General features: G+C 46.9%; 5 protein-coding genes across 5 annotated transcripts; 4 read left to right on the forward strand and 1 right to left on the reverse strand.

The window, feature by feature from the left end:
- Window positions 1-6,275: 6,275 nt before the first annotated feature.
- Window positions 6,276-7,235, forward strand: LOC124093453 (olfactory receptor 11L1-like). Its single transcript, XM_046445857.1, has one exon. The coding sequence runs from the start codon at window positions 6,276-6,278 to the stop codon at window positions 7,233-7,235; it is 960 nt and encodes a 319-aa protein (XP_046301813.1).
- Window positions 7,236-19,976: 12,741 nt separating this feature from the next.
- On the forward strand, window positions 19,977-20,945 carry LOC124093465 (olfactory receptor 14A2-like). The gene has a single exon (XM_046445863.1). It carries the CDS (start codon window positions 19,977-19,979, stop codon window positions 20,943-20,945), a length of 969 nt encoding a protein of 322 aa, XP_046301819.1.
- An 8,445-nt stretch (window positions 20,946-29,390) lies between these two features.
- On the reverse strand, window positions 29,391-32,515 carry LOC124093470 (olfactory receptor 14K1). The gene is made up of 2 exons (XM_046445879.1): window positions 31,590-32,515; window positions 29,391-29,463 (listed from the first exon to the last, which is right to left on the reverse strand). Exons 1-2 carry the CDS (start codon window positions 32,513-32,515, stop codon window positions 29,391-29,393), a joined length of 999 nt encoding a protein of 332 aa, XP_046301835.1.
- An 11,219-nt stretch (window positions 32,516-43,734) lies between these two features.
- On the forward strand, window positions 43,735-44,661 carry LOC124081404 (olfactory receptor 6F1). Its single transcript, XM_046427619.1, has one exon. The coding sequence runs from the start codon at window positions 43,735-43,737 to the stop codon at window positions 44,659-44,661; it is 927 nt and encodes a 308-aa protein (XP_046283575.1).
- A 13,135-nt stretch (window positions 44,662-57,796) lies between these two features.
- Window positions 57,797-58,714, forward strand: LOC124081228 (olfactory receptor 13G1). The gene has a single exon (XM_046427466.1). It carries the CDS (start codon window positions 57,797-57,799, stop codon window positions 58,712-58,714), a length of 918 nt encoding a protein of 305 aa, XP_046283422.1.
- The last annotated feature ends 12,904 nt before the right edge of the window (window positions 58,715-71,618 follow it).

A 71,618-nucleotide genomic window follows, 5' to 3' on the forward strand; every position in this document is an offset into this window, starting at 1 on the left:
TGGGTGGCGTTCTCGCGAGTTCTGAAATAAAGTTTGTTCCTGCTTGAGTGGCTCGTGATTTGTGCCCAGCCAGACTGCGGCACATTCCAGTTCACCTTTGGGAGTGTCACCTGTCCTTCTCCAGAATCAAAATGTCTGCTTTTGTGCCTCTGTAAATGCTCAAGTGAACACACACATCCCACTTTTAAAACTTAGTAGAAATTCACACCTTCCCAAGGAAAAACAAATACAGATGCAAGAGTTTAAATCCCTTCGAAAAAAAATGTTTTTTTTTTTAAACCAACCAAGTTGGCAAATAAACTTCAGCTCTTCTAACATAGTTATCTAGCTTATAATATGGATAAAGAATGTAGATTCATGAAGGCAAATCAGTAAGTAAATAAATAATGTACGGGGAGGTGGCTTATAGCTTCAGCTCTACCTAATGAACATGGGACTGGCTTCCTATCTGTATACCTAAAAGGTCACCTGTCCAGAAGTTCACTTAATGCTTTGCTAGGGTTTTAGGTGTGGAAAATCATTTGAGATGATGGGTTTAGAAAGGGGACCCTTCTGAAAATGGAGATTATGTGTGTCAGGTTTTCAGATGTCACTCAAGCCAGCCCTGCCCTGAGTGACATCGTCAAGAAGGTGGATCTGTCAGCAGGTACAAGCACCATCCTCACCCTCGTCCCCGACACTGTGCTGTCTTTAGATGGCATGCTCTTCTCTCCATCACCTTGAGCCCTTGAATGGCCCATTGCAGAGTCAAAGGAAAGTGCAGACTGTTTAGTAGCTTCCCTGAACCAAAATAGGGACCTCAGAGTAATTTTTTGAGGGTTTTCTTTTCTAGACATCCAAGAGTCAGCTAAAATGGTAAAGGTACTCCACAGGGGAAATGCACATCTTCCTTTCAAAAGTACTTTGCAACTTCCACCTGGCTGCGGGTGGACTTCAGCAAATCCAGGAAGGAGGCTCGGAGGACCTGGGGTTCCACCACTCACAGGGAGCGCTCTCTAAATGTGCTTCTGCTCATCTCACACATTCTTGAAGAAAAAGGAAAAAATATGAAATGCATGGGTATGTAGAAAGTGGTTCCTGCGGTGGAGGGAGCAGTCTGGCCAGACACCAGGGACTCCTTAGAGCACAGCAGAGACTGGGAGATAAACAGGCACCAAGATGCCACTCGGTAAACAAAGAAAAGAAGAAGCAAAGGGGAGATGCCGCCCAGTGTCATTAGCCTGGTTTTCATGATATAGTGCCTTTGCATCCTTCAAAACTTCTGGGGAATGCAAATTCCTCCTTTCCCATTGAGGTGGTAAATTGGGCTCCTGAGAACTGGAGATTTAACCAGTGTCATTTTACTAGTAGTTCAAAGCCTGCAGAGGACTGCAAGACACTGGCAAAGCATGAAGCTTGAGGCTATCTGTGCAGCTCCCAAAGCTGTATTTACCACATCCACAGGCATCCTGAGCCAGATGCAACTGTGAGGCCTCCCGATCCCACACAGGTCATTGCATTGCACAGGATGATTTATGTGTGAATGAGGAGAACTCTCCACGGTTTGGCTATTACAGCACTCAGTTGTTCTTGAACTCTTTCAGCAGGCCATGTTGTGTATCTGCTGATTCTAAATTTGTTACATAAGCAACCTGGAGAACTAGGCATAGTAGCCTACGCACATTCCATAAATAAGACCTTCAGATTTCTACTAGAAATCACCATGAGGAATCTTATTAAAGTTAATTGCAAAAGCATTTGGCTCCACTATTTTTTCTTGCCTGTGTCCCCAGGACAGGCCACAGGCTCAGCTGCTAGCCATCCCTCCTGGACTCTCCTGGGGTGGGCAGATGAGAGGCAGCGGTGCCTAGCTGGCTGTGGGGCTGGCGTGGGTCAGGTCTGCTGCCCCAGGGCGTTTCCTCGTCCCAGCCCCCTGGCTGTCCTCCTCTGTTTCATTAGTACTGAGCGAAGTTACAGTTCTTCCAACAAAGGGAAGACTATGGATAACCACAGCCAAATCACACAAAGCAAATGCTTTTCATTCACAGTCCTGGAAGACACATCACTCAACTGCGGGCACAGTCTATCTTGATGTGTACAAGAGCTAAATTATATTGCTGATGGCATTTTTTTTTTTTTTTGCCTGGTTTCGGTTGCTCAGTATTGTGTTTGTGAGATTCATCCATAAAAGAACACCAGGCCGATTCCCCTCATGAGCATACATGCAATATCCTTAGCAAAATCCTAGCAACCCAAGCTCAACCCCACATCAAAAGGGTCATTCACTGCGGTCAAGTAGCCTGTAATCCCCAGGATGCTGGTGGGTCATTATGAGCAGATCAGTAAACGACGTTCAGGTAAAAAATGTGTAATTGTCTCAGTGAATAAGATGAGGCTTGGACAAAATTCAACTTTCCTGAAGAAATTGAACCAGAGGTCCAGAAGAGGTGCAGAAGAAACATGCCTCAGTAAGCATGAGATCCTGCAGCCAGCACGGAACCAAGTGTGAGTAGAGAAAGCCCCCAGGTCAACAGCCCCAAACCGCCCACCGGCAGGGCACTGGAGCAGAGCAATGGCACAGAAAGGGACCTCAGAGGGCCCAAACAAGACAGGAGGAGGTGAAAGGGTCTCATTGAGCACATGACTGCATTCAGAGAAAACCCTAGCTGCTCCCCAAGAGTGGCGGGCAATGAACTAGGAAGGAACTATTAAGCCACAGGGAACAGAATCAACGCAGACAAATCAGGGTGGGTTCACTGGGAAGGACAAACATGGTGAAGCAAGTTTCCGCCTCCTGCTTTACGGTTGGCTTGGTGATTTACTGCACTCTGGCCATGACATGGAGACACGCCCAACAGGGCTGATCACTGGGCACATGCAGATTAGACCACCATGAGGCATCACCCTGACCTGTTAAAACAGTTGTTATCAATGGGAGGCTGAGACGAGGATGGCGAGTTTGAAGCAAGCCTCGGCAACTCAGTGAGAGCTTGTCTGTAAATAAATATAAAAAGGGCTGGAGACATGGCTCAATGGTTAAGTGTCCCCGGGTTCAATCCCCACTACCAAAAAAAAAAAAAAAAAAGAAAAGAAAAAGAAAAAGTTCGTTATCAAAAAGATGGAAAGTAAGTATTGGCAAGGAAGTGGAAAAAAAATGAGCCCCTGGTGAGAATGCAATTTGTTAACAACGATTATAGAAAATGGTAGACAAAATCCTCAAAAAAAAAAAAAAAGACTTACTCTATGACCAGCCATTTCAGCCATTTCATGCTGAAGTCAGCATGTCAGAGGGACAGCTGGCCTGCCACGTGGGATGTGGTGTTACTCACAGATGCCAGGGAGCCAACCTAAGTGCCCACGGATGGATGGGTCACAGGGAAGGTGCGGTTGTTCACACCAGGGCTTTCCTATCAATCAGCTTCAAAGAAAGAGAAACTCTGTAGTTTGCGATGACATTGATGGAGCCAGAGAATGTCATGCCAAGTAAGGTAAGCACAGACCCAAAGGCCTCCGGTTCTCACTCACAGGTGGACCCTAAAACGTCACCTCCCAGGAGCAGAGGGCAGCTTCCGTGTGCCAGGGTGGGGGCCTGGGAGGAGTGGACGGCAGTAATGGACGGCAGCCTCACCTGGGCAGGAGGAAGTCTGACTTTTCTGAGGTCTGTTACACACCATGGTGGTATAGCTGATAATAAGAACTGCGTGTTTCATATCGCTGAGAGTGGACTCCCAATGTTCTCATCACGAATGTGTTAAGTGTTTGAGATAATGCCTATTTTCATTAGTTTGGTCTGATTTTTGTATTCAGAAGAATCATGACTTTCTACCCCATAAATGGTCTTTTAAATATGTAATAAAAATTAAATTAAATTAAGAAGGTCAAAGACCACTTTTTTGGAGTGACTTGAACAAGGTCACACTTCTTTCCAGGTCCCCTTGTCGCTCTGCACGCACGTATCCATATCATCTGACACCCAGGGTGCTCCCCCCCAGACCCTGCCGACTGCTACACCCACCTCCTGGTGGCAGGCCTTGTCCCCCTAGGCTCACTCACTGTTATGGAAGGACGAGGGCCCCTTTGTGTTTTAGCTCTGTGTTTGTGAAGGAGACTTCCCTGTGGCCAGAGGGCTTGTATGTGTGTTCAGGGTGCCTTGTGCTGCAACCTCGCTGTGGGGCCAGAGAGCAGCCCCATCTCCTGCCATCCACTTTGCAATGCTGGGCGTGGAGCCAGGGCCCGCTGGGCAAAGGCTGCATCAGTCCTGTTTCTAAGGGGAGTGCCACAGGCAGGGCAGCTGCAGTGGCCTGGGGCCCGGGGACATCCCTAAGGCCTCCTCTGCTCTTCCTCAGTCCCTGGGAGAGCAACTGTGACCCTCACGAAAGTGAAGTCCTCAGGGAGCCCCTGTGATGTCCCAAAGTCAAGCCCAGCTCTCCCACACTGAGAAGTCCTAATGAAGCCCCCAGGGAGATTCCCTGGCCTTCCCTCCCCAGCCCCGACCACAGGGGAGAAAGACAAGCAAAGACTGGGGTGCTAACTGGTAACACAGATGCTGAGTGACGGCGAACAGCACAGCCACAGGTCCCCGCTACGTCGATGAGGCAATGGGTTCATTTGATTCAAGCCACAGCCTCTCTGAAAAGAAGAACTAAGATTATTTGACCAACAACATCACATTTCTGAAAATGAGCAAAATACAACAGCACGTGAGTGTACCCAGGGAAAAGCTGTGTGCCCGCTCCCCAGTAGCCCACGGGAAAGGGCCAGGCCCATAACTGCCCAGCAGTGATGCTCGTGGCCCAGCAGGACCTCCTCCACGCGGGAGCAAAGACTGCAGGCTAGGCATTAAAACCACCAAATTAATAAAGTGTGAGTTGCTTTTTGCACTTGAGTTTTTTTTAATGAAAGTATTGCTTGGTTTAGAAGATATTTTCTCTCTCTTCACTTTCTAAGTTCCTGCTGCTGAGGAACATGGAGCCTGCCTCTCAGTACAGAGGACTAGGTGACCGGGAAAAAGACTTAGGAAAAGGGAGGGACAGTGTGACATTTCAAATGCTGTTGGATCGTGGTGCAGCAAGAAGTACAATTTAAATTTTGTTACGGAAATATGAAAAAATGTCAGCATTTTTAGATGACTAACAGACATCATTACTTTATATATATGTGTGACTGCATGACCAATATGTTCCTATAACATGTACACTCAGAAAAATGAGAAATCATATCCCATCTATGTATAGCAAAGTGCATAAATGAATTCTACTGTCATGTATAACTGATTAAAGCAAATAAAAAATTTTTTAAAAATGATATCCCCAACCACAGTAACATTACTTGATCTTCTAACTCTGTGGCAAATAATTGCCAAGATCCGTCAATGAAAGCTCCCCTCCCTTCCTCCTCTGTGCACTGCAGGGAACGTAGATGCTGTGGGGGAACCTGTGGGGTCTGGTGACTGAGAATCTCCACATTCTAAAGCAGGAGGTGGACAGACAGGACCCAGCTGACCACACGTCACACTCAGCTGTTGTTTTCACGGTGATGCTGGAGACAGATGCCTGTGTTGTTTGCGCAGAGACTTTATGTACGCTTCCATCCCATTCTACGCATACAAGAACAATTTTAGGATGGCTACCCGGATATTTTTTTTCCTTTATATCATCGTCTGGACTTTTGGCACTGAGGCAGGTGTACCTTCTGGGAATCCTCGCTTCTCTAGAGCTTTCTGGTTCCTTTAAGAATCTATTTGCTTGACCGTTTCTGACAGATGCAAATAACAGGTGCAAGGATTCTAAAGTCAGCCAGAACTTGGGGGGTGAAGAGTGCCTGTAAACAGACGTCTTCCGCTCGTGTCCCCTCCACCCCTGCTTTGTGCTCTGAGGCTGGTTTCACGGAGGCCACCCTCTCCGCCCGCCCTTGACTGACGGAGCAGATGACGGGTCCCCAGGCTGAAGCTGGGGGCACTCCTCCTTCCGGCAGGGCAGGCCCCCATCTTGGTATCTCAGGCACCCTCTGTGCTTTGGGAGGTGAGTTTCCAGTGACAGGGCCATGCCAGGTTCAGTCCTTTGATGTACAAGTTTGGACTGGCCTGGGGCCACCTTCCTGGGTTCCAACCCACCCTGCCACTGAAGGGTGAGGAGACCCCTAGGAAAACGGCTAACCCCCCTCATTTCTTCATCTGTAAAACGTGGATTACCAGAACTGCCCCATGAGAGGCTGTTCCTGAGGATCGGCCAGACAGCCCAGGTGAAGTCTCCCAGGCCCTGAGTGTGGTCGACTCCTTCCCAACCAGAGGATGCGGCATGGACCTGGCCAACAGGACAGCGGTGAGGGAGTTCCTTCTGCTGGGGTTCTCGGGAGCGCCCTGGCTGCAGCACGCGCTTTTTGCGCTGTTCCTGGCCGTGTACCTGCTCTCCCTCGTGGGAAACACCCTCATCATCTTCATCGTCCTGGTGGAGGCCACGCTGCAGACACCCATGTACCTTTTCCTAGGAAACCTGTCCTTCCTGGAGATCTGGTACACCACAGCCACGGTGCCTAAGTTGCTGGCCACCTGCCTGTCCAAGGGCGCAGCCATCTCTGTCTCTGGCTGCATTGTCCAGTACTACTTCTTCTTCTCCATGGGGGCCACCGAGTGCATCTTGCTGGCGGTGATGGCCTACGACCGGTATGTGGCCATCTGCAGCCCTCTCCGCTACTCCCTTCTCATGAGCCTTCAGCTCTGCCTGCGCTTTGCAGCTGGGTCTTGGGTTGGGGGCTTCGCGGCCCCCCTCCTACCTACCATACTCATCTCTCGCCTGAACTTCTGTGGCCCCCAGAAGATCAACCACTTCTTCTGTGACTCAGACCCCATTTTTAAACTTTCCTGCTCAGACACGTTCTTGGCAGAGGCCTTGGGCTACACCTGCAGCTCTGTGGTGATTCTCAGCTCCTTCCTCCTCACCATGTCCTCCTACAGCAACATTGTGGCCACCGTCCTCAGGCTGTCCTCCCTAGAGGCTCGGAAGAAGACCTTCTCCACCTGTGCCTCCCACCTCATCGTGGTCACCATCTACTACGGCACCATCATCTTCGCCTACGTCCGCCCTCCAGCCAAGTACAACTTCACCATTGGCAAAGTGATCTCCGTGTTCTACTGCGTGGTCACCCCGCTGGTGAACCCACTCATATATACCCTGAGAAACAAAGACGTGAAGAAAGCGTTCAGGAAAATTCTGGCACAGAAGAGATTCCTCTTGACCAGAAACAGACAGGAGTTTTGAGATATCAACACAGAAAAGCAGTTTAGAATGGAAACTCAAACTCATGTGCAAATGGTAAGTACTAAAAACCATAGTCTGCTGTTGATACCACCTAATGTGGCCACCTGTTCATGGTACTTGTGTTTTGAACTCCACTGGACAGCCGTTCCAAGTCTGCTCTGCCTGTGGTGCCTTAGTACAGCGCTGTGATGGGGGAAGCTACCTGACCCAGGCTCCTGCCCCTAATGCGTCTCCCGGCAGTGTTCCAGGGACCCCGGGCCACAAAATCTCTGTTAAGTGGGGGCAGTCGTCCTCTATCTAATGATCTGATGGTCTGATCTACACTTGGTCCTTTGTACCTCAAAGATGTGTCCCCTTCAGGGACATTTCCTATACACACATGCCGAGTCAATGTTCTTCTCAGGCATTGATGTTGACTTGTCAATGATAATGCAGCTTAGTAATTCTGTTAGAAAAATTAGGTCATCAGGATTTTTCTGAGGAATGTAAAGCCATGAGTAAATGGGGCTGGGGTTGTGGCTCAGAGGCAGAACACTCGCCTAGCACGTGTGAGACACTGGGTTCCACCCTCAGCACCACATAAAAATAAAATAAAGGTATTGTGTCCACCTACAACTAAAAAATAAATATTAAAAGAAAAAACATGAGTAAATGAACTCTATTTCAAAATTTAGCAAGGATACCATGACTCAAAAGCAAAAAAAACCCAAAAAACTTAGATTTGGACACTGAGAATGGAATATCTTAGGTGGTGAGGTAGTGACTGTTTCAGATTCCTACAACGTATGCAAGGAGACACCTAATTAAGCAAAAACAAGTCTGATTCTGAAAGAGAAGAATGAAGGGCTCCAGGTGTCCCCCCGCCCCTGCCCAGCCCTCTCCTGTGAGGAGGAAGCCCTGTCATTCCCGTCAGTGCAGCACAGGAGCACAGGTGACAGCAGGGGACAGACCCTAACTCCCGAGCCAGCCCTCTAGGTCAGGCCTCCTCCACCTGCTCCCTGTAAGTGCCATGGTGGCCCAGTGGCCAGGGCAAGCCGAGGGACAGCAGGACCTCACCTGGACCTCTGGGCTGAGAACCTGCCCTGCTAGGAGGTCAGGACCACATCCAGTCTCCAGGGGCAAACTAGAACAAACTAACTCGACCAAGGTGTTTTTAATGACAAGAAAATGGAGTAAAATCCAGAGTTTGTAGCACAGGCCTATGTTTGAAAAATTTTTTAGTTTAAATTGCAAGATGAGATTCTCTGGATTCCACGAGAGCTATGATAAAATCTTTGGTGAATGCCTGGTTTTTAGTTTTCACTTTTGAAGCAGTGAACAATCTTGGCAACTGTCACCAAGGTGACCTTTACAGGTAACAAGAAACTTGGGCCACACGACATCTTCTCTAAACCTCGGCCTTCCACCAGAACCTCAAAGCCATGTGCAAACTGTCCCAACAGCGAGGAGCTGCTCGTCGTCGTTGTGTGCAAACTTGAAGAAGGCGAGGTCCTCATCCTGTCATGGTGGCAGTCTTCCCCATAGCCAACCTCTAGGGACACCCTCCTATTTCCTGTGTTATGGCCTCGGGCCGTATCTGAACTCCCTCCCTGGCAGCTCTCCCATTCCCAGGTGCTCCCTGGGGCTGCTCTGGGCTGGGTCAACCCAGAGCTGCGTGTGGCCCGGAGAAGGGGCTCACTCTGCGCTCCAGGCTGCACCTTCAGACACTTGGAAGAACCCCCCACCCCCCACCCCCCACAGCTCCTTCATTTTCACCCCAGTATTTTGTTTTGGGGTCTTTCAGGGCACACTCGGGTGTGGCAGGAAGTGTGGGTTCACTGGGAGGGACAAACATGGTGATAGTAACAACGGTGGCAACTTCTTAGGTGGGACGCACTGGAGAGAACCTTCCTGGAGTGTCAGTCTGTGCTGATGGAGACCCTCTGGAGACCCTCATAAGGCAGAATAGCAGAAAAAAGGGAAATGCAAACCCAGGTCAGGTACAGAAGTCCCCAGGGTCTAACGACAGTCAAAAATATTCCATCATATTTGGATCATAAAACTCTACGTCCATCTGAAGGAAGTTCACAAAACTTTTTGCAGGAGACACACGGAGAGGACAGTCCCTTCCAGGCTGCTGTCCTAGTCTAGACCCGACTCACACATTGATACCAACTGGCACGGCAATGCATCTGGGGCGTCTCTCCTAAGATTTAAAGCAACTTCTCAATTTAGGAAATCATTTTAAAGCTTTCTCTTTTTTGGTGGTATATTGCTGTGTGATGTGAATTTACTAAAGTAGCTGATACCACTTACAGTGTGGGCATGAAATTCGCGCTGCAGCGTCTCTGATGTTCTCAGGGACTGGATTTCCTTGTAGAGCCTCTGCCTCCCTGACGGCCACCTTGAGGTTGAATTGTGCCACAGGCTGCGGCAGAAGTGACCTCGACTTTGCCCCAAGAACTGTCTCGTGCAGCTGCTCAAGTTAGCAATCCTGACCCCCAGTGGTCCCCTGGCTGTGCCACTCTGTGGCTGCCCGTGAGCACCGATGTCATCCTGTTTTCACACTGTATCTTTCCTCATGAATGGACAAGGGTTTATCTCCACCAATAACAGCAGAATCAAGCTGTCTGTGTCCACGTTTCAAATGCTACAGCATCCTCCTCAGGGGCCTGCCTCCTTCCTCTCAGGATACCTTCCAAACTGTCCTCTGCGTCACACCCAGTGGGAGGGTTTTGCAGTGTCAGTCAGAGCTGCCTCTGTCCTGCTTAGCAGACACCAGTGTCCTTGTCTTGTCCTAGTGCTGGCCCTGACCTAGAAACCCTGCCCGGCCTGGCCACCTCTTTCCATGTTCTTTCTTTTGCTAGAGTTAAAGACCTGTGATAGCCCATTACCACACACCGGCCACAGCCCCCCCAGCCATTGCACTCATGGCTGGCCCCCTGCAGGACCCTGCTCCCAGCACTGGGGCTGCACTTCTCCCCAGGCCCCCTCCCCACCAGGCTGCCCCCCTGGGAAGGAGTCCTGGCCTCCTGGAAAATCTCAGAGTTCCAGGTCACCAGCCTTACAGTCAGGGGCCTTCCACTCAGACCTCGCTGGGTTACCGTTGCACATCTTTCCATCTGGCAATATGAGAGTGGAACTGAAACACAGTCTCTTATCCTACTTCTCATGATAAATTATATCAAAAGTTCACAAAGCGAAGCCAAGGGAATATTAAGCAATCTCAGTTCTTCACCTGTCCCGTCGCCCTGTCTAAAGTGCTCTCATGATCTCCTGGGTTTTCATTGTGAAGCCAAGGAAGGGAAGGCACAAGAGAGGAATTTATAACCTTCCCCCAAAACCCTGGAATTGCATGCACAGCATACCCTTGGGATCTCAGTTCATTATGAAGTGTCTTGAAGAAGGTTCCATATCAGGGCGAAGAGAGACTTTTTTTTTTTTTTGCCATCCTATGTTCCATCAAATGTCCTGTTTTTGCAGATTTCTCTAGTATCTGATGGTTTCTGATTTCTGCTATTTCAAAAAAGTCCTAGACAAATAATGTTATGTAGTAGTGTGTGCATGTAAATGTAGACGAGTGTGTCTATGTTTGGGTGTGCATGTGAATATAGATGTGTGTGTATTTGTGTCTATATGTGTGTGTGCATGTGAATGTAGGTGTGTGTGTGTGTGTGTGTGTGTGTGTGTGTGTGATTCTCAGGAGTGGAACTGAAGGTCCAAGTAAAATGCATTCACATATTTAATAGATAAATTCAATTTTGTCCCCAAGAGAATTTCAAAATTTTGTATTTCCAACAGCCATTCTACCAGTGCAGCTCCTTTAGAGAAGATCTTTCCAAAAGATGAATTTGGTCAATCTGTTATGTAAAAACCCAAAGCAAGCAAACAAAAAAACCAATTTTGATGAGCTACATTAGTACTTTGACTATAAGTTTGATATTTCACATGAATATCCCAAATCCTGGTATTCCACACCCACAGAATATGTCTTGTTTGTTTTTCCCATTTTTCTGTTGTGCTACCAACTCATTCCTGTCAGTATCAGGGATTTTGTTCTGGTTTTAAGAAATACTAACCTTGAACTATGAGCTGAGTTGCAAATATTTCCCTGTTTGCAGATTTTTAAATATATGCTTCTATCAACCTGAGGAAAATACTTTTCATTTAGTTGTATATTTCAATCCTCAACATCATGAACCTTATATTTTAAGGAAATACTTTTCTTTTACAATTATTTGAAAGGATTTCAACATGTTTTGTTCTAGAATTTCTTTCTTTTTTTCTCAAAAAGCATAATTTGCCCATAGGAAGTGGTCACCTTGTTTACAGTTTGTTGCAATAGATTAGATATTTTCAAGGTAAACATTCACGGCAACATTATGTATCAAGAGGAAATAAAATCAGCCTCCTAAAGAAGAAAGAAAACCGCCATGGACGTCCTGCCTGGTCTGTGTGTGGTGCACAGCTGGCCGTCCTGCTCACACCCTGTGCCCTTTGGGAAGGGGCCTCTGCTGGGGCTGAGGGGCCTTGGTAGCCCTCTTGGAGGCAGCTGGCCGCTGGAGCTGTCCAGCTCTTCTGTGCGTGCTGGTTCCCGCTCAGCCAGCTCTGGCTATGGCTGAGCTTGGGCAAGCGTGTTGCCATGGTTACGGGTCTGTCCATCTCTCCCTGGGCAGTCAGTTTGCTCCATGGGTCCTGAAGCTCTGCTGGGGGTGGCTCTTGCTGAGCTGATGGTTCTATCATTGCAGCACCTGTTCTTACTCTTGTAGTTTTCTTTAGGGTAAAAATCAACAGCCACCCCTGACTTCTTTGATTAGTGTTTGTGTAGTACATATTTTGATTATTTTACTTTTTTTTTGGTACTGGGGATTGAACTCAGGGGCACTCAACCACTGAGCCATATCCCCAGCCCTATTTTGTATTATATTTAGAGACAGGGTCTCACTGTTGCTGAGTCTGGCTTTGAACTCATAATCTACTGCCTCAGCCTCCCAAGCAGCTGGGATTACAAGCATCCGCCACCGTGCCCAGCTGATTCTTTTACTTTTATCTACTTATACCATTATATTTAAAGTGAATTTTTTTGTAGACAGTGTATACTTGGATCATTTTTTAAAGTCTATTTGACAACATTTGCTTTTTAATTGTTCTTTTGACAATTAATGGCATCCAATGTAATTATCAATATAATTGAAATTAAGATTATAAGTTTCTTATTTGTATTCCATAATTTTAAATTATTTTTATGAATAATGTTTTAATATACAGTTTATATTAATATTTTAAAATGAAAAAAGAAGCAATTAAGCCCTTTCTCCTGGTATGAATTATTTAAATCAGATCATACCAGTTCCTGAATTGGGGTCTTGAAACACTTCCAGTCAGAAGGGCTAGTGAGAGTCAGCCAGCTGAGGAGGGTCAGAGCAAGGCCACTGTTTCTGTTATGTGTTCTCACTCCTGGAAACTCTTGTTATCAACAGCTCAGTCTTTGTCCCGACACCTATCCAATAATGAAGACAGAGTTTTGAGAAAAAAAAAAAAGAAGTTTTATTGCTTTGTCAGCAGAGGAGAAGCACAGAGGACTCCTGTCCCAGAGGCTCTGATTCTGTCAACGGGGGAACAGGGGACTTTCAAAGAGGTGATTCAAAGCTACACTCCGGGTGTGCCCTATGGGGGTCATAATTCACTGGAAGACTTGGGAGATGGCTGTTCTTGGGTCTTCTTGCAGTGTCCCACGTCTGAATTACTGCATTCCTGTGGTGTGGGAGCTCAAGGACAGCTAGGACAGGAAGAATGCAACCTTGCTCCTTCACAGCTAAGGAGCAGGAGGGGGAAAATAGAAAGAGGGGAAAGAACATGTCAGATTTAAAGCAACCCACAGAGGCAGAGCAGTCACAATGTGGGCTCCGTCAGGTCTGACAGTGGCCTTGGACCACGCCCCAAGCCATGCAGGGCGTTGGATTCCATCAGTCTGACATCTCAGGGAAAACAGAGCCCTCTTCACTGTTGTTGGCCAGTTGAATGGATTAGCACTTGTGAAGCCCAGGAGGTGCACACGCCTTTAAATCTGAAGAGAACAAACAACCCAATCAACAAATGGGCCAAGGACCTGAACAGACACTTCTCAGAGGAGGACATACAGTCAATCAACAAGTACATGAAAAAATGCTCACCATCTCTAGCAGTCAGAGAAATGCAAATCAAAACCACCCTAAGATACCATCTCACTCCAGTTAGATTGGCAGCCATTATGAAGTCAAACAACAACAAGTGCTGGCGAGGATGTGGGGAAAAGGGTACACTTGTACATTGCTGGTGGGACTGCAAATTGGTGCAGCCAATTTGGAAAGCAGTATGGAGATTTCTTGGAAAGCTGGGAATGGAGCCACCATTTGACCCAGCTATTCCCCTTCTTGGTCTATTCCCTAAAGACCTAAAAAGAGCATGCTACAGGGACACTGCTACATCGATGTTCATAGCAGCACAATTCACAATAGCTAGACTGTGGAACCAACCTAGATGCCCTTCAATGGATGAATGGATAAAAAAAATGTGGCATTTATACACAATGGAGTATTACTCTGCATTAAAAAATGACAAAATCATAGAATTTACAGGGAAATGGATGGCATTAGAGCAGATTATGCTAAGTGAAGCTAGCCAATCCCTAAAAACAAATGCCAAATGTCTTCTTTGATATAAGGAGAGTAACTAAGAACAGAGTAGGGTCGAAGAGCATGAGAAGAAGATTAACATTAAACAGGGATGAGAGGTGGGAGGGAAAGGGAGAGAGAAGGGAAAATGCATGGAAATGGAAGGAGACCCTCAGGGTTATACAAAAGTACATACAAGAGGAAGTGAGGGGAGGGGGAAAAATAATATAAGGGGGACAAACGAAAGTCAGTAGAGGGAGCAGAGAGAGAAGAGGGGAGGGGAGGGGAGGGGAGGGGAGGGGGGATAGTAGAGGATAGGAAAGGCAGCAGAACACAACAGACACTAGTAAGGCAATAGGTAAATCAATGGATGTGTAACTGATGTGATTCTGCAATCTGTAAATGGGGTAAAAATGGGAGCTCATAACCCACTTGAATCAAATTGTGAAATATGATATATCAAGAACTATGTAATGTTTTGAACAGCCAACAATAAAAAATTTAAAAAAAAATAAAAAAAATAAATAAATAACACTGTGGTTAATAAAAAAAAAAAAAAAATCTGAAGCAAGGACCGGAAGAGGTAACTGAGTTTCTGTTAGCCAGCTTTTCTTTACTGTGACGAATACAGAGGAAATCAGCTTAGAGGAGGAATTATTTGTTCCAGTTATGGTTTCAGAGGTTTGGGTCCAGGATTGTCTGGCTCCATTGCTGGGCCTGAGGTGAGTGAGAACCTCATGATGGAGAGGGCGGCATGGGGGAGCGAGCAGCTCACCCCAAGGCAGCTGAAAAGCAGGGACGAGATATCACCCTCAAGGTCGCTCGCCCTTCAACCAGGCCCTGTCTCCTGCAGGTGCCTTGACCTCCCAGGGTCCACTCAGCCAACAGGGGACTAATCCACTGTGAGGTCAGAGCCCACACTATCCTATCACCTGCCCACCCCCGTCCCCAACATTCCTGCCCTGGGGACCAGCCTTCAACACAGGACACTGCAAATCCAAACCATAACAATGTGGTACTCAACTAGGCATTTAGAAGGTGCGCATGCACGTGTGCACACACACACACACAAAATGGTCTTGTTCATCCAGATCCCATTTTTGCACAGGGGGTGTCCTGTGAGTTTAAAAAGTGTCTTAAGCATTAGAACTTCTGTCTCCAGTTCCACGGTTCCTGAAGAATGCCCTCGTGGGCTCGTGGGGTAAGAAGCGTGCGGACTTCTCACCAGTTTCCCCCATGCTTACATTTCCTTGTGAAGGGAGAGCTTCCTGAGCCCTGGGTTTGGCAGTCACTTTGGCGCCATGAGGTCAGAGGACCAAAAGAAGAGGTGCTTTCCTACACACCACGGGCACTAGTCAATTCCATCTGCTTCTTGGGTACTCAACAGGAGGCAGACGAGATGGCTCTGTGACCTAACAGGACCACTGACAGTCAGTAGGGCTCACAGGGACGTCACTGACGGGCTTTGATGTGTAAGAACTGACCTGACTCTTCCACCGTGTGCACACATCATGCTCATGGTGTGTAGCCATGAAACGCATGAGTAGTTTCCAGTTCTATCCTGATTTATTCACCTAGTCATTACAAGGTCAATTTATGGTGAGAACTCAGACAACCAAGGGCCTCTATACTTTTTGAGGAAATAAAAAGTAGGATTAAATATGCAACCAAGAAATGTTTCCCAAATTCCCTAAAAAACATACATATATACACATTTGTGTGAGTACAAGCTCAAGAACATACATGCAATGTACAACTTATATATGTACACACAAATATGCATCTGTGCACACACACACAGACACAAAGACACATATACAGGTCCATGCAAGCTCACAGTGGCGTTAAAGATGGATTTCTCCTGACATACACATCTGTATTTCTATGTTTTTTCTTCCAGTTCTTCTTCAGCTGGCAAATTCAAGACTGCTCTTTCTATATCTTTGTCACTGTCCCCAGATCCATGATGAACACTGACAAATGCCCATTCTCTTTCTTTCCTGGGATATGCCCCACCTGCTTTTCTTTTTTCTTATAATTAATTAATTTTTGCTGACCCAGAGTATGCCTTTATTTTTGTGTGTGTGATAATGTGTTTTAATTTCAAATCTGAAGACAATTTTTTAAAAAGCCTAAAAACTTAATGTAAATTGTCTGGAAATTATTTTTTTAAAGTTTATATTAGGGGAAAAAGAAAAAAATAAAAAACATTATCTTTCATTATTGAAGAGCTACAATTATTTTCCTTAACAGCTATTATCTTAAAGACCAGGGCATGCATTATATGTGTACACACACACACACACACACACTCACACGTATCATATATGTAGTTACAGTAACCTGACATATAGTTTGGTAAAACTATATTATTATTTGCTCAAATGAGAAAATTAGATCAGCATATGGATTTGGGGAGGACGCCCCAGTCCACGATACTGTCCATATCCTATTATTCATAATTTTGTGTTTGAGAGATACATTCTCCAAGCCATCCGCAGCTCTGTGTTAAGTCTTTCGCTCAGTGTTGAAGTTAATTCCTGCATTGTGATTGATTCTGCTCTGGATGTGTACTGTTCTGCTGATGGGATTTATGCGGCCTCAGATTTTCCTGATAATCAGAACCTCAATGACTGTGACTATGATTCTCTCCCTTCTGTGAGTTGTTATCTGTGGGATAAAGGAAAGTGAGATCACTGTGTGTTAATGATGGCACATCTTCATTTTTGAGTGATATTTCAGATCAAAATGCAGCCTTTCCAACCTCAGAGGAAACATAATAATAAATCCTATAGAAATGAGGCAAATATCATAAGACCTTCTTTCTTGGCCCCTCCAGACATGCCCTGGAGCTCCCACTTCAGCTTGCCTGGAATTCAGAGAGGAAGTGCATCCCTCTGACTGCAGTGGAGCACAGCCCCAGTGCTCTGGGAGCTCCTCCCAGCTGGGAGGCTGGTGGCACTTCTCAGGGACATGCTACAGGAAGAGGCAGAGCACAGAGCCAGTCTTGAGGCTTGTGGGCTCAGAGCCAGGCTGCACGCTGCTGTCACTCCAGGCCACCAAGGGTCCACAGGGCCCAGCCAGGGCCCCTATAGAATTGCCCTTGTCTCCTCCCTCAGTCCACTGTTTCCCAAAGGATGATGCAGAACACAGTGAAAACTATTTCAGACTCACTGAAAAGAGGGGACATCAGACAAGGTGAAATCACTGAGCTTCTCCCTCACACCCAGGATGGTTGAAGACTCTCAAGATAAAGAAAATTTCAGCATTTCTGGTCCTTCTAGGTGGGTCTGAGAACTGGGGCTTCAGGGGGTGGTAGGGAGCTAAATGTCTGTGGAGGGGGATCGCGTGGGTTGCCGAGGACCCAGCATGTCCAGAACATTCTTTCCCTCTGTGTCAGTTCAGTCAAGCAAGGAGCTCAGTGAGGTAACCCTACATGTCCTTTTAATTATTTCAAGATTTAGAATCTTTTAAGTTGCCACATCATGGTTTATATTTACGGAGTCAGTGTGACAATTCCATGTACATACACAACTGGTGACGATCTCATCAGGGCAGTTAACATCTCTACCTTCTGAGTTTGCCATTCTTTCTACTGGGAGCCTTCAAGCTCTGTCTCCCCTGAATCTTACTGGAGCAAGCCTGGAAGCCACTTCAGCAGAGGTCAAGGCTCCTCTGTTCTGAGATGACACCTGATCCAGTCCCTAAGGCAATGATGGTCCAGATGATCATTGTCAGGAAGCTCAAGGACCAACTGTCTTCACACTGTTTTAATATGGAACTTAATGTAAACATATTTATTACAGCTAAGAAAAGGTCATTAAGCTTCTTTACTGGGAAAAATTAGGTTCACCTCAAATAGTCAGTCATCTTGCACAGAGAATATTCAGCATAACTGAAGACAAACACAGAGAACTGTGGGAGGTGAGCCCTTTTTCAAGCTTGCCAAACTTGATTTCCCTACACACTATGCTAAGGACACCAGTGCTCAGCTGAAAGGACCTCTGTGGGGGCGACAGGCACTGGAACTAGAGCATCCAGGGTGACTCGTGGGCATGCTGGGTTGGGTTGGTATTATTATGCACATAAAGTAATGAGTCTGTTTTAGAGAGAGAATTCTCTTGGGAATCACAAAATCCAAATTATTTATTTTACAATGAGAAAGACTGGAGCCAAAGAGACCCAGAAAATCTGTTAAGTTAGCATCCCCGCCCCCCGCCCTGTGGTCCTCACTGTGGGGCTGTTTTTCCTTCCTGGGAAGTGAACTCACTTCTCAGGTTTGATAGCCAGTGTACACACAGGTCACAGGAGGAAGCATCATCAAAGGAAGAGGATTATTTGGGGTTTAACAAAAATTACCACAAGGCTTAATTTCCTTCAGGACAAATAATTTTGAAAACACCAAGTGAGTGTGCGATTATAATGAAAATATCGGGCTGGGGCTGGGGCTGGGGCTCAGTGGGAGAACACTTGCCTCACACGTGTGAGGTACTAGGTTTGATCCTCAGCACCACGTAAAAATAAATAAATAAAATAAAGGTATTTTTATATTAAAAATATTTTAAAAAGAAAAGAAAATGTGCTGTGACTGCAGACTCTGCAGGAAGGTGGTGGCATCTTGCCTGACACAGTCTGGCTGGTCACCTGAGGGGAGGGAAGGAAGGGAGGGAGAGTGTGGGAGAAAGAAAGTCTCCTGCACAGTGTGTTTCTATGCAGCCTCTGGGGCAGGAACGGTGAACATTCTCCCATATTCCCTGTGCTCCTCCAATGTATCATCCATAACCACTATTGTTTCTTCATTGTAATGATACACCTATATGATTCCAAATTTCCTTTCCCTTTTTATCTCTCCTTTTTGCCAAAAGCTTTACTTTTCATTTTTCCTTTAATTAATTAAAATATTTGGCACCTGGAATTCAACCCAGGGGTGCTTAACCATTGAGCCACATCCCCAGCCCTTTTAAAAAACATTTTATTTATAGACAGAGTCTTGCTTAGGGCCTCGCTAAGTTGCTGAGGCTGGCTTTGAACTTTTGATCCTCCTGCCTCAGCCTCCAGAGTCACTGGGATTACACGTGTGTACTACTGTGCCTTGCAAGCTTTAATTTTTATACTTTAAATTTTATACTTTTGTGATGGAAATATCAGACCTGAATGAAATTATAACATCATTATGAGGAAAAGTCTATGCCTGGGGAAAGGGTTAATTCTCCTATACTGTGTAACTCTCTGAACGCTGTACAAACGTAGGTACATCACTTAATTGCTAGGCCAATTAACCTCTGTCAACTATGAGCTTATAGGCTTAGTTCTTTGGGAGGGAACTTGAGTTACTGCTGCCTGTGGTGAGGGCCACTTCATGAGAACACTCGCAGGTGTTGTACTGTCCTTGTTCTACAACCATGAACTATTTACCCTAAGTTCCCCGTGCATGATCTTCGGTCACGTAGGCAAGAATTCAAACCCACCAGTGTTGGGACGCTTATGAAATGATGTCAGATCTCCCATCAAAACCCCTTGTAACATCAGCTCAGGGCCCAGAACTTCAGAGCACCAGCTCATTTTGGTCCACAGGCTTAAATAAAGAAGTTCTTAATAAATAAGCAGGAAGTTCTTCAGCTCTTCTAGTGGTGCTTGGTCTCTTGCTGAGTGTGATTTCTATAACACTTTCATTTAATGCATTTAATAATAAAATAAAAACATTTTACTCTCTGTGAAAAATGTTACTAGGCAGTAAGAACAAGATTATTCCCTCTTAGAGCTGCTTTAGAAGTTCAATGGGTTATGCCAATAACTTCACTTATTAGTTCAGCTAATGAGTCAGGATATATTCTATAAAGTTGCCAACATTATTGTGAATATGTCAGGTCCACTAAAGGACATGTTTCTCAGTTTTCTCCCTCAGCCTTCTCAGCATTGCTGTGACGTGCATCAGAGTGGAGCTGGGCAGGTCGTTGAGCCTGCTGTGTCAGGAGAGCCGTGGGTGCATGCGTAATCGCAGAGCAGAGCTGGACCCTGCAGTGGTGAGCACATGCTATTGGTCCAGAGCAAGGCTCAGTGGGAACCTGTTACGCGTCCGCCCTCCCCTTCCCTCCATCAGGTCCACAGCATGGCGTCCACGGCCAACCACACGGTGGGGATGGAGTTCTACCTCACACCATTCTCCAAGGACCAGGAGCTCCAGCTTGCACACGGCTTCCTGTTCTTGCTGATTTACCTGGTGGCACTGGTGGGGAACCTTCTCATCATCGTCCTGGTCACCGTGGACCAGTGTCTCCACACCCCCATGTACTTCTTCCTGAAGAATTTGTCCCTCCTGGATGCTTGCCTTGTCTCAGTCACTGTCCCCAACTTCATTGTGAGCTCCTTGTGCCACAGGAGCACCATCTCTTTCCCAGGATGTGTCTCACAGGTCTTGTTGGTGATTCAGTTTGCTGGGACTGAGCTGTTCGTCCTCACGGCCATGTCCTATGACCGCTATGTGGCCATCTGCCACCCCCTGCACTATGACGTCATCATGAACAGGGGGCTCTGTGTGCGGATGGTGGCTGTCTCCTGGTTCCTTGGGGGCATCTTTGGGGTCTTATACTCTGCAGGAACTTTCTCTTTATCTTTATGTGGCTCCAGAAAACTCCCACAATTTTTCCGTGATGTCCCCTCTCTGCTGAAGATTTCTTGCTCAAAGTCACATGTCACCATTGATGTTACTGTGGTCATTGGAGTCACATTTGGACTTTCCTGTGTTCTGTCCATTGGATTTTCATACGTGTACATTTTCAAAACTGTCACAAGAATGCCATCCTCACAAGGACGGTCAAGAGCCTTCTCCACCTGCACACCCCATCTCATAGTGGTGACCACATTCATAGTGACAGGTGTCACTGCCTATTTGAAGCCAGTGCCGGAATCCCCACATCCTGTGGACTTTCTGGTGTCTGTTCTCTATTCCGTGATGCCTCCATCTTTGAACCCTGTGATATACAGCCTGAGGAACAAGGACGTCAAAGCCTCTCTGTGGAAGATTCTATGGAAACTGTGTCATAAGTATTATTGGGGAAACAAGAAAACTAGTTTGTAGGAAGGATCAGTGACATGTCGCTGGCACTGGAGATGCAAGGTCTGTAAGCTGCAGAGACAGTCACCTCCAGCCTTGGGAGGTAGAGGAAGCACACCCAATGGAGACCCCAGTCAGGAATGCAGCTCTGCTGGGGTTCAGCATGATGTGAGCGTTGCTGCCATTCTAAGTCTAGAAGCTATAAAATAATGAACTTCTTCTGTTTTAGGATAAGATGTTGGTGACACCGTATGACTGCAGCAGTATGAAATTAGCATGAGCCTAAAATCTTTGTCCCTGCAAATTCTCTTCAATCATACCTGGTGCGAACAGGTTTGCTGCCACTAAAGTCTCAGAAAAGCTGAGGAATGTTGGAAAGAACACACAATTCTTGCTCTCAATATCTTTACAATATGGCAGAAAATCTTTCATTTATGCCTATATTTTCCTTGTATTCACTCATATTACAAATAAAACATTAATCTGTTCTCATTTCTATTTTGTCATCAGCTTTATTATTATGAAATCAGATGTTATAAAAACTTCATCAACCTATCATTTCCTCAATTCTTGTCTTCGTTGTTGTTATGGATATTCTAGCAGTTAAAGTTGGTATTGATTGCCAGTTATTTTGCCTCTATTTTATCAATTTATCGATGCCTTCATCATTATCCATACTGCCCTTTTATATATTTTAAACTTATCAAGACACATTCTTATTGTGTGGGAGACTGAAAGTCTAGCTTAGCCTTTGTGGAGACACTACACAGTCAGATCAGCCCTGTTGAGAGTTTGCAGGCAGCCAAGCTGGGGCTTGTGGACTAGAGGGAGATGGCCCAGCAGTGTTCCCCTGCCTGAGGACCTGTGCTGTGTGGGGAGATGACTTCACACTGCATAGAAGGGGCGGGGGCTGTGAGGCCGGGACGCTCCTTACCAGTTCTGGGTGCCTATGGAGCATACCAGCCTGCGGAGCTTCCCCACGCAGGCTTCTTCTCAGCTCTGGGAGAGGAAATCTGATACCAGGGCAACGTGGTCTTTCCTGATGAGCACCCAGCATGGTTGGCTGATGGCTATGCCTCCTTGACTCCTCATGTGGAGGAACAGGGCTGGCTTGGACTTCTTGTAGGCACAACCCACCCCCATGATCTAATGATTTCCCACAATCCCTAGAACCAAGGACCATCTACTGGGGATCAGTTTTCAGCCTAAGTATTAGGAAATGTAAATATAAAGGTTGCTTTTCAGCAGGCACTGATGTTTAATAAGGAGGATCAAGGGCAGCCAAGTTCTTCCTAGGCTTAGGGAAAAAAAAAATTTTTAAATATTTTTTTAGCTACACGTGGACACAATATCTTTATTTTGCCTATTCATTTTTATGTGGTGCTGAGGATCGAGCCCAGTGCCTCACATGTGCGAGGCAAGTGCTCTGCCACCGAGCCACAACCCCAGCTCTGGGTGAAAAAAATGTAATCTACCAAGATTTGCATCACAGGGACAATTCCTCAATTCTGAAATAGTCATTTCATTCAAATTTGGGTCAGTGATGATTTCTTTAAACTTTGTTAATTATGTGACATCTATTTTGACACATTGATTCTTATTTGACAATTTTCACTTTTCCCCCCACAGCATTGCTCATCTTGGTGGGATTTATGGGCAGCCCACTCCTTCACACTTATTTTGAGGTATCCGATTAGTCAGATACTGGATTTTGATATGCACATGGAGCTCTCTGGACTTTCTGTGCAAAAGAATTCATATTTTATTTCTTTAGATATATCACAGAAGAGCTTGATCCCCAATTCTGAACTTTAAAAAAACATTACAATTTTTTTTAGAGCAAGGGAAATAGAATTCCCCAGGCCCTCTCCTCCACGGAGACAGTGACGTCACAATAACATGTGACAGCACCGGGTACAGCTGACAGGGTGCAGCACCCAGGCCTCAGTGTGCTGAGGAGCTCTCTGCTTGTCCTCTAGAGCCCCTCTGTGGCCAGCAGAGAGAGGGGCTATTGGGAGAAAAGTCCAACTTGCGGCTTCTCCCTTGGGGAAGGGAAGAGTGTCCTGTGCATTCAACATCCTGTGTTTGAGGGCATTTTGAGTGGCTGGTTCAGCCTTTCTTGAGTTGCAGCTGGGAGGGGAGCTGGCACTGTGGCTGCCTCAGCACACAGAGCCAAGGTGAGTACAGCAGCCGCTTCCAGAAACTGCATCACCACAAGAAGATGCTAGCCAGGGCTGAAAAATTATGAACTGTAGGGGGTGGGTGGTGGGAGGAGGGGAGAGACTGCAAAGAAAATGGGGGTGGGTGGAAAGACTTCAACTGAGATTAACACACAAATGCCCAGAGAAGACAGGTCCTCAGAAACATTAACAAGTCCTCCCTACTCTCTAGCTGGCATGATTGGTGCCTTCTCCTGTGTGAACCACTAGTAAAGACTTTAAGAGGGTTTGATTTTTCATTGCAAATGCCCAAATACCAACAGTGAGAGAAAGAAAAATCACAAAATTACAAAAAAACCCCATGAAACATGAATCAATAAATGCAACAGAATAAAACTCCAGAAACTAAACCTAGAGACACTGAGGTTTGTGAATTCCCTGAGGAGGAAATAAGAACGACCTTAATATCAACGTTCAATGTACTTAAAAATAACACATGCAGATAACTAAACAAAATCAGGAAAATGATGCTGTCAATAAAAAGAAGATATCAAATTTTGATTTGAAAAATATAATAAGTGAATTGACAAATTTACTAGAGGTATTTAATAGCAGACTTGAACAAACCCAAGAATCAGCAACCATGAATACAGGTAATTTAAGATTATCAAGGCAAAGGGGGAAACAAACTAACAAATAAACAAAAAAGAAAAGAAAAATAAAAATTAAATAGAGCAAAGTGAAGATAAAGCAGGGAACTGATGGGGCATTAGCTTGTGGATCAAGGGAATTCCCAGAGGAGAAGAGAGGGAAAGAGCCAGATGTCGTAAAAGAGAATCGAGGTGGAAAAATTTCAACGTTTTAAGAATGAAATGTATGTACAAACTTGTGAAAATCCAATAAAATAAATCCAAAAAAAAAAAAAAACCTATACCAAGGCACCTTATAAGAAAACTTCCAGAAGTCACACAGAGAACCCTAAAAGAGGGACAAAGTGACTGGGCAGATAGCAGGGAGCTTCCATTGTATTATCAGCAGACTTCTCAGCAGAGACTCCACCAGCCAGAAGGGAGAGGAGCAGCATATGCAAGACTCTAGAAGAAAAGGAGCTTCCTGCCAAGTAGGATTCCCGCAGCCAAACTGCCTTCAGAAATAATGGGAAACCAACTTTCCTGAGCATGTTAAACATGACTAGAGTGTCCCCAAATGCCGCAGTCCGGCTGCAGCAAAATAACTGGGGGGTGAAGAGCAACTAGTGTAGATTGATACAGCAGGAGTGGGAGCCATTTATTGTAGTACAGGAGGGGTATATATACATTACACACAGCTTATCTTAATTAACATAAACTAGATACAGCAGTCAAACAATAAGGAATCTCCACACTTAATGGCTCGCTGGCCTTACTTCATAAACCACTCCCTCTGGCAAAATGCCAGGTGCCATCTTGTTTACAGACCCTAACACCCAAAGAAATGCCAACAGGAGCCATTCTAGTGGGAATGAAGCAACTCTAGATGCAGCATCAGAATATACAGCGCCAAAGCTCTCAGGTGAACGTACAGAAAACACGGGTTTTCTTTACTACTGTAATGTTGGTGTGCAAATCACTTCTAACTATGGTGTATAACAACATAGGAATGCCTAAAATGATCACAAAACCATGATACATATATATTATGAAGAGATGGGATTGTGACATCAATTACATGAAGCTGAAGAAATGCAAAAAAAAGAAAAAAAATAGATGGTGTATGTTATTTCAGTACAGCTATCAGTCAAACACAGATCAGTGTAACTTCAAGACATTTTATCTGATCCCCAGGGTCATCACAAAGAAAACCATTTGTGGGAAATGTGTAAGAGGGAACAAGACTCCAACTGTGTGACTACAGAACAGAGCAAAGACAGGCAGCCCCAGAGGGAAAGAGGGGCAGTGAAGGAGGAGGGTGTGGCGCAGGGGTGCCTCCGAGGTCAGTAAGTGGGGGGCCTGCAGAGCTCCGGGGACCAAGGGCACCGTGCATCCTGTCCATCACCGCACTTCAGAGGAATCGATCAAACTCTCCAGGCAGAAGGCACAGGCAGGTTAGATGGACATTTTAAAAATGAGACTCACCTTCCTGCTCAGTCTGCAAGGAACTCAGGTCAGCTCCGAGGACATGTGAAGGCTGACATGAAAACCGTGAGGAAGACCTCCACGCTGGCCAGCCCAGGAGGCAGAGGGGCCATAAGGTAGCCAAGGAGGTTTCAAGCTGGAAGCTCCACAGGAGAAAAGGCACAGGCCCTGCGGTGGCTAACGGATGGATCGCTATGAACAAAAACCACAGCCCCCAAGCCGCCGCAGGCTTCTTCTCTCAACCAACCAGCCTGTTCACCGCCCACCCGACTGCACACCGGCCTGCGCCCGGCTCCGGCTGCAGATCACCAGATTCGGTTTAATCCGAGCGCCCTGCCCAATCTCTGAGATCTCCGAACACCAGGAGCGCTGGACGTGTGCTGACCATCTTGTCTCTGCACCCAACCAACTGCGCTCTTCCCATCACCTGAAGCACCCAAGCACGTGGGCCAGGAGAGCGGCAGCCAGACTGCTCCAAGGTCAACGCCAAGAACAGGTTCCCAGGACCGGGAAGACGCTGAGGTCCACACTGAGTCTGTGAAGAGGAGGAAGGCCCCGCCGATGCTCCCCTGAGGTCAGCCACAGGGCACTGCGCGGGCTTCTCACTCCGTTTTGTGAACCTAGCAAGGCGCCCTTGGTTCCTGATCTCTGGAAGACCCTCTTCTGAGGATCTCCCGGCAGAGCTTGGGCTCTGCTGGAGGTGTGTACAAACTGCTCGAAACTTTGACCTGGAGCGCGAGGTGCCCGCCAAGGGCGTGACAGCACATGCCCACAGACCCTGGGTGAGCTCTCCGAAGGAGAGGCTGTCGCGGAGCTAGGCTCCAGGTGTCTCTGGGGCATACCTCCATCAGCGTCCCGCGAAACAGGAGTCCTCTTCCAAGGGCTAGTCACCTGCTTGTCTCGCAAAGTCTCTGCTCCTGGGTGAACGTTGCAGAATAGCGCGATCCTCTTTCCATTTAAGGTCGAGATTAGGAAAATAAAATCTAGGAGCATTTGTTGTCTAGCTAGCAAGCTATCCACGAGATCCTACAGGAAGTATGGAATTTTGTATTTTTAATGCAAATAGATCGCCACACGCATCGTGCACCACACATTAAAGAGAAGACAACGCTCAAGACTTGTGTGCCACAGAAAGCCTTTGCTTTCTGTTTTAATGCTATGGAAAATCTACTTCTAAATCCACACATACTTGATGTAATTGTCTCTATTTTGCTTTCTAAAATCCCTCTTTGTGGCCCTTCGATCAATCACAGGCATGCATGCTTTAGACTGGACAAACACGGAGTGCCCAGTCAGCTGTAATCCTGTGTTCTCTATTCACAGCCTGGCTACAGCTCATGATGCAGTGAAAGAAGACCAGATGGGGGTGTCAGCATTCTCACCCCAGCAATGGTACTCTGTGAGCACAGTGCATGCACACCTGGGCACATGGTGGTTTACATGACAGGGGCTCGGAATACCAAATGAATTTAAAATAAAAGAGGGAGAATGCAAGAGCAGGTCACTGTTACTTTCTATTCTTTGACACCCTCTTTCACCCGCAGCAAAGGAGGGCAGAGGCAGGCAGTGTTGTATGGGCCAGGACTCAGTTTCCACCAGTGAAGAGCAAGATCCTCAGGAGAGTGGCGGCCACTCCATACATAGAAAAGGACCCTCGGAGGCCTTGACTAGACAGGGTTCCTGGGCGGAGGGATGAAAGGAGGAGGGCACATGGCACCGGGGTACTCCAAGGTCTGGGAACATGAGAGAGCAGGGTGGGGCCTGCGGATCTAGGCTCAACTGGAGGTGCCAGTCCTTGTCTTGAGCAGCCCTGAGAACCCAGGGACCACACCCAGCTGCCAGCCTGCTTGAGCACCTGGCCTACCACAGGGAGGTCCATGGGCCTGTAGAGCCTGTGTCACAGACACAAGTGACAACAAGTGCACAGACACTGAGCCTCCTGTGGGAGAGTGGGAGACTGGGTTTACAGACGGGTCAGAACAAGGTGGGACTAAGTTGTAGTGAGGCCATCTCTGTGCATGCGGCTTGGTTCCTTCATGCAGATCTGGATAAAAATTCAGAAAAGAAGGGGGCATTCTGTTATTCTTTACTTCAGTGAATATTAAAAATCACACACAGAAAATTAAAGGAATTTGTTTTTCTTGCATTAAATAAATGGAACCCAGAATAGCGCAATCCTCTTTCCATTTAAGGTCAGTTGCTGATTCACGCTAAGTAACTTCACCCACGCTAAGGAATACACACCAATACATTGACAACCCAGCAGGAGGCAGTTTTGTGCTTCCATAATGTTATGGAATGGGTGAGTTGGTTTTGGTATGGGGGGGGGTTAAACCTCAAGGCACTTGACCATTGAGCCACATCCCCACCCCTTTTTAAAACATTTTTATTTGTTTGTCTGTTTATTTATTAGTGACAGTGACTCACTAAATTACTTAGGGCCTCACTAAGTTGCTGAGTCTGGCTTTGAACTCACAATCCTCCTTCGTCAGCCTCTCAAGCCACTGGGATTACAGGGGTGCAGCACCACACCTGGCTAGGGGTGGAGTTTACACTCAGGTGCTTCACCAGATCCAAATGCTGTCAAGGCTCAGGCCTGAGACTTCATCACAGATGGGGGCTCGGGGGCCCTCTGTGTGCTGAACATGGGCTTTGAAGTGATTGCTTCGCCTTGACTGGGTCTCCATAGGTGACCATGGGAGTCTACTGGTACCTCCGTCTCATTTGTCCATGTCTCTCTCTCCCCTTCCCTGAAGGAATCAGTCACAATAGTGCTTTCTACCAGAGTCCCATCTGAACCAAGTCTCACCTGTTCCTCAGTGTAAAATAAAGACAGCAGTCCACAGTGTAGAGAACTCCTCAGGGCTTCATAAATGAGGAACGTGTATTAAGTCCCTAGAGGAACCTCTGGGTTATAGGTGCTCATGATTGCTATGAGCAGTAATTATGCACCACAAAGTCTCTGAACAGCCATATGGCACCCAGCAAAGAGCAGCACACAGACACAGGTCACATTTCTTCCCAATTACCCCTGTCAAGCATGACCGTAACGCAAGTGATAGATGCAATTTTAGAAACCGGTGCCATCACTCTGTATGACACAGTTTAACCCAGTCTCTGCCACAGTTTCGATCTACAGTGTCCCAGGGCCACGTGTGGAAGGCATGGGCACCAGCTGTGGTGCTGCATGGAGATGATGGAGCCATCTGGAGGCTGTGGGGGGAATGAGTCTTTGAGCTGCCCTGGAGAGGCAGGTGGGGAGCCCCCCACACTCTCTGTTTCCCAGATGCCAGCAGGGGCGACTTGACCTCTCTGAGCGTTCCCTCCACCATGTCTGTCCTGCCACAGGCACAGATGGTTGAGGCCAACTGACCATGGGCTGGGACCTCTGAAGCCATGACTCCATCTTCTCTTCTCATACCTAAGGAGGTTGTCTCGGGTGTGGTGTCACAGTGACAGAAAGTGACAGTGACCAACACAGGATCTAAAACACGATCATGTCAACATGAAGTACAAGTGAGACTGTAGGTTTCATATCAGGTGTTTAAAATTCACTTATGTAATTATTCATTTTGGTCACAAAGCTTTCACTGGAAATAATTCATATTTAAAATCATGAAGTTTGTTATGGGAAAAAGAGATTCCTGTACATAGGTTGTTTCAAACATCCTTAAAATATTCCAATAAGTGAAACTGAGTCAGGGATCAGGTTCTCCATCTCTCAGCGTTCAGCTGTGGAGCTCATAAGGCCTGCCAGCCACACACTGAAGTACACGCAGACACGTGTCTAGTGGTGCCTAGGCACGAGTCTAGATCCCTCTCGGTTTGCTTGGTGCTACCTTCTAAAGTTCTCTTCACAAATAATATATTTACTTATGGAGACCGGGTGATGTTTCAATACACATGTTTTATAAAGATCAATCAAGGGTAATTAGCATTTCCACTATTTTATGGATCAGTTATTTGCATTGGGAGCATTCAGAATTCTCTACTTAAGAACCACTTCTGCAGTAGGACTTCTGCTGCCCGCCTGGTGTTCTCCAGACGTGGGCCTGGACACGCGTGGTCCTCCGTCAATTCTCCTGTCCTGTCGGCTTGCTTTCTTTTGTGAGGGCTCTGAAAGTTTCGCTTCCCTACGTTAGTTCCCTCCTCCTGCAGCCTGGGACAGGAACTTGTTTGAAGCCATTTGCCTCTGTTCACATGAGGTCTTCATTGGTGCCTACAGGCATGCCGCCCACGGCCAAGGGGTCCATCTCCACAGAGACACAGCTATGGCCAGGACTGTAGGTCTAATTAGCAACAGATGGAGTCTTCCAAAGTGAACAGTTACTGTGTCTGACCAGATTCCAAAAGGAAATGCTTCACCCAGTTGTGAATGTGTGTTTGTATGTGTCTGTGTGTCTGTGTGCGTGTGCACTAACACACAATATCAAGGTGCACGTGAAGCAGACAGGACCTGGCATGACTACAGGTAGGATTGTAGCTTGGATCTGGAATGTCCCTAAAGGCCCCTGTGCTACAGTCCAGGTCCCCAGCTGCTGGTGCTCTTCGTGCTAGAAACTTTGAAAGGTGGGACTTAATTAGGTGAGGAAGGTCACGGGTCACTTTACTGATTCCCCCTTGAGAGTTTTGTCATCATCCAATGCCCTCCATTCCCAGATGTGCATGTTTTCCATATTTCAATTCAGCATTTCTGTAAAAGGGATTTAATTAAAAATTGATGGGTTCATTTAATACAAAAAAATTTCAGAGAAACATAAGTTTATGATGGTATAAAATAAACTGACACGGGGACAATTGTCTATTAAAGGTCAAGCTTTTGAAGACTCTGAATTGTGAACGACACCATAAAGGCCTCATGGGGGGCCTCATAGGCCAGTGTTCCTGCTGCAGCTTGATTTCTACAAGATACCTAACTTATTTTCTGTCAATATATATACAAGTCCCACTACAAAAAACATTTTAAATTACTTTTGTCTATTACATACAAGGTTTCATAGACTGGAAATGGGAAACTAAGTACTTTATAGCCAGGCTCAGGCTGGACTGGGAAATTTTGGTAGACTATAAACAAATAGAAGATTTCCTGAGGTGGGTCATAGGAGAAAGTTTCAGAGATGCAGTGCTGAGCACCCAGTTTGAAAGGTGTGTCCAGTCGACAGCAGGGGCGTTTACTACAGCCCTGTGTTGCGATATGGGCAACCGAGCACACCGCCTGCCTTCTGCATGCTGAGCGCTGTAGCCACCTCCCCTTGGCTGCGAGGACCAACAGAAGGGGTGGATGTAAAGCCTGCACACAGCGAAGGTGGTCAACAAGCATGGCTTCCATCTTCAGGAAGGAGGTCGTAAGCAGACTGGAGAGGGAGCTGAACTGTTCCCTGCTGTGAGAGTTCCTTCCCTGATAACATGAAATGGTTTTGTGGTAATTTTTCCCACTGATAATTGCAGGTTGCACCTGTAGGGTTCTGGAAGTGTTACATGACCTGGAAAGTCTGGAGAAGGTGGGATTTATCACAGCGTTAGAAGCCATGCCAGATGTTACTTTCATAAATTACAGAACATTATTAGCACAATATCAGGAATTTGTACAATAGATATAAACAAGTTTTGCTTAAGAGAAAAGTGCCTGCATCCAAAAATATAATTTGCATGCAAAGAAACACAGATGTGATGGAATCATATGCTTAAATCTGTAATGATATAAAGTACATCAAAGGGACAGGTATAATGGTATACACCTGTAATCCCAGGTATTCAGAAGTTCAAGGCCAGCCTGGGCAAATTAGTAAAACTCTGTCTCAAAATAAAAATAAAAAGGATTGGGGATGTAGCTCAGGAATAGAGTGCTCCTTAGTTCAATCTCCAGTACCTTAAATATATCAAGCATATATTGGAGCAAAAAGTGAAAGTTGTGATAGATTTAAGTACCTTGTTTTGAACTGCAAAATTGTTAAGGTCATAATTTTAAGTTAAAATAATTTTCACCAAATAGTGAAAATCAGAAGGGCTATATAGTCAAGTTGAATCCATAAAGAGATGCAAGGAAAACTCTGAAATTATAAATCATTAGCTAAATAAAGGGAAACCCAGGAAATATGGAAGTTTTGAAGAGATAAGAACTTCATAGAAAGCTCACTGAACTTAGGAACAAGAATCAAAATCAAGAGTATAGTAGAAAACCTTTGCAATTTCCATAACAGTAAGATATAAAGTGAAGGGGGGTAAGAAAAGGCTTACTGTCCATGAAAACATACACCCTGAAGTTGTTGCTAAAAGGCTGTGCAGCATTTCAATCTCTAAGTAGAAATTTAAACACTTCAGTAGATGCAGAACAGCAACAAAACCCTGAAACTCTGGGTGCCAGCTTTGACTTAGTTCTCTTCCCATTGCCTTGCCAACTGCTTCTAACCCTCCTGAGGACTTTGCCCAGAGCTGACCGGATGTCCTTGTTCCTCAGGCAGTAGATGAGGGGGTTCAAGGCTGGAGGTACAGTGGAGTAGAACACAGACACCAGCAGGTCTACAACGGGGGGCCCATCAGCTGCCGGCTTTAAATAGGCAATTGCACCTGTTCCCAGAAATGTGCTCACCACAATGAGGTGAGGCATGCAGGTATAAAAGGCTTTGGACTGGCTCTGCTTGGATGGGATCTTTAACACCGTGGACAAAATATGCACATAGGAGACCACAATGCACACTAAACACAAGAAGGCATAGCAGACCCCGACGGCCACGCTGGCCTCAATGGTGGTGTGCTCTGCAGAGCAGGTGAGCTTCAGCAGGGCAGGCACATCACAGAAGAACTGATGCACCCTATTAGAACCACAGAACTCCAGAGAGAATGTCCCAGCCGAGTACAAGACTCCGAAGGCCCCCCCATTGATCCACGACAGGGCCATCAGCTGGACACAGAAAGCGCTGCTCATGACAGCCTCATAGTGCAGAGGGTGGCAGATGGCCACATAGCGGTCGTAGGACATGGCTGTGAGGATGCCAATCTCCGACCCAGCCAACAGGACCACCAAGAAGAGCTGCAGCACACACCCCAGGAAGGAGATGGAGTCCGAGAGCGTGAAGGAGTTTAGGATGGACTTGGGCATGGTAGCAGAAATGAGACACAGGTCCAAGAAAGACAAATGCCTAAGGAAAAAGTACATGGGGGTGTGGAGACGGCGGTCAACAAGCGTGAGCAGCAGGATGACCACATTCTCCAGCGCAGCCATGAGGTAGATCATCAAGAAAAGCACAGCCTGCAGCCACAGCACCCAGCCTTCAGCCAGCCTCAGGAGCAGGAACTCCACCACCAGCGTCCGGTTCTTCATAACTTGAGTCAGGAGCCAGTGTTAAGAAAAAAGTAGGTAAAGCAACACATCAGCTAGAACGTCACTTGCTCCTTAATTTCTGAGAAGAGCAGAGGTAAGCATAGTGAGGGAGAAAGCTTTAAAATGCCAAGGTATTCACATATCTAGTGGACCCATGAGTCAGACAACAAAAATCTGCAGTAAACCGGGACTCAAGTTGATTGCAAAAAAACATAAGAATTACACATTCTTCTCTGATAACACGAAATGATTTTGGGGTAATTTTTCCCACTGATAATTGCAGGTTTGGCTACATAATTGTAATTGTAACAGGGTAATACCTTTTTATATAAATAACATCCTCCTTGTTTAAATTTTTGTGTGGTTGAGAAGTCTTGAATAAAACTTCTGCTTCTTGAGCACTGCAATCTTTTAAATAGTTGCTAATTTGACCTAAATCAAGACCAGCAGTTGGCTGAAGCTGTTGGTTTCAAGCAGGATCCTAAAGAAATGTTGGGCTGGGGTGTGGCCCCGTGGTGGAGCACTTGGCCAGCATGTGCAAGGCCCTGCCTGGTTCAATCGCCAGCACCACAAAGGTAAAAGAGGAAAGGAGAGGAGTGAGGAAGGAAGGAGGGAGGGAAGGAGGAAGGAAGATAGGAAGGAGGGAGGGAAGAAGGAAGGAGGAAAGAAAGACAGGAAGGTCTTTCTATTGTTAGCCATTTCATATCTTGAGAAATGTAGCAGTCAATTCAGTAGAATCTTGACATCTGAGAAAGAGGAAGAGTAAAATAAAAATAAACTAAAAAAGGAAATATTCATTATTATTAAGTGATGCTGTTGTTTATTGTTCACTTCTTTTCTTTTTGAAGGACATTGAGAAATTAAATTTAAAAATTCCTAGACTCAAACAAGAATAGTAGTGATACAACATACCTGAGCCGCTGGGACACTCTGAGGGTGGTTCTTAGAGGAAAGCTTACAGCGTCAAGAGCCTGTGTTAAAAACAGCAAGATCCCAAGTAAGCAACCTAAAGCTGCACATCAGGGCCTATAAAAGCAGGAACAAACTAGTTTCAAACATGGAGAAGACAGGAAAACATCATCACAGCCCAAATTAATGAAATTGAGAATGAAATGTGGGGATTGGCATCAAAACAGACAGGAAGACCAATGGAATAGAATAGAAGGCACAAGGCCAAACCTACATAGATACCACCACATGACACTCTCCAAAGGTCCCCAAAGCATAATGTGGAGAAAGGACAGTAGGGCTGGGAAAACTGGATACCCACATGAGCAAGAATGAAACTCGATCCCTGCCTCTCACCCTGCATGAAAATCAACTCAAAGAGAAGCTGCTAGAGACAAACTGAGACCCAACGCTCCAACACGTTTGCACAGCACCAGCTTCCTCAACACAACCCCTGAGCTAAGGAAACAAAACCAGGAACCGGGGAGTAACGCCGACCAGATTCTCCCTGCACATGTATGGGCGTACCACATGCATCCCCATCTTGTACATAACTATGATGCACCAATTTAAATAAATAAATAGAAGAAAGACATGTAGATAGAGGAGGGATGGGGTTAGGGTGGAGGAGAGGGAAGGGGCTAGTACTGGGACTGAAATGCAGAAAACTGTGTCATGTGCATTTATGAATATGTCAAAATGAACTCCAATGTCATGCAAAACTGCAATGCACGAGAAATTTTTAAAAAGTAAGTTAAAATGTGAAATCTTCCTTGTTGTAAAGTGATCTTACATTTATTATCCACTTCTCTTTTATTTTGAAGGACCTTGATTCCTCCCCCCATACTTTCGTTAAATAGTGTAATTCTTTGGTGAAAGTGCTATTTCAGTGTCTATTTTGCTTCTTTAATGTGGATATTAGCATAGTTAAAAAAAAAAACTAGAAAGCCATACAAATTATTTTGAAAAAAAAATGGTTTTCAAAAACACAGTGACATTTTTCATGGCAACAGCAACTCCTAAGACTAAGCCAGGTGAGGATCATAACATTCTAGGCCTGATGTGATTAGCACCAGGACCAGCTCGTGTTAGACATGTTCTCTGCACCCAGTAGAGCAGCAGGCGTGCTGCCACCAGGACCAGGGGCCTCTACCAGAGGCCACTCACACGTCCAGGCTAGGGAGGCCTGTACCTGTTCTTGCTCCTCCATCATCCTTCACCCAGAGCCCTGGATTCTGCTTTAGCATTGCCTCAGGGACACGTTTTCTCAATGTCAGAGGCTGCTCCCATGCACCCTGATGCCAGAGAAGTGGACTTTGCCCTCCAGGCTCCTGGACTCCTCCCACCCAAGGCTTCCCCAGCCTTGTCCTGCTCCTGGGCCTTCTGACAGGTGCCTGTCCCCAACACTGCCGTTCACCCCAGATAGACAGCTTCAGCCATGCCGCTGTTCAGAACGGGGTTCCTAACTGCTGTCCTGGTTGGCCTGGTCTGTGTTGGCAAGGCTCGTCCAGCTGAGCTGAGGGACATGCTCTCCTAGTTCTCCAGGATGGTGGGGCACTCTCCATCCATGGAGGACGCTGACCCGGGAGGCTTCTCCGTCCCTAGCCTCTGTTCTTCCTCTCCATCTGGAGAGACAGCTCAGAGTCTCACCTGTTCCTTTTTTTTTTTTTGGCAGGGGGAGGGTGTGGGTAACCAGGAATTGAACTCAGGGACACTCCACCACTGAGCCACACCCACAGCCTTATTTTGAATTTTATTTAGAGACAGGGTCTCACCGAGTTGCTTAATGCCTGGCTTTTCCTGAGGCTGGCTTTGAACTCTTGATCCTCCTGCCTCAGCCTCCTGAGCCTCTGGGATTACAGGCATGCGTCCGTCTTCTCTGTTCTTTATCTGGCTTCTGCACCCGCCAGTGCCAGTGTGGTCACTCCTCACCTTAGACAAGTGTGCAATCTGAGCAGCGCAGTTTCACTCACAGCCAAGAATCAAACCCCTGCTTTCACAATAAAACAAAATGAACATTTTAAATGAGAAGTTCTGTAGTGTAATATTAGGGTGTTATTTGGAAGAGTAACATTTTAAAAACCAAAAAAGTTAATAATTCTATTTCCACTATGCAAAAAAAAAATGCTTTGAAGTTGTTTTGTTTTAACAAATTAGGGTGTTGGTGAGTAATAGTCATATTTTGATGTTAAAAACATGCACATAAAAAATGAGCCACAAAGCACTCAACAGTGTAGGGCTTTCTCTTGTTCCCGTGGACGTACCTGGACTTCCAGCAGGATGCTACAAGACGGCTTTCTCTCGTGTGTTCTTGTTCTGGTGCTGGGATCACACCCAGGGCTTTGCAAGCTACATCCCCAGCCTCCAGGCCCTCTGCGCAAATGCTCTTGGTTCACATTTGTTTTCAAGGATAATGAATCAATAGGAGAAAACTAAATAGGTGGTGGAGGAAAGAGCAATTGGTAAAATTGGGCATCAATGAGAAGCTGTGTTGAAACAGCAACCAAGACACCCAGAACTACAGACAATACTACCCAACACCCGAACACACACACAGGCACAGTGCACATACACGCATGCATGCACACCTGTGCACACACATATACACATGCACACACACAAGCACATGCAAACACACATGCATGCACACCTGTAGACACACATGCACACAAGCACACATGTGTACACACAAGTATGCACAGAAGCACATGCACATATGCACACACACATACACACATGCACATAAACATGCACACATGTGCACACAGGTACACATGCACATACTTTTCCACACTGCTCTCCAGAAGGTGTGCTCTGAAAATCAGCCTAGGCTTTCATAGTCTTCCTATCAAGAGAAACAAGTCCTTTCAGTTTCAATAGTAATGACATTGTTTACTTAAATTCTCCAAGAATGCATTTCTCTTCCAACTTTAAAGTTGAAAGACCCATCCGCAAAGGAAACCTCTGGCTACCTTGCACACTCAGTGTGCTTGCTGCGGGAAGGCAGCACTGGCCCCAGCACGGGCAGCAGTGGGGAGCCTAACTCAGTTTGCAGCTCAACCCCACACTCTCCTCTCTCCTCTGGCGAATGCCAAGCTTGGAGCAGCACTGGGGGCAGGTTCCCAGCCAGCCAGCTTCCCTCATGTCACCTCCCTGTGCTTCCAGGTTCTAGAGCGGGCAGCAAAGCCTCTGGAGTCTTCCCACACCACATTAGGCTTCGATGGCAAATCTCCACCCTGGAGCTCACTTTGATTGCTTGAACCACACTCCTCATGGCCACGTAGGAAGTGAGCGCTGGAAAGCCTGCTGAAGCCTCTGTGGGTTCTGCTTCACAGAGGACACGGCACAGCAAGGCTGTGCCCCACTGTGCCAAGACACTAATGAGTCCAGGGAAGCTCCACGCGACGGGGCAAACGTGCAGCTGTCCCATCCAGCCCTACAGAACCGGGGCACGGAACAGCCCTGCATCCCCGGGGGTCTGCTGTGCCCACAGAGCTGGGGTAGGGCCAGGTACAGACACCTCTCTACTGTTCATATACAATGTTAAAGTAAACTCCCACTCTGGGCAGGGAGAGCAGGTGAGGGACAGACAGGATGGAGGAGAGAAGTGAGGGCGCAGGACTGGAGGGCCAAGGTTGCTCCCTTGGAGTCTGCGCTTCCTGGAAATGCTTCCAGTGCCCAGAAGGGTCCAAGGGAACTTCCCACCTGAGAGCGGAACCCGGCTCCAAGTCCCACCCTCCCCTCTGCCCCTCAACTCACTGTGGCCCCGAGGCCGTCCTCCACATGCAAAGTGTGCTCCCACTGTCAGGCTCCCAGTTCTGGGGCAGGAGAGCTGTGCTTAGTGGCCTTGGTCTCAGGCACTTGTCCAGGAGGGTCAAGTCTTTAAAGCCATAGCGAGCATGCCTGTGTGACTGCCCGGGCTGCTCCCAAGGCGCTCCTGGCTGCGCTGAGATCACTGCTCACACCCCAAGCCCAGGAGGCCAGGCCTTCCCCCGCCCCCCCCCCCCCAGACTGAGCCCAGCCCACTGCCCTTTCCTCCAGCCTGCAGAGCGGGGGCTCCCTCTGGGTCTCATTAGGGTAACTCTTAGTAGTTCCTTACCTATTTGCTGCATGTAGGTGACAATCATGTCCTAAGACGCCCATTAGCTTCTAAAGCATGTAACAACTAATTTATATCTGCATGCCCACTTTCTTCCCATTGGCTGCCTTAACTCAGCTCAGTTCTTGTGGAGAGGGACACTGACCCACGGTCCTTGGAGGTGGGGGTCTGTCGTGTGGGCTGTGTTAAGTCCCACGGCCACTGAGCTCTTTTCCTCTCTCCCTTCATGCACATCAGCTTTGTCCTTCCTCATGCTGAGTAATACTCCATTGTGTAGATGTGCCACATTTTCTCATGCATCCATCTGTTGATGGCACCTGGGCTGACGCTGTAACTTGGCTGGTGTGAATTGTGCAGCTATGACCACCAAGTGCCTGTGGAGCTGACTTTAGTTCTTTTGGATAAACACCAGGGAGTGGGACAGCTGGGTCATCGGATGTCTCCATTTCCAGTTTTCTGAGGGACCTCCATACTTCTTTTCAGATCATTCGTACTCATTTTCAGTCCTGCCAACATGGTGGGAACTTACTTTTCCCCACGTCCTCAGCAACATTTATTATTATCTGCATTCCTAATAATTGCCTTTCTGACTAGAGTGAGATGGAATCTCAAAGTATTTTTAAAGTTGTAAATGGACACACAGAATCTTTATTTATTTTTATGTGGTGCTGAGGATGGAATCCAGTGCCTCACACACACTTTACACTAGCCCCAGACCCAGCCCTCAACATACTTTTGATCTGCATTTCCTGGTGGCTAGGGATGGTGAACATGTTTCATGTATTTGTTGGCCATTTGTATTTCTTCTTTCGAGAAGTGTCTTTTTAGGTCTTTGCCCAGGTATTAACTCAATTGTTTGGTTTTGGTGGAGGTTATTGCTGCTGTTGTTTTTGGTGGGTTTTTTTATTCCTTTCTAAGTTGTGGATATTAATACTCTGCTAGAGGAGCAGCTGGCAAAAATCTTCTTTCCAATCTCTTCATGCCCCTAATTGGGTAAAGAATTTGTGGTATAGATACTCAGCCCCAAAGAAGAATAAAGTTCTGGCATTTGCTGGTAAATGGATGGAGCTGGAGAGCTTCGTGCTGAGTGAAAGAAGCCAGACCCAGAAAGTCAAGGATGGAATGTTTTCTATTATATGCAGAAGCTGGATAAAAATAGGAGAATAAGGGAATGGGAAAATCTCTTGAAAATAAAAGGAGATCAGAGGAGCATGGGGGGAAAACTGTGACTTTCACCTTTTGTATACCTATAAAGCATGCATTAAAAAATAACTACAGACAGAAGGAAGCCTGGTAGACAGAGGAAGGGCAGGGATGTCGGAGGGTCAGGGAAGGTACTGGAGCTGCAGTGGGACAAATTCTATTTAGTGCTGCATGATTGCCTCACACGACTCCCAATATCATGTATAAATCACTCAAAAAAACCCCATAAAATTCCTAAATTTGTTAGTCAGAACTCCAAAAGAATTCAAAAGATATGTTGGCATAAGAAATGGCTTAATCAAACCCCAAAAGCAAAAGCCTGGGAGGAAAATATTGGTAAGTGTGACCGAGTAAGAATTGGACTTGTTTTTTAACAATAAATACATGATGTTGAAAGACAGTCTCAGACAATAGTTTAACAATGTGTAACTATCAGTTTGCAGGATTCATAGATAATATAAAATAATTTAAAAACACAAATGAATTGATAATAAAGCACATACATATGCAATTTAGAGAAAATACCCAGAAGGCAAAGAAACATTAAAATTTGATCAAATTCAGGAATGAAAAAGAAGAGCCACAGTAAAGTCCAAATTAGACACTCCACTATAGTTATTAGAAAAAGTTTTCAAGTTCTAGCAATACTAAGTGCCACCAACATCGTGGGCAAAGGACAGTGACTGGTGTGGGTCCTTGTGGATTCCAGAGATCAAGGGCACTCTGAGATCATGGGGTCTGTGCTCCTACAGGATACTGGGTGTGGGGCGGCCAGGCATGGGGCAGCCAGGCCTGGGGCTGTAAGACAGACCATGATGACTCCTAGGCTGAACCCAGAACTTAAAAGGGTTACGGAGAGGGCAGGAATAGCAACCTCCAGACGTGCACCATGAGGCATCACTGCAGGTAGTAATTGTATTCCTGGAGCAATCAGCACCAACAACGAATCTGGCAGTAGAGAAAACTCCCATTTCCCATTCTTGACACCCTGATTCTTGTGAACTAGAGTTTGACAAATTCATGAAATGTTGGTGCTCCCAGATATGCCACCCATCTGGCACTGTTTAATGTGGGGAGGGTGGCTCTGAGCTCTGAGACAACTGCCCCATAATTTTTATTAAAAAAATTGCTTCCTAACAAGGATAGTTTAATTCCTATCCCACCAACAGTGTTTTGTAACATGAAGTTCTAATTTTCTTTTCACTGTTGAACAATCAACTCTATTTCAGTCGTAGGAGGTCTCAACACCATGAAACTGAAAGATTTAATAAAAATACAATGAGGACATTATAGTTGGTGCTTTGGGACAATATCTGGGCATGAAATATTACTAATTTGTCTGTTAGTTCAAACTTCCTGTCTGATTTACTTTAGGGGATAGAGCCCAGGGCCTTACCCATGTCAAGCCCAGTCCCCCACCTTTGATTTAGAGATGTGCTTAGGTTTCCTTTACACTTTAATTTGTATTATTCATTCTAAAAACAAACAAACAAAAACAAAACAAAACAAAAACACTACTCTCTGTTTTTCAGATTTTATGAATGATTAACATAGCCAGAGAAATACCCTTTTCCTTCTTTGGTAACTTTGCCATTTAGATTTCTCTCTCAAGTGAAGGGAAAGGTTCTGAAGCCTTGATCTGGGAAGATTTAGTAGAAGGCCATGTCTTGGTGAACTGACCCCAAGTACCCGAGGGACAGACGGAGTCTCCTCCCACAGGGCTCCCCATATCTAATTACTCAACAGCAAAGCATTTCCATGTGAGGCTCTGAATTCTCATGAGGCGGAGAAAACACAAGATAGCAGGAGGCAGGTTGGCTGTAAGGGGACACAGCAGGATAGGACCAAAGGAACAAGGAACATCCTGAGAGGTCTGAGGACCAAGGAAGATCCTGCCAAAGCATCCTGCATACCAGGAAAAGCACCCATGGAATAATGAGAGGCCAGAGGAAAGAGGGTGATCTACGTCAGGAGGGAGGGGAGATGGTGATCGAAGTCGGGGAGAAAACCATGGATGGGAAGAGCATGGACAGGTGAGTGTGGAATGGCTCTGGGTGGGAAGGTGCTGCATGCCCCGGGGTCGTGGGAGGGCCTCTGTCTGCGCACTCCACACAACTCCACTCCGCACGCTGAGCTCTGTGGCCAGCCACCAGTGACTTCCTGTCTGCCTGCAGCAGAAACAACCTGAGTGCAGTCATTTTCAATGACACGTTGCTTTGTGTATGAGAACAGTTATTATCTCTATTCATTTAAACTTTCTGGGTATTTAAATTACATATCACATCTAGTCAGTAAATCATCATGCATTTTTTAGTAAAATGAATAACCCTGGTAATTAATTTTAAAAATAAAATGAAAATTTATTCAAAAGTAATAATCAAACAATGTCTTTCTCTGATTTTTAAAAACTCTTCAGTCATGTGCCAAGAACATCTTAGAATTAGTTCAAAACCCATTCAACTATAGAGCGATAGACACATAGATTTTTAGAGATGACGTAATCACAGTTTCAAACGAATCTTCCTATGTTAAAAGCTGTGCTCTGCCATGGGACCCCAGGGCTGGTGAGCACCACTCCACCTTGGGCAGGTTCTTTACACCTGTGCTTGTTCCTCGTCTATAAGAGTCTGTGCTGTGCCCCAGAGTCCTCAGGATTCAGACCCAGAGCTGGAGATCTGAGGGCTTGTGGGCAACCACCAGGTGCCTAGAGGAAAAGGGGACGTGATCTGAGGGTGGTGAACAGGAGGACATGGCCGGGCACTTGTTCTCTGTGCAGCATCTCTTCCCTCTGGGAGCAAGGCAGGCACCTGCCACCCGGGGTTACCAGAGGAGGAGGAGGAAGAAGAGGACAGGGGAGGATGGGGAAGGGTCTGTGCCTCTGCCTGTGCTCGTCTGCCTTGTTCATCTGCACCCCGAGGCCCATGCTTGGGGCATGAGTACTGAACCCCAGCTCTGCCACAGGCTGGCCTGGGTTTACAGTCCAGGTGCTCCTGGGCTCCTGTTTCCCAGGAGAACAGAACTTGTGTGCTCGGTGCTCAAACTGCAAGCGGTCATTACAGTTGCAGACTAACTTTTCCTGTGAATGACACAGGGCTGAAACGTGTAAGCTTTGGGAAATTAGGGAAAGACATTATGTAGCACATTTTGCTAAAGAGTATCTTTTCTCTGTATTTCTTCTTGTCTGAGTCACCCTTGATATATAGACCAATTTTCTCTTCATTAAGATAATTAATAATCTAGGTTTTTTTTTTTTTTAACTACAGTGGGTATGAAAGAAATCTTTTCCCTCCACTTATCTTAGACTCACTGGCTGGAGCCCTGCCAATTAGAGAAAACACAAATTTATAAAAGAAAAGCACCCTTCAGTCTATTAAAAAGATCCACGCACGTGGGAGCACTTAGGTGAGTAGCTCAGAGGAGGGGTCTAAACGTGGACTCAGGCAGCGTCCTTACAAAGAGTGAGTGTTCAGAGTAGAGGCAGGCAGAGGGAAAGCCCAGCTTCTGGGGGTGGTGACTGTGGGAACTGCTGAAGGCCAGGAGATCTGAGGGCTTGTGGGCAACCACCATTTCTGCACGGCTCGTCATCGGGGCTCCTCTGGGTCCCTGGGCTGACAGTCATCACCTTGGGGACAGGTCACCCTGTCCTGGTGGAGCCAACAGCCAGGGAGATTTCCTTATAGCTCCTATTTATTTCCAGCTGCCTTCAGCTCAAAAATAATCCTATCACCAGAGGAGCATATCTGGGGGTGACATGCTCTGTACCCTCCCTTCCGCCAGCCAAGCAAACCTGGGCAAAACATGTCACTCTCTCAGCTTCAGGGTATTTGCCTTTGACTTTAATTGGTCTATAATAACTGTACAAGTCCAGGTACAATGGGATGGTTTTATAAAGGAGAAGGCTGCTAGACCATTCCTCAGGTGTGGTCCAGCCAGTTTCCACTTCCAGAAGATGGGTAAGTGCAGACCCACAGACACCCCCCACCCTCAGAGGATGAACTACACCTGCCATGGACTCCACCCTCAGGTGCCCGTTAAGGCCTGAGAAGTACTTCTTGGAGGAGGTCAGAGGCCCCTTCTGCCAGACATTAGGTAGACCCATGCTGTGGACGCATCAACCCACCCAGCCTGGGTTCTTCATGTGCTTGTTGACACAGGACACGTGCAAGGAATTCTAGTTTCCTGGAGGAAGTGTGGCACGGGGTGGTGAGGAGGGTGGTACTGGGGATGGAAAGCTCCTGCTCTCTAGAGAGCTCGTGGAGTGAAGCCACCCCGATCCTGTGGTCTCTGCTCAGGAGTCTGCCCCCAAGTGCAGGCTCTGGTCACCTGCATGCCTGACAGGAACAGCTTACCAATGCATGTTAAGTGGTGTCCAGGGTGCACTAGAGAATGAGAATGACACTCAGAATGACATCCTGTTCTTAACCGGCTCCCTGCTCCCGCTTCCCCGTGAGGGTCAGGATGTCCCCGTTGTGTTAAGTGCTTTGTTCAATATGGACTTTTGCTTCTTTTTTGTGAGAAGAATGCATTGCCTTAATAAATTTAAATATGAAAAAATCCAGATCAGAATTCTTATACTTGACCTCTGAAAGTTCTTTATGGGGACGGAGCTTATAACCTAGAAAATCAGTTGAGAAGCCAAGCCTACCACGCGTGATTAAGGTCAGCACTTATGTCTGGGGGCTGCCTTCTGAACCCGTGCCTTCATTCCAGGGTCACAGAGTGCTGGTGGGCCCAGCTAGCACGGAGGAGGCCCAGACGGGTGTGATTCATGGATGTGGAGTTTCCTGGGCTGTTGGTCGGCTGGAGTGATGCTTTCCTCTGTGCTTTACTATCATGTTCACCACGCCTGGCTCCAGTGTGAAGCCAGCGGTCAGCAGACACCAGCTTTCATGAGTGCTTCTCTGTGAGTCCTTCCAAGGGGTGGTCAAGGCTGTGTGGCCCTCTGCCTCCTGGTCTGCAGGTCCCTGCCATGGATACTGGCAATGAGACGGAGGGCAGGGGCTTTCTGCTGCTGGGCTTCCCGGGTCCTCAGGCCCTGCAGCTCTCTCTCTTCCTGCTCTTCCTGGTGATGTACATCCTCACAGTGAGTGGCAATGTGGCCATCTTGCTGCTAGTGAGCACCTCCCGCCAGCTGCACACCCCCATGTACTTCTTCCTGAGCAACCTGTCCTTCCTGGAGGTCTGGTACACCACGGCCGCAGTGCCCAAAGCCCTGGCCATCCTGCTGGGGAGGAGCCAGAGCATCTCCTTCATCAGCTGCCTCCTGCAGATGTACCTGGTCTTCTCACTGGGCTGCACGGAGTACTTCCTCTTGGCCGCTATGGCCTACGACCGCTACCTCGCCATCTGCTACCCGCTGCACTATGGGGCCATCATGAGCGGCCTGCTCTCTGTGCAACTGGCCCTGGGCTCCTGGGTCTGTGGCTTCCTGTCCATTGCAGTGCCCACGGCCCTCATCAGCGGCCTGTCCTTCTGTGGCCCCAGAGCCATCAACCACTTCTTCTGTGACATTGCGCCCTGGATCGCCCTGGCCTGCACCAGCACGCAGGTGGTGGAGCTGGTGGCCTTTGTGATTGCTGCTGTGGTCATTCTGAGCTCCTGCCTCATCACCCTGGTCTCCTACATCTACATCATCCGCACCATCCTGAGCATCTCCTCGGCCAGTGGCCGCAGCAAGGCCTTCTCCACCTGCTCCTCACACCTCACCGTGGTGCTCATCTGGTACGGCTCCACCATCTTCCTCCACGTGCGCACCTCCATCAAGGACGCCTTGGACCTGACCAAAGCCGTGCACGTCCTCAACACCATGGTGACCCCAGTTCTCAACCCCTTCATCTACACCCTCCGCAACCAGGAAGTCAGGGAGACTCTGCGGAAGAAGTGGAAGAGAAAATAGGTCTGCAGCACAACTGCGTCCTGTCACGGCCCCCGCCACCTGCCCCGGGGCAACAAGTGGGAATGCGGAGGCTTGAAGGCAAGCAGCCATTGATTCTTGGAGAGAGAGAGGAAAAGAGGGGACACAGAGACAGAAACCCTGAAGACCCAAACCAAAGCACACAAAGCGGGCATGCTGGCCATACATCCATACACAATGGAAACAGCAGCTTTTAAGACTTTAAAACAGAACTTAAACCTCATACATTAAATTAGCTCTCCCCCTGGCTTTTCTTTATAAACTTGGGGGCAAGTATACAGAGGGAAGGGGGCCTTGCCAAAGCTCAGGGCCCATCAAAGCAGGCCAGGTGACCCCTGCCACTCAGGAGGCAGGTGTTGGGAGGCAGGGCGTCCCTCCCAGGCTGCTTCCCCCTTTTCCATGCCCAGCACCGCCATTGCGGGCAGAGCTATGAGGCTCTGCTCTCTGCCTGCTCTGGATTTCTGCCAAATGCCACTGATGGCAGATGACCCCCTCACAGTGACGAACTCTGAGTGAAGGGCTGACATGGCCGACCATCTGGTGTGGGTCATGGAGGCTTGGCTGTGAGTCACAGTCCCACTGTCACATATGGTCTGGCTGTTGTCACTGTGAAGCCGGGATGTTGTTATGGTGTGGAAGTGAGGTGTCTCCCCAAGCTCTTGCTAATGCAGGGGCAGCAGAGGGGAAATGGCTGGATGGTGGGAGCTTAACCTAAGCAGCCCATCCTATATGGAAAGGACCAACTAGGTGGTAGCTGCGGGCAGGTGGGCGAGGCTGGAGGAGGGGTCACCCAGGCCTGGAGGGTGCATCTTCCTGGGCCCCTTCTCTCCCCTCTCTGCTTCCTTTCTGCTGGGATGAGCTGCCTCACCCGGGGCCCAGAGCAGTGGAGTCAGCCATCGACTGCTGGGACCTCTGAAACCGTGAACCCAAATAAACTTCCCTGCTCTAGGTTTTTCTTGTCTGGTGTTTTGGTCACAAAAATGGAATGTGACTAACACAGCTGCCAGGCTCAGCCTTGGCGGCAGGCATGCGGGGCTCACAGAGGTCTGAAATCCCCAGAGGTTGGGGGAGCATGGACTGGGTTCCAGGAGACATGCAGGTGACTGCCTGCCTGTAAGCCAAGCCCCTGAGTGTAAACATGTCACCCGTAGAGGACTGAGTACTTCCAGTCCAGCGTCATGTGGAGGCCTGGAGTCTGAGCTTATGCCACCTGCACAGAAGACAAGTTCAAGACCCAAATCACCATTAAAGCAGGATTAGGTCCCCGACACCCCACGATTACACAGACACAAGCAATAACTGATCCACAGGATTTCACAATGTGGGGCTTGTGGCCGCCCTCTTCTGCCTGGACGGCAGGGGGGCAACAGTGGGGAGGCTGCAGATGAAAAAGCCGAGCCCAGAAAAACACGGACACCACAGAGGTCAGAGGCACAAAAATACATAAAGGAATTGAAATTTTTTTCAAAAATGACAAACATATAGTTTACTTATAAATCAAGATATTTAACAGTTAAACTAAGTAAGAAATGATCAGCAAAAGGTAAATTCATAGAAAATTGAGACGACATTTTAAGTTTGTTGACTGGGAAAAGATGACGCCACGTATCAGCCTCACAGAGGGGAACCTGGTAACACCTAGTCAAGATCACAGTGCCGTTCCCACCATCTGGAGGTCAGCCTAAGCAAATACCCCCAGGAGATTTCTATGGATAAAATGTTATTGACAATATTAAAAATCAGAAAGCATTCAAATAAACCTCGGTACAAAATGGATAAATGAATTCTGAACCATGCAGAAAATACAATATCCCCAAATAGTGTGCAAGTACAACAAGTGCCGAGCGTCTTCTCTGTAGCTGGCATGCACTTAGGACATGTGAGTGAATAAGATGGAGAAAAATGTACCCTTACACTCTGCTAGGAGGAGATAGAACGTAACTAAAGAATGAGAGATTATGAATGTGTTGAAAGATGATAAGTGCCCTGGAACAGATGCATCGGTAGGACACAATTTGTGTGTGTGTGTGTGTGTGTGTGTGTGAGAGAGAGAGAGAGAGAGAGAGAGAGAGAGAGAGATTGAACCCAGGAGTACTTAACCACCAAACCACATCCCCAGCCCTTTTCATTTTTTATTTTGATACAGGGTCTTGCTAAATTGCTTAAGCCCTCACTAAACTGCTGAGGCTGGCTTCGAATTTGTGATCCTCCTGCCTCAACCTCCCCAGCTTCTGAGATTATAGGTGTGTACCACCATGCCTAGCCCAGGAAGTGTTTTGAAGTCAGTCATTTGAATTAATTAAAAAAATTAGGAGACAAAACAAAAAATCCAAACAAACAAACAAAAAACACTATGATATTTAAGAGTGTATTTGAATATAGAAAACATGCAAATATGACTGAATGCAAACCGGATTCATGGAACTCTGGCTGTGCTGAGGGAGGGAAAGAGGAAGATTGGATTTGCAGAACATAAAATTTTTCATCTGCAACTTGCTTCTAATGAAAAAAATCTGAAGCAAATCATTTGAGTCAAAATGAGGAATTTATTCTGAACACAGTGGAGAAATAAAGGAGGAAGGGACGTGAGCAGCGTGAGGGGGCAGTGTGAGGGTCTTCAGAAGTGGAGGTGGCGAGCTGGGGACACACAGGAGGGTCTGTCCCACCCCTGAGAGCAGTAGGGGTCGATGGGAGGCGCCGTGAGCACCCTGGCTGGCCGGGTGGTGAGAGCTCCACTCTACAGAGTGCCCTTCTCTACAGCTTAGCTTCATGGCTTTGAACAGGGAGATCTTGGGCATCTTCCAGGTGAACTGCACAAGACTCCACCCAGGAGGGACCCGCCAGGCACCTTCTGCTCCACCCCCTCTATCTTAGGTGGCCCATTAATTTTTTGAAACACTTCTTATCTCTTTTCCGGATGTAGGATCCGTCTCCTTATTATCCTGCTTTGTCTTAGGAGTGTTCCCTGCTTGGCCTCCGTGCCTGACTTTCCCACTTAGTGGTATTTCCTGCCAGCACCACCGGGGCACCCACCTCCTGGCCTCCTTCACATCTGCACAGCGTTTCCCTGGTGCACATACCACGACTTTATTCAGTCTCTTCTGCTGGATACTGTGGTAGTTCCCACCACCTACCATTGCAGTGGTGCTGTGATGGATCAGTTTGCCCAGCTGTGGGTTTCTGCATCCTCAGGTTAGAAATGCACACCAGGTGGAGGCACTAGGAGCTTAGTTGCCATGTGCCATGTTTCCCAGTGGGCTGTGGGCTGGGGGTCTGAGGGGCCCTGCTGCCCAGGCTCACCACAGTGCGGCAGGATTGCAGCATCCACAGCTTTGCAAGGAGGAAGGCACAGGAGGTCCTTTCAGTCTTCCTCTGTGTTACTAGTGTGGAGCTCACCGTGAGAGATGCACCCCAGAAGTGTGGGTATTTCTCTCCATGTGAGCTGCTGAGGGGTTTTGCCTCTTTTCCTAGGCTTTTTGCTGTTTCTTTAGTCATTTTTTACTATTTTTATAATTATGGACGTTAACTCCTTATGATATTCATTAAAATTTTTTTTTTCAGTTAATTTGGACCTTTAGAATGTATTCATTGTATTTTCCCCCACACATTTGAAACACATTCTCCTTGGTCAAATTTACCAATTCAGTAGAATAGAAACTGTTGGGAGTCACCCCGGCTCCAAAGACTAACTTCCCCATCCCCCAAGAAGAGCCGTCCAATGGTGAGCCCTGCTGGCTCACGTGATCCTGCCATCCAATGGTGAGCCCTGCTGGCTCACATGATCGTTACCCACCAATTAGAACACACCCGAAGCCAGCTGCCATAAAACCATTAAATTGTTAAACTGTTTCAACTGTCAAACCACCCCCAGCTCTATAAATATGCAGAGCTGCCTCAATAAATGACATTTTTTCTCCCAGGGCAAGCCTTGATTGTTCTTTCAGAAACAGTGAGGAAGTTCACCTGGGATGTGGCCCTCCACTCATGACTCACTACAGATTTGGAGAGTCTATTAGAAGGCCAGTCCCTCCTCCTGGGTGATAGACAACATTTCCCACTTTTCCATCTAGAGTAGTTACTGGTAGCATTTCAACTGTTACATTGTAATCTCAGAATCATTTTTTCCTTTGGCTGGCACAAGGAATGGATGTTGTGTTATTTTTGCCAAATGGCTGTAGAATTATTTTAACCCCATATACTTAAAAGACTGCATTTTCCTCAGTGAATTTATCATCTGTTAGATCCCTTCCTTTCTTCTTTTCTTTTTTTTTCCAGATGGGTAGATACCATCACAATTGTACTAAATGGCACGACAGTCCATTGGTGTCCAGAGAAAAGTAATGAGAACAGGAAAAAATCTTTATTAACTTTTACAATAAGTTGCGGGGGGGCGGGGGGCTCTCCCACTGAGCAGCACCCAGCCAGGCCTCATTCAATGGCTTTATTTATCACTTTGGTTATTTCCACACTAATCAGATATGACTTTGCTTCAGGAAAGGCTCTGATTTCCTAGAAGCTGTGTGAGGCACAAGTCCTTCACATGACCACTGTCCCCATCAAAAGACAGAGGAGTCAAGGCTGACTTTAGGGCCAGGCACACCAACAACATGAAGATCATGAAGCTTCCAGTGAGATGTTGGGACGTGCTGTCACAGATGCCCATAACTTCCACTTGTCCCCCTGCATATCTCACGGGAGTTGGCAGAAGTCGTGCCCGTGAGGTTAGAAAACAAACGTTGCAAAACCATCTCTGCACATTACTCACACAGGGAAGAATCTTGAGAGAAAGGATGCTGAGCAACACTTTGCAAATTGATAGGGTGTGAAACTAAACTTCAGAGAACCTGTGCGGTAACTCGGTTTGCTAGCTGATGAAACTGCATGCCGTGTGGGTAAGGTTGATGATCCAGACCCTGCTGTGTGTGCTGGAGCTGCATCATGAAGTCAGTGGGGGAAGGAAGACGGCAGCTGGCCCCTCACTCCCCATGGGAATTTACCACCATTCATGGCAGAGACGGGAGTCACCTGCATATCCCAGAGGAGTACCTGCCAGTTGAGCGCGCACTCGTGTGAGCCTAGTGCAGACATGGATGATTCTACTCATAATCACGTGCACATACGAGCTCTCAAGGTGAGGATACACACACGTGCCCTCCTCTGACTCTGGAGATGATCCACCCGGCCACACAGGCGCCCAGAGAGCACCCAGAGCACCTAGCTCCCAGCCATGAGGTATGACACCACCCTCCAGGAGGACGCAAAGGGACCCTTGGACAGGTGGCTCCCATGACTGGATTATAAAAGAGTAGGACAGAGCTTCCTAAAGTGTCAGAAAGTAAGGAATTGGAAAAACAAACAAACACACTTATCTAGACTTGTCAAGGTGACTAGATGGAATAATAATATGCTGTATTTTTCAAAACGACTAAAAGAGTAAATCTCACTGTAAAAAAGATAAAGTGCAGCAAATTATATTTCTTGCACATTGATTATGTCAAAATAAACCCCAAGATTATGTATAACCATAATACACTAGCAAACACATAACAACGTTATTTACAGTTTTTAAAAAGTGACAGATGAGGTGAGGGCTATGTTAACTAGATTGATTTAACCACTCTGCACTGTATGCGTATATCAAAACATCGCATTCACGCCCTTACACGAACACAGCTGTGATCTGCCAACTAAAACAGTGCTGATAATATTAACTATAGTAATGATGAGAAGCTCCCTGTGCCTAGCCTAGAATGGTTCGTCACAGGTGGCAAAGTGTCCCGTTCTGCAACCACAGTGTGGAACACAGGTCCCCAGGTGCGCTGAGATCAATAAAGACCAAGGGAGAACGAGCGGGAGACACGTCGGCACCTGAATGTGCCAACTGCTCCAGACACCCTGTCCCCAGGACGTGGGTGCTTTCCTCCCCACTGAGACCTGCCCATCATCCTCCTGTGGAGACAGCAGCAGGGGACAGCACTGAGAGGCCAGGAGCCCTGGGGAACGCCAACCCACCCCTGAGCAAGGCCAGTGCTATGGGCGTCAGGACACTCGGGCATCCCCTGCAATGTGGTGGGAAGGCTGTCCCCTCTCGTGCCATAGACAGTGTCCCTCTCACATTCTCATGCGGTGGGGGTGTTCTGCTTCTGTGGTTTTCACTGAAGAAATAGGCTTTTGTCTAACTGGGGGACCAACAGGCAAATCCCACTTGACGACTTTCGACTAAGTACTGCCCTCAAGACTATCATGGTCATGATGAGACTCAATGCTGTCAAAATGTCCTCAGTACTCAATCAATCTATAGCTATAATGCAATTCCTACCAAAATTCCAGCTACATTTTAACAGAAATATATAAAAATAATCCTAAAATTCCTATGCAGACACACACACACACACAAACACACACACTTGCCAACAGCTATGGCATTGTTGAATCAGTAGGACAAACCTGGAGGCATCACAGTGACTTATTGCAAAGACTGCAAAGGTGCGCGTGCACGCGTGTGTCTGTGTGTGTCTGTGAGAGAGAGACAGAGAGAGAGAGAGAGAGAGAGAGAGGGAGAGAGAGAGGATAATGACGACCATTTTTATCAGCGTGTGCTGGGGTGGGTTATTTCACCTGTTTAAAATGTGACTCAAGTTTCGGGGTGGCCCACACCTATGATCCCAGGGACTTGGGAGGCTGAGGCAGGAGACTGAAAGTTTGAGGACAGCCTTGGTGACTGAGCAAGGCCCTAAGCAACTTCACAACAGACTGTCTCAAAATACAAAAAAAAGAAAACATCTGGGGACGTGGTTTAGTGGCCAAGCAGTGCTTAACCAGGACCAGCATGTCCATGTGCCTGGGACAGACTATGCCATGCCCACCACCTGAACAGCGGATGCTCTTTAAGAGAACCATTTGATTTCAGCTTGAACGTGTGACTGCAACCCCATGGATTTGCTGCCCATCTCTTGCTTTCTTGGGATAGTCCGAAATATTTGGCTAAATTTGCTATGAATTTTAAATACGTATTAGCTCACTCCCTGGCTGGACACTGCGAGAGCGCCTAGCATTCGCCCACAGAGCTTTTCTCTCAACCAACAAACAGAGCAAGGAAGCCTGTGTGGACAACATGGAGATGTACCTTGTGTGCCCTGTGGACCTGCACACCTGAGTCCATCCAGCCCCGGGGACAGCATGAACGTCCCTTCATCATGAGTGTGTCACACAGCTTGGTGGACTTTATGTGGCAAACATAAACTACACCAAAAGGACAAGCAGAACAGGCTTCCAAATAGTTCATTTTAGAAGGAAATTTAGCTGAAGGTTGTTTGTTGCCTTCACCAAGTGAAAGCCCTCACAGTACAGAATGAACTTCTACAAATGTGACTGCAACCTCCATCTCAGAATTCATTTCCTGCCACCCATACTCTCTTAATTTTTTATTCTTTGCCCCTACCCCCATCCTGGGTCTGGGGATTGAACCCAGGGCCCTGCACTTGCTAGGAAAGTGCTCTGTAACTGAGCTCCTCTCTAATTTCTACTGGGACAGGAAGGAGACCCCACAGAAGTAATTGCTTTCCTAACGATGTCCACCTACTCATTCCTTGAGTCCCCTGCCAGCATTCCCAGGGTCTCTCATTATTCAGGCTCCCACTCCATGAGGATATCTCCCTGGGAGGCTTTTTTGTCTTCACGGCAGGTGATGACACCGAGGCCAAGTCCTCCGGTAATTGGTGATCAGTGCAGGTGGCTGATTGCTCCTCAGAGAGTCCTAGGGCTGCCATGTTGGCAGCCGGTCCAAGGTGCCCTTCCCTGGGGTCCCAGTGCTGGATCAGGGCCGTGGGGCATGAGGGAGCCGGGACCCACCCCCATGGCAGGTACTTAGCCCCACTGTCTTCACGCTAGTGTCCCAGAGCACGTAGAGTCTCCGTCTGAATCCTGCTGCCATGGCGGTGCGCTGCACAGAGCCACGGTGAGTGTGTGTGGACGTGCTGTCTGACGGTCACGGTCACATGAAATGGCCTGAGCAGAGATGGCAGGGACCAGCAACACTTCACTTAGTTTTTCAGCTGCAGCATGAGACAAAATCCATCCACAGGTTGTAACATAACCCAAAGCCTATTTATCCCTCTGCCTGGGGGGTGCGGCTCCGAGGCCGGGATCCCTGCCCACGGCCAGCACAGGTTGGGCCTAGCAGGAAGCCAGGTGAGGGGAGCACCCTGTAGCAGGAGCAGCTGGGGAACCCCTGGGGGAGAGCCGCTGTTTACACCGGTCAGTGCCTGTGGCTGGGTCCTCTACCTGGGCCTCCACACTCCAGGGATGGCCTGTGCCAGTGCTCCGCGTGACCTGGGTGCACTCCCCTCTGTGTACCCGAGTCTGTGGCTCAGTCTGCCACACAGCCAGTGGGGAGTCACAGTTGAATGATTGTCTCTGCCAAGCCTGGGAGACCACAATGCTCTAGAGTTCACGCGTGGCCGGAATGCAGGGACTGAGGGGCTCCCTGGGACGAGGGGCTCCCTGGATGTAGGACGCTTGGTAGCAGCATCTGGACTGTTCCTAGGCTGTTGCTTGGGTAGAGCCCAGGCCTGTGTGTGGGTGCTGGCACCCTCCCTTGGCACTCACACATCTTCTTTCTATAATTCCTTTGCCTTCCCAAGTGCTCTGATCTCCCAAGCCTTCCTCTCCTTGATCACTGTGAACCCTATAAAACTGAGAAACACCCACGTTCACCTCCCAGTACTTGAGCTGCGAGGGAAGCCAAGCTGGAGAGAAGGTAACACGTTTGTTAGACCAAGCCTCAACTAACTGACTTCACATCACCTCTGAGAGCTGCCCAGGGGCAGGCTGTCCAGAGTCATTCAGGAGCCTGGGGGACAGCTTAGTGGGCACCCACCTGTCCCTGGAACCCAGTGGCTGCTGTGGTGTGCTGTTATCTCTGTACCTGCACCATGCAGCCCTTCACAAGACTCCCTCTATTGTTCACAGAGATGGCACAGGTAAACACATCTGATAGCAGTCGGTGACAATGGTGATGGTGCTGAAGGTGCTGATGATGGAGATGTGCTGCTGCTGCTGATGGTGTTGGTAGTGATGGTGCTGATGGTGGTGATGTTGCTGATGATGATGGTGCTGATTGTGATGGTGGTGATGGTGCTGATGGTGCTGATGGTGGTGATGGTGGTGATGGTGCTGATATGGTGGTACTAATAGTGATGGTGCTGATGTTGGTGGTGCTGATAGAGATGGTGCTGATGGTGGTGATGGTAGTGAGTGCTGGTGATGGTGGTTCTGATAGTGATGGTGGTAATGGTGGTGCTGATGGTGGTAATGATGGTGCTGATAGTGATGGTGGGGATGATAGTGACGGTGCTGCTGATGGTGGTGCTGCTGATGGTGGTGCTGATGATGGTGGTGCTGATGGTGATGGTGGTGCTAATGGTGATGGTTATGATGGTGATGCTGATAGTGATGGTGGTAATGATGGTGATGGTGGTGCTGATGGTGATGGTTATGATGGTGATGCTGATAGTGATGGTGGTAATGATGGTGCTGATGGTACTGATGGTGATGCTGATAGTGATGGTGGTGATGGTAGTGATGATAGTGATGTGGTGCTGATAGTGATGGTGGTGATGATAATGATGGTGGTGATGATGGTGATGGTGGTGCTGATAGTGATGGTGGTGGTGATGATGGTTATGATGGTGGTGATGATCATGATGAATAATGATGGTGATGTTAGTGGTGATGATAGTGATGGTGGTGATGAGGATGATAATGGTGGTGGTGATGCTGCTCCTGATGGGGATAAAGATGGAGCTAGTGCTGAGCTCTAGCAGTTGGTGGTGGCTGTAAGATCACAGCATAAGGGAATTCTGTCTTTAGCCTCCATGGCTTTAGGTTTCCCTTTTGCCTGTGTGTGTGACAGTGAGTGTGTCTGTGAAACTTCAGCCCTCAGCTCATGTGGAGGATGAACGTTAACCGTCCTGGTGCTCAGCCCTGGCCTCAGGATTGAGTGAGACAGTGGGTGCAGGGAGGCCCTGCTGCTTGGTGTGTGTCTTCCATGTTGGTGTGCATGCTGGGCCTAGGTCCCCTCCTCTGCAGAGTGGCTAATGATTATTGGCAAGGAATTCAGATCAGCCTTTCCATTTCCCTGTCTGTAGTTTTATGTGATTAAGATACTTATTTTATTCCAGCAGGTAGTAATTATGAAAAAAATCTTAATATTAAATTTAACTGGATGGATATTGTTCCACAAACTGAGGGCTCACCCTTGTCTGGACCCGTTGTCTCCCCTGAGCCCATCTGCTATGCTGCTCTCAGGGCTGTCCTCCTAAACTGGGCATGCAGCCTGCCTCCTCCTCCTCAGAGACTGGTACTTCTCTCCATTATCCGCCTGTCCACAGCAAAGGCCTCAGCTCGTCATGGTCTGGGCCAGTCCTATGCTGTCACACCTCTGCTGTCACACTGCACAGGCACCCCAGCCCAGGAGCTGACCCATCCTCTGAGGAAGCTGAGGGCCATGTCCTACTCCAGGCTTCTCACCTGTTAGCACTGTTCCCAGAGTGGTCCCTGCATTCTCTGCCCTCTCCCTTCACACTCCTCAAACGCTGCACACAGGTGAGCACAGGTGAGCACAGGTGAGCACAGGTGAATGCAGGTAAGCACAGGTAAGCACAGTGCCACCTTGAGGAGGAGGAGAGAGGGAGAACAATGGAGAGTCAGGGACAAGGAGCACTGAGGGACCCAGGCTGACGGAGCAGGAGGCCCCAGGTGGCTGGCACACCACACTGAGTCACGCAGTCCTGAACCCCACCCCCACCCCGCAGCGATGAGCACAAATATGACCTGTGAATACTTGTTGAATGAAAAAACCTTTATACCTAGAGTTAATTAAATCATGATATCAACCAAACCTGCTCTGCTTATTCTTTTATTAACATATTTATTTGGTAATCTGGGAAAAAATTTTGGAAAAATATTCCACGAAATCATGAGACTGCCTGATTGTCTCTCCACACTGCCCACTGTGTCCTCCACCCTGCGGAGTTCTATGCTCTTAGGGATCCACACTCCTCTGTCTGGCCCTGAGCCTGAGCTTTGGCATCCTCTCCAAACACACCCAGTCGGCGGCCCAGACCCCCGAGGCTCTGGGTTCCGGAGGCTCCCCAATTCCAGGTCCCACCTCATCCACTTCTGAGTATGGCTTCAGTAGGGTCCAGCTCTGTCCTTCACATGGTCACACAGACTGCCCTTCCCCGGGCACCCTGAGAAGTGAGCTGACTATTGGTACTTGCATTTATTGCTGGGCTTTCTGCCCTGTTCTGTTGGTGGATGTGTTGTTTTTTATTAAAGTGAAACAGGCAGACCAAGACCTCCTCACATCACTTGAAAGCATTCAGCTCTCGATATCTTAAGTATTCATTGTCATCATTTCCATTACATATCCTTGTAATATCCAAATATTTGAATTAAATGCCAAGTACAAACTGCCTGTCTGCATTTTCCTGCTCAGGATCCCCTCTCATGCTTAACACAGCACCCCTCTGCCTTCAGACTTCTGCATTATTAGGTTTTGTGTGCGTTCGTCACCCTGTTTGAGGTTTTGCCTGAAAGCATCTAACAGAGGTCAAGAGCAACTTCTTTGGATTCAGACACCCCAGGCGCCCATCCCGGCCCTTCCACTGGAGACTGGTGCTCCCAGTCACGGTTACTGTCTTTCTTGCAGTGTTTCTGTGTTCACTATACAGAGACAGGAGATTTAAAGGCTCCTTAGGTTGTGAGAACAAAAGGATAGCATGTCTGGAGTGGCCGCCACAGCTTGTCACACCATGACAAGTGATTGGCACAGGGGCAGGTTCCCAGGGCTTTACCTGTGCATTCCAGTCTGAGGAGCTACACACGGAGCCTTGGCACTCTGGGTTTATTTAACACAGGTGACTGCGGGCTTGAGGCAGCAACCACACAGGTGGGGTCCTTGCAAGGATGATTTTATTTATGCCTTTTTAAAATTTAGATATTAGAGATACAGCCCAATCTCTGAAAAGATCAAGGACATTGGTAAAACAAGAAAAGAATGAATTTACAATTGCTTGAACACTCTTCCCAGTTTCCCTGGATTGCTCTAGAGCTGAAAGATGGGAGCTCATGTCAGTAACTGTCAGTGCATAAAAAGAAACATATACAACAGGCTAAGAGCAGGCAGGAGACAGAATGCTGGAGATGTTTGGATAGCACGGAACCAGGTCGTCCGGAGTCCTGATGACTGGTTTCAGGAAGTGTCTGCAGCTGTCCCTATCCTTCAGGTGTCCTTCAGAAGATCACCTATGTCATGTGGAATAAATTTATGCAGTGTTTAGAAAAATGCAACTGAAGCTTACAGAGGTTAAATGGCTAATTACAGCTGTGATGACAAACACACAAATCTAGGTCTTCACACTTTTAAGGATAATTACTTTAATATGATATGACAGCAAAACACATAGTTCATTCAATTTTAGTAATTTACTTATCAAACTGGAGAAAAAATGCCAACCCAGACATTTGATTGAATTGCTTATCATTTGGATTACAATAGATTTGCCCGTGATTCCATGAATATACAGCCTCAAAATATTATACCGGGCATTTTTCCCTGAAAAGGCTGCCAGTATGACTGGCCTGCCAGCTTCCACTGTTGCAGATACTCCAACTCAGGTGTGTTTCAGGTAAGACCTGAATTGCGTGCAGTCAGCGGGATGACCCAGGTGCATGTTTTTGGCTTACATTGCACAGGACGTATGTATTAGGACATAAGTGGAAATCATTCTCAGACACGTGGCTGAGGCCACAGAACCACAGTACTGGAGCATATTAAGTCATTTATTTCTCTTGAATTTTCTCCCCAACCTTTGCCCTTAGTTTATTCCAGTCTTCCATGGAAGACCGCGCACCAGAGAGTGGAACCCGCCTGGAGAGTAGAGGACCCTGCCTGGACACCAGAGCTCCGTCCTAAGGGATTCGGGCTGCGGCGTTCACCAACCCATATTCATATCGCAAGGCACAACCCCCTCCCCAGTGTGCCCTGGCGACACCTCCGGGTCCTTTACCCCTGTGGTGCACCGAGCAGCCCCTGGCACCTGTCCCAGGCAGGATGAACCACACCGTGGTCACTCAGTTCATCATGCTGGGGCTCACCAAGAACCCTGAGCTGCAGGGCGTGCTCTTCTGTGTCCTCCTCCTCATCTACATGGTTGCGTTCCTGGGCAACATGCTCATTGTGGTCGCCATCATCTGCAATGCCGCGCTGCACACGCCCATGTACATACTCTTGCTGGGGCTGGCCACAGTGGACATCGTCTGCACCACCAGTATCATCCCTGAGGTGCTGTGGACCATGCTGTCCGCGGAGAGCACCATCTCCTACAGCGGCTGCATGTCCCAGCTCTTCTTCTTCACCTGGTCCCTGGGGGCTGAGATGGTGCTCTTTACCACCATGGCCTACGACCGCTACGTGGCCATCTGCTTCCCCCTTCATTACAGCACCATCATGAACCCCTGCACGTGCGTGGCCTTGCTCAGCCTTGTCATGGCCATCGCCGTCACCAACTCCTGGGTGCACACGGGTCTCATCCTGAGGCTCACCTTCTGTGGGCCGAATACCATTGACCACTTCTTCTGTGAGATACCCCCCCTGCTGGTCCTCTCCTGCAGCCCTGTGAGGATCAACGAGGTGATGGTGTACGTAGCTGACATCACCCTGGCCGTGGGGGACTTCACGCTGACCTGCATCTCCTACGGCTTCATCATCAGGGCCATCCTGCACATCTGCTCCGCGGAGGGCAAAAAGAAGGCCTTCTCCACCTGCTCGTCCCACCTCATTGTGGTGTCCCTCTACTATTGCCCCGTGATCTACACCTACATCCGCCCCGCCTCCAGCTACACCTTTGAGAAAGACAAGGTGGTGGCTGCACTCTACACCCTGGTGATGCCCACGCTGAACCCCATTGTGTACAGCTTCCGAAACAAGGAGATGCAGGCGGGGGTCAGGAAGGTGCTTTTGAAGCATTAGCAGGTTCAGGGGGCACCACCTCTGTCTTCCAGAGTAGGTGTCACACATCTCAGGCTTAAGGGGCTTTCATAGTTCTGTCCCCAGTTTCCCTTCCTGATGCTTCTTCCTGTCCCTGGTCTTCTCCACAACTCCATTCTCCTCTTGTGAACATGTTTATGATGCCACACGCACAGCACACTCACAAACACACCTCACTGCACTCTCCCAATGTGTGTAAAATGCACACCTACAATTCTCCTGTGTGCATGGACACAGTGATTTACAGCAGCCTGCGTGTCCCACGTGCATACATGATGAATGTCACCGCTGATGTGAAAGAATGAACTAGTCTATGAGTCAACCCCAATTTACACAGCAGAGAAATATATTTTGTCACTGTGGAAAATATTTGTCACAGGAACAGCACAGCTTTCCCTCCTTGAAATCCATGTCACAGTCAAGGTTTTGAGGCAGTAATTTTTAAATCTATGCAGATGAATTAAAATAATACCATCATTTCATTGCTGCCTGCTTTAGAATTTTTGCTCCATGAATACAAGAACTATAAATTATCATAAAAAATGCTTGTGTTCTTAACATCAATTCTTCGTAAGCCTGCACCTAATGGCGAGAGGGTGAATCACATGGTACCCTGCAGTGAAGGCCACCGTGAAGGCTTGTGGGGCCACCGGCCAGGCTCCTGTGGGAGGCCACAACCAGCCTATGGGACACGGTGGCTGTGAAGAGGACTTACTTGGGATTGTGTGGGTCAAATTGGCAAAGGGCCAAGGAAATAGAGGTTTTCCCTGAGATTGAGTGGCTATGACCAGGCAGTTGACTTGACACAGGTGGGGGAAGGTCACTAAGCAGTAATTGGTGAAGAGACAGTGGTTCTCGTCTCTGCCAAGGGACCCTGCTCACTCCTGAGGTGTGGGCAACCCGCTAACATCTGTGCTCATGGTGTCTATGGAGGGTCTTGCTTCTCTTTCCCTCCACATCAGTGGCTGGCTCTGCTCCCGCTGTTCTCTGACCCAACATCAGCAGGACAACAGCACCTCTGAGCATTTCAGGGTGCCAGCTGTCCCTCAGTCCATCACAGGCACCCTCTTCCACTGCGCTATCCTCCCAAACAGACAAGTCAGACTGATAGACAGGCCCATCTCTGCAGGAAAGAACAGGCTAGATAATCGCATGGATGCGTGCCCCTCATCTGGAGTGAAGAACAGTGAGCGTGGTTATTTTGTCTAGCGCACCCGCACCTATTCCCAGCACCTGTTCCCAGCATGTTCCCAGCCCTGCTGCAGCAAACGGAAGCCACGCAGCTGTGGTGAGCAGCCTGAGAGTTTGCAAGCTCACATGGGGAAGTGGTCACACCCAGCTGGGCAGTGTGTGCGGCTCCTCACACTCACCATCTGTCTGAACATTCAGTATCTGCTCTCAGCAACTTTCAGTCACCAAAGCTATTGTCACCCATAGTCACCACACCGACCCCACCCCAAACCACATCACCCCTCACCTCACCTCACCTCACCTCACTATACCTCTCCTCACTATACCTCACCACACCTCACCTCACCTCACCACAACACACCTTACCTCCCCACACCTTACCTCCCCACACCTTCCCACACCTCACCAAACCTCACCTCACCTCACCTCACCACACCTCACCTCACCACACCTCACCTCACCTCACCTCACCTCACCTCACCACACCTCACCTCACCTCACCACACCTCACCTCATCTCTTCTCACCTCACCTCACCTCACCACACCTCACCTCACCTCACCTCACCTCACCACACCTCACCACACCTCACCTCACCACACCTCACCACACCTCACCTCACCTCACCACACCTCACCTCACCACACCTCACCTCACCTCACCTCACCACACCTCACCACACCTCACCTCACCTCACCTCACATCACCTCACCACACCTCACCTCACCTCACCTCACCACACCTCACCTCACCTCACCTCACCTCATCTCTTCTCACCTCACCACACCTCACCTCACCTCACCACACCTCACCTCATCTCTTCTCACCTCACCTCACCTCACCACACCTCACCTCACCTCACCTCACCTCATCTCTTCTCACCTCACCACACCTCACCTCACCTCACCACACCTCACCTCATCTCTTCTCACCTCACCTCACCTCACCACACCTCACCTCACCTCACCTCACCTCACCACACCTCACCTCACCTCACCTCACCTCACCACACCTCACCTCATCTCTTCTCACCTCACCTCACCTCACCACACCTCACCACACCTCACCTCACCTCACCTCATCTCACCTCACCACACCTCACCTCACCTCACCACACCTCACCTCATCTCTTCTCACCTCACCTCACCTCACCTCACCTCACCTTACCTCACCACACCTCACCTCACCTCACCTCACCACACCTCACCACACCTCACCTCACCTCACCTCACCTCACCACACCTCACCTCACCTCACCTCACCTCACCACACCTCACCACACCTCACCTCACCTCACCTCACCTCACCACACCTCACCTCACCACACCTCACCACACCTCACCTCACCTCACCTCACCACACCTCACCACACCTCACCTCACCTCACCACACCTCACCTCACCACACCTCACCTCACCTCACCTCACCACACCTCACCTCACCTCACCTCACCACACCTCACCACACCTCACCTCACCTCACCTCACATCACCTCACCACACCTCACCTCACCTCACCTCACCTCACCACACCACACCTCACCTCACCTCACCTCACCACACCTCACCTCACCTCACCTCACCTCACCACACCTCACCTCATCTCTTCTCACCTCACCTCACCTCACCTCACCACACCTCACCACACCTCACCACACCTCACCTCACCTCACCTCACCTTACCTCACCACACCTCACCTCACCACACCTCACCTCACCATACCTCACCACACCTCACCTCACCTCACCTCATCACACCTCACCACACCTCACCTCACCTCACCACACCTCACCTCACCACACCTCACCACACCTCATCACACCTCATCACACCTCACCACACCTCACCTCACCACACCTCATCACACCTCATCACACCTCACCACACCTCACCTCACCACACCTCACCTCACCACACCTCACCTCACCACACCTCACCTCACCATATCTCACCTCACCTCACCACACCTCACCTCACCTCACCTCACCTCACATCATCACCTCACCTCACCTCACCTTACCACACCTCACCACAGATCTCCAAACACTCTTTTTTTTTCCTTTAGTGTTTGAACACCTCAGTGGGGATGGGGAGCGGTTCGCGTGGTGCAGGCTTACCAAGAACAAGGCCCTGGGTTCGCTATCAGCTCCTCTCAAGAAAACACTGAAGTGGAAAATTTTCAAACAGGATGTTTTCTCAACTCTCAGAACTTTTTACTGTTGTTTCCATGTTACTTTCTGTCAGTGTCACAGAGGGCACTGAGTCGTGTGCTATGTGATATGTAAATACAGATATGGCAACTCCTTGTATTTAGGCTCTTCTGTGATTCTCAGCAGCCTGTCACACCCAACATGCATTGGTGAAGCCCAGGAGGAGGCTGATCGCTGCTATCTACCTGCCCAAGGTCCTGGGTGTGCATCTGCAGGTGTTTCGGCTCTGCTCAGGGTCCTGGGTGTGCACTTGCAGGCGTGTCGGCTCTGCCCGGGGTCCTGGATATGCACCTACAGGCTGGGTGGAGTTGGAGCTCCATCTTTACTCCCTCTATACACAGTGGCTAACACCTTAAACTGCAATAACATCCGTCTTTACTGTGGGCTCAGGGGTCATTTCAACTTTCAGGGTAAGGGACAGTGTGGTTTGAGTGCTTTGTGCCATTTGTTTGTGGCTATGTGAACGGGAATAGAGAAGATCAGTGTGTATGGTGGATTTGTTTTCCACAAGGAATTGCATTAATTCACTTGGAAGGCTGGGTGTGGGGTGCATACCTGCAGTTCCAGCGACTGGAGAGACTGAGGCAGGAGGTCCACAAGTTTAAGGCCAGCCTGGCAACTTAATGAATCTGTCTCAAAAATGATGACAAGTTACTTGAGTGATACTTTAATTAGTCACTTCAATTATTGTGACTTGTTTAAAATCATCTGAATCCATGATGTTCTTTAAATATTCATCCTCAGGGCCTTATTAAGGGAAGTCTTTGTAGTAACCAAAAAGACTTCCAACATTCACTGTCTCAGTACAACGGCGGTTCACTGCGTTTCTCAGCTTCCCATTGCTATGACAGAACACCTGAGAGGATGACCTTGAAGCGGGCAGGGAAAGGGTTATGGTTTCATAGGTTTCAGTCCATGCTTGGTTGGCTTCCCTGCTGCAGGGCCTGTGGTAAGACAGATCATCATGGCGGAGAGGCTGAGCTAGAGGAGGCTGCTCGCCTCATGGTGGGTGGGAGACAAAGGAGAGAGACCAAAGAAAAACTAAAAGACACACAGATGAGCAAGGTACAGGAGCAGAGTAAAAGGGGCTGCTCATCTGAGCTGCCAGCTTTACTCATATCCATAGGTTACATTAGGTCATTGACATCATCCGTTCGTTTTGCTCATTGTGTGACGTTACTGTTGTGTGGGCAGGTTTAGGTGCAGTGACACAGTGGTGTTGTGTGAGCAGGTTTAGGTGCAGTGACACAGTGGTATCTAAGAAAGTTCCTGTATTCCCAGCTGAGTGTCTGAGATCAAGGTCAAGGCTGATAAGACTCTAGCACAGAGTCCCCTCTCCAAGGACATTGCCATAGCAGCTAGCATTGAGCATGTATTAGTCATCTTACTAGTTCCAGGGAGAAACTGTAGAATATTCCAAAGTGAATAACAGGGTGCCTGTTACCCTCCGGGAGTTTTCCCACCAGAGGAAGGCGCCTTGTACATTCCACAGCCAGAATCCTTACAGCTCACCTTTCTTGTTTTGTATGGCCTTTTGGATGAATAACATTTGTTTTCTCTTTAATATTGGCAGAGGCAAAAAAAAATAGGGTAGGTATTAACAGTAACAAGCCTAACATAACAATCCCAGTATTGGGAAACATCCATCTATGAACAAGGAGTCTGATTTTTTCTGGATTTCCCATAGCTGAGGTACATCAGCAGAACAACATTATCATAAGGATCAAAACATTGACAGAGTTTTGTGTGTAAGTTTGGCAAACAAAGCAGTGACCAAATTTTCTGCAGTGTGTTTTAACCCCCTTTTAGCCAACAGCCATTGATCTGAGGTTGTTGATGATTTTTTATCTCCCCCAAATCACTGGAGGTTGAATATCACAGGGCCCTCTTGTTCTTTCTTTTTTGAGGAGAGTGGTTGTCTTTTGGTTCAGTGGAATCCTCCTCATCCAAATGGAACTTGGGGATGGGGTTGTGAAGTCCCTGATGCCAACTCATGATTGACAAGTCTCACCCACCGAGCTGGAGTCCACACAGGACCTGCTGGTGTGGGCACAGCAGTCCATCCTTCCCCATGTGATAAGAGGCATGGGGTCTTCTAACCCTGGGTCTTGTGAAACCCTATATTTTACATAAATTTTTTGGCAATGGATGTTTGGGAATAAAATGCCTATCTAAGGCAGATGAGCATTTGTGAGTAATAACTTTGTATTGCACGTTGAGTGCTTTAACTGTAAATAAAGCAATATTCAAGGCATTATTAACAAGAGAGAGTCTAGATCCCTTTTTTGTTTTTGTTGTAAGAGATATGTCTCCAGGGAAAAACATATTTACTTAATTAGATCTTGTCAGGAATTTTATGGGTTAGATTATATTTTAGTGAGTATAAGATTGTGTAAAAACATAGGATATGTATGCAGGGGCATTATCCATTTTTTAGACTTTCCCACAGTGGCAAAGTAGAGTTATAAATAAGAAAGATAAGTAGATACTTTTTTAGACCTGTGGGCACTACCCCAATAAACCCAGAGTGATTATCAATAAAAACATGAAGAAAGGTACAAGGATGAAAAGGAGGGAAACAGGTTACATCCACTTGTCAAAGTGCACTAGAACACAGGCCCATGGATTTACACACTCCCACACAGGAGCCTGGAAGGTGGGGGAACAGTTACTGACCACAGATGAGCTTGTTGGGAAGAAATGGAAACATCTTTACTAGTGAGCAAGGGTTTGAATGAAGAAATCCATGAGATTTTACAGCATCTGGAAATGAAGGGTAAGGGAATCACATGCTTAGTCCGTGTGAGTGTTACCCTCTGTCAGTGTGTGACAGAGGTGTGGCTGTGTATATGAGCAAGGAAGAGAGGAGATGTACGGTGCTGAAAAGGAGTTTAAAGGGTAAAAATAAAAGAGACTGTAAATTGGAATCCAAATGAGGGCATAACACAGCTATAAAAATATGAGGAACAAGTTTAGCTATGTATTGAGAATCTGTGATAATGTTTCAAGTAGTAGAAAATAACCTCAGCATCAGGATAAAGGTGACTAATTCAGCTTGCTGTGGAGAGGTTTGAGGCAGGGTATGATAGTTATTTTTCATTAGTAAAAATAGATATTACTCCCCTTTGTTTAGTTCCGTCTGTATTTGTTAACCCATGTATAAGAGGAATGATAAAAATTAAGGAAGAGGGGAAATGTATAACCTAATATAACAAAGAGAATTGGCCATCAAGAGATGGTAAAAAGCAATTGGTGCTTTAAAAAAATCTGTTAATACAGCTTGATAGTAGAGGAAAACTGTAAGTTTTAGAGAAGTAAAGTTTTTCCATAAGTTAGGTATAAAATGTGAATGTCCTTGCCTGTTAAGGATAAAATTTTAATATGATCATCAACAATTAATTGAGCATACATATTAGCAAAAGGCAAAATATGCAGCCTAAAAAAATGAGGAGAATATAATCATTTTCATTTTGTATTATAACTAGCAACTACTGCTATAAAAATCATAAGGTGTTTTAACAAATATTACTAATAACAATGACACATTAGATACAGGAAGTCAATCCACCATTACTGTTAATAACTTTTTATTAACTTTTTTGGTAAAGCCTGTTTTAAAGAAGGAGTTAAATAAAGAAAGGAGGCAGGGTCTTGTTTCTTTCACAACTGGAAAAAAAGGAGAGATCCGTTGGGCATGAGCTGTAATTTTTAATTTATTTATTTAAGAAACAATACTTATGAAGATTAGTCCCATTTATGTTGAATTTAATATACTCATTTTAATTGTTAAAAAAAATAAAATATCAGAAAAATGTAATTAACAGTATTAGTCATCTCTTTCCCATTGAAGAAAAATTTTAGAAGCAATGAATATTACATTACATCTTAGAGATTTATAGAAATTAACACTTTATTAATTGTCTAACCACCTAGAAAAAATTTGTGAGTTGGAATTTTAAAGATATCCATATTTTTATTTGATTACTTGATTTGAATTAAATTATTTGTATCCATTTTTTGTTTAAATTTTCATTTATGAGTGCTCATTTATCTAAATGGAAATTTTGATAATAAGTACCTAATATATAGACATAGGGCAGGCCTTACAACTGGAAATGTCAGGTATAAAATCCAACAGCCATGATGAACACTGAATCAAAGGTTTCAGATAGCCAGATATTTGTCCTTGATGGTTATCAGATTTATCCCCAACATCACCATGTCTATATCCTCCTAAGGATTTTACTAAAAGAAAATTTTGAATGTATTTGAGAACTAACCCTGGAGAAATTGGCCTCTGGACAAGGACAGAATGTAGAAACCTTTATAGTTAGATAAAACAAGACTGATCAGAAAAATACATTAACTTATGCAGAGTATTAAAACACTTACGTGGCCTCAATACTAACTTCTTCATCAGATCAGACTGCACCTTTTGCTCAGATAAGAGTCAGGTGGAAGTCTGTGAAATTCTCAGGAAAAAAAAATACTTTTTGAAAAAGAAAACTTGTACATTTGGAATCTTTCTACTTTCCTCTTTCTGAGCTGTAACATTAGGGAGGAGCTGGTTAAGAAAGCCGCAGAACATAGATAAGAGCCAGCCAAGTGGCTTGGACTGAAAAGGGACACTTTTTGTCTTTTGTTTAAACTGGTTTTTCATAAGTCTGGTAAATCTTGTAGGCCTGTAATTCACATTTTAAATATAAGGCTAGGAGAGCCAGAGATCCAGCAGAAGACAGGAAGTAAGGAAAACTGCTGCGACCATTTTTTCTTTTGTAAGATTATTCTCTTAAAGCATGGTGTTGCAATTTATATAATTTTTCTTGGAGAGTTACTATTTTTTTATTTTTCTTTTTTAAAAAATTGTTCATGCTTTAATTGGTGTGAGCGGAATCCAACCTAATAGGACAAACAGCTTTATGAGACATTTATGAGACTTTCTTTCCTCCTGTATTTGCTGTGAACTTTTAGTTAAATCAGCATTTAGAGGGGCGAGGTAATGGCTGCTGCCTACAGCAGTGGGAGCATCGGTGATGATTTAAAGGGGCCATGCACCCAGGAGGCTCTGCCTGTGGCAGGGGGCAGCGGTTTGGGCATGGGAGGGAAAGAGAGCACGGGCTGAGAATTATAGAGCTTAAGTTTAGATATGGCATCTTGACAAAGAAACCAAGCTTGCAGCACAAGAACAGGAGCTTATGGCTCCTCATGAAGCCTTTTACCCTATCTTCCCAATCTTTTGAATGTAAAGAACCACTTCCTGGGTATCAGGGGCAAAAAGAATCTATTTCTGCCAGCAAAGCAGTGAGGTTAGCGTTACTTATAGTATGTGCAGCCTTGCAGAGTAAATCAGAAAGTTCAGCCTGATGATTATGACAACATTGAGTGTCAGATAGGGAATCTCCCATAGCTTACTGATTAGGGGCCGGTACCAGCTCATGAAAGATGCACGTCAAAAGCCTGTTCCAGGCGGTAGGTAAGCTACTCCCTTCCCCATTAACATGTCTGTCTGGAAGGGTCCCTGTTCGGGCGCCAACTGTAAAGAAAAACAAAGAGAGACAGAAAGAAAGTAGAGCCCAGAGTCCCAATAGCTCCTTCAAGGGATGCCCCTGAATATGTCAGTTCCTTCCACGAGGCTCCACCTCCTGAAGGCTCCACCACCTCCCACCAGCACCACAGCCTGAGCACCAAGCCTTCAACACAGAGCCCAGGGGGGACATTTATCCACACTATGGCGTTCTGCCTTCCACCCCAAAGGTGCATGTCCATCTCATAATGCAAAGCACACTCGGTCAATCTCCAAGAGTCCCCAAAGTCCTGACAGTCCCAGCATTGCTCACAAACTTCTTCTGAGGCTCAAGAAAACTGCTGTACACTACTGTAAAAATAAAAAATAAAAACACGAGTTACGAATTTCCAGGATACAATGGCAGAGTGCACCTTCCCATCTCAGGTGGAAGAACAGGGATGTACAAGGAAGGACTGCCGTGAGTCTCCGTGCCTGACCACTGGGCACACAGGGCAAGACGTGAGTTCCAGAGGGCTTGGCAGTCCCGCCCTGTGGCTGTGCTAGCTGCAGCCACATGTCCTCTCCTTGGGGTGCCTCAGCTCACTGCCTGTGGCTTCCCTCAGCAGGCTTTCCCAACTGCTGCTGCCACAGCCTCACCTGATCATCATTGCTGCCCTGACCTCTGAGCACCTTGCTGGCCAAACACATGGACATGGATCCCAGGGGAACATTCCCAAGGCAGCTTTGTGCTAGCAGGGTGCTCTGGGTTTTCTTCTCAAGAAAAGGCAAAAGGAGTTTATACTTTAACCCTGTTGAACCTCTGGTGTGTGTGTGGAGGCCGTGATGTAACACAGATGGCCTCTAGAACATTCCCCAGCAGGGTCCCCATTAGGGAAACCTCGAGCACACAGCCTCTGCTGTCAGCATTGCCATTAGTTGCCTGGTCTTCTAAACCCTCACCAGAATCACAGATTAAGATCTGCTTGTAACAGTCCAGCTTTTTCTAGCCTATTACTCTCAGATTTCCTAAATCCTCCCACAATACAGTTCCAAAGGCTCTGGACCACTTTACCAGGTGTACTCAAAGCAACAACCTGGCTTCTCAGTACTAGTTTTCTGTGTTGTTATGTTGTCCATCATTGTGACAAAAATCCTGAAGTAATCAACTTAAAAGAAGGAAAGGTTAATTAATTAATTAATTATTTATTTTCTTGTGAATGAAATTTTTATTTACATACTGTATCTATGAGCAGATACATAAACTCTTTTATAATTAATTTCCAAAAATGTGCAAGAAATTACTATGATTTGTTTACAAACCAAAACACATATTAAAATCAATGGACTTTGGATAGTTCATTCTATGGTGTTCTCAGTATAAATGGTACACACCTGATTTGAAACATACAGAAAAAGTATAAATTATAGTAATCTGGATTTGCAAGTATTAATTTCATGGCACTCCAACAACTATGAAATTCCTTTAACCCAACATATATACTATTACAAAATTCTGTAAGAATTTCTCATTATCTCTGGATGTAGCATTTGAATAACTTTTCAGGAACAGTGACTACACATTTTGCCATGTTCTGGTTGATCAATAAAAAGGATGTTTATAAAAGACATTCTTTACAAGATTAAAAGAGTATTAAAAGAAACCAAATCTGTGATTACTAGCATACCCATACTCTTAGAATTTTAAAGTTATTTATGGAACTGGCTATTGTTCCTTATTAGAGTATTTCAACAAAACTGTCTATTGCTGGTGGTGGGATTTCACTTTCAAATTAATATTTCACATTCAATGAAAAGCAATTAAGATTTAAATCAAAATATACTGTTTTGAATCATTCATAAACAATATTTCTCATATACTATGTGACACGTACAGTAATTAAAATTGGCATTCCTGAAAGCATTGTTGGAAAGATAGACCTGAGGCACTAGCAGAGACATTGCCTCGTGGTTTCAGCCCATGGTCTGTTGGCACCAGTGCTCCTGGGGCCTGTGGTGTGGCAGGGCATCTTGTCAGGGAGCACTTGGTGCAGAAGCCTCATCACCTCATGGCAGCCAGGAGGTGAGAGAGAAAAGAGGGGGGGCCTTGCTTGCACCACCCCTCCAAGGGCACACCCCAGTGGCCCACCTCCCATCATTCCCACCCCTCACAGCAGTGCACAGGCAGGCCTCTGGGGACACATCCATATAGGTCCATAGCCCTGGCCCCATAGCAGGGCTGGGATTTCAGGCTTCAATACAAAATGGTGTGTTTCTCGCACCTGCTTGGGTCCATCCTTGACTCTGCCAAGTGTTTATCTCAGAGTGCGGAGCTTTATATACCATCTCCATTTTAACCACTGAAGGTAGAGAGTTTATCATGCACAGATGTACATGTTTTTAAAATGTTCAGATTAGACACATAGGAACTGTAGGTGATCCTGGGGTGGAAAATGAATAATGGTGTGTTTTCTTCTCTGAAAAACTGTTGTCATTGCCAAGAGATAAATATGGGTTCGGGGAAACGTAAGGAAGCTACTTGGATACTTCTGGAGTGTCGTGGGCCTCCCTTGCTCTATGGCCTGTTGGTCAAGGTGTCTTTGGCTGCTGTTGTGTTTTGGGGTTCCTGTGTCTCTGTGCTGTTCACACAGTTTCAGAGACAGCCAGCTTCTGGTCTGACAGAGGCTCCTTGGCAGGCTGGACCTGCACTGTGAAGGCTTCCCGTGGTTCTGGGTGGACCAGCTGTAAACGACCCTGAGCAGCCCCACCTGTCTTCCGTTCTCTGGAAGGCTGGGCTGCTGCCCTCACTCTGAGTTCCGGCAGAGCACTGGGCCAGGCTCTGCTGCCCAGCAGAACTGGAGAGCTCTGCACTCTGGCCGAGCTGCTGGTGGGCACTGCATTCACCTGATTTAACTCACAGGTGGAGTCCCTGTGTAGACGATGCAAACACCACCAGTATGTGTTTTCTGTTTTTTGTGTTTTTTTGTTTTTAAAGACCCACATGCTGCAACCACATGCTGCTTACAAGAGACTCTCCTTGCCTGTAAGGATGTGCTCAGACTGAAAGGGAAGCCAGGGGAAAAGACAGTCCACACAAACGGGAACCAGAAAGAAACAGGAGGAGCCACACACATACCAGATTTAAAAAAATCTATAAAAACAGGTGAACTCTAAAACAGGACCAAGTTAAATAGATAAAACTGTAAAACCAGCAAGAAGACAAAACAACTGTAAATGCATTATTCCTCTAAAATCAGAACACAAACAAAGCAAATATTAACAGGTCTGGAGGGAGTAGTAGAAACTAACTATAAATTTTAACATCTACTTTTGGTGTGTGCAGATCATCCAGATAGCAAATAAATGAGGAGACATTCCACTTAATCTATATCAAAATCATCTACATATTCAATGTACTCATTATCAAAATGTTGATTGTATTAGTATTCAAGAGCTGGGAAAAACCTACACTCCATGTCTAAACTCCAAGGCAAGTATAATCTTGTGAAAAAAACAACAAAGCTGAAAGCATAACATTTCCTGACTTCAAAACACATTTCAAAGCTGTGCTAACCCACACAGCAGGATACCAGGAAAAAATCAGGCACATGGATCAATGGACAGAACAGAGAATCCAGAAGTGAATGCACACATTTACAGCAACTGATATTTGATAAAGTTGTCAAAGGCTCACAGAGAAAAGAATAGTTTCCTCAATAAATGGTACTGGGAAAACTGGTTATCCACACAGAGGGTGGAAATAGACCAGTACCCATCATCACATGCAAAACCATCCCCCAATAGATGAGAGGGTTAAAACATAAGACCCCAAGCTATGAACCTACCAGGAGAAAACACAGAGAGAATCTCCATGACGTTGGTCTAGACAATGATTTTTTTGTGGGAAAGTGGCCTCAAAGGCACAGGAAACAAAGCAAGAAGAGAAAAAAATGAAATTGCATCAAACTAAAAAGTATACACAC

This window comes from Marmota monax, unplaced genomic scaffold (assembly GCF_021218885.2).
Source record: "Marmota monax isolate L192 unplaced genomic scaffold, Marmota_monax_Labrador192_F-V1.1 WCK01_AAM20220418_F8-fsc00035, whole genome shotgun sequence".
Lineage (NCBI taxonomy): Eukaryota > Metazoa > Chordata > Mammalia > Rodentia > Sciuridae > Marmota > Marmota monax.

Coding starts and splice junctions, on each gene's coding strand:
- LOC124093465 (XM_046445863.1), top strand. CDS start 19,977: ATGGCGTCCACGGCCAACCACACGGTGGGGATGGAGTTCTACCTCACA.
- LOC124093470 (XM_046445879.1), bottom strand. CDS start 32,515: ATGAAGAACCGGACGCTGGTGGTGGAGTTCCTGCTCCTGAGGCTGGCT. Junction 29,464..31,589: donor AGGAGGGTTAGAAGCAGTTG/GCAAGGCAATGG, acceptor TCCTGGCCATAG/CTGTGTCTCTGTGGAGATGG.
- LOC124093453 (XM_046445857.1), top strand. CDS start 6,276: ATGGACCTGGCCAACAGGACAGCGGTGAGGGAGTTCCTTCTGCTGGGG.
- LOC124081228 (XM_046427466.1), top strand. CDS start 57,797: ATGAACCACACCGTGGTCACTCAGTTCATCATGCTGGGGCTCACCAAG.
- LOC124081404 (XM_046427619.1), top strand. CDS start 43,735: ATGGATACTGGCAATGAGACGGAGGGCAGGGGCTTTCTGCTGCTGGGC.